Genomic DNA, 66,100 nt, shown 5'->3' with positions numbered 1-66,100 from the left:
TCCCTGGCTTTGCATCACAAACTATGCTCAATTTTTTTTCTGATTCTGACAAGAAAATCAACTGTATCTCATCAGCTCATATAGTAACATTTCCATGTAAAAGCCTTCCTTTTTCTGCCTGTCTCCCATTTGATTACATTTACCATTCGAAGATTATTTTGAGATACTATGTGTTTGTAAATGTAAATGTCTCAGATTGCTACAGGAAAGCTTTAAGCAAAGGTGAGGTCTGGCCCAGTGGAAGAACTTGTACAAGAGCAATGCTGCCTTTTTAGATTTAGTTATCTTTGGTCTTTTTGTCCAAGAGACTCTAAGTACGCATGTGAATTATGATGGAAGAATTAGCTTCAGGGAGCTACACTCTAATTTGGTTAATGCTTTTGATGTCAAAAGCCAGTCTCTGCATTAGAAGTAGAATAATTTGAAAGCAGACAGAGGGTACAAGATACTTGAGCCACTAGCTCCTGGGGCTGCAAGGAGATTAGAATTGCAGTAAAGAATGCACTACAGCAGACACCTTCATTTCTTACTGCTGGGATTGAAAGGAAAGAGGCCCCAGACAATGAACCAATGTGAAAAATGGACTGTATTGGTCCCTTACAGAGTTCATGGTTATGTGCAGAGCTTCTTCCCCTGTCGTTTACCTAGCCCAGCTACTTTTTCCTCTCAGCTCTTTAAACTTTGTGACATTTTGGTTATGGGGCTGATTCCTCCGTGGAAGAGAAGAAAGCTTGATGTCAGATTTGCTGTGACATCTCACAGGATGTTTTGTAAATATATTCAAAATGAAGTGAGGAGAGTACTGATCCCTGCACAATCCAGCTGTAGAAAGTTCTTAACCTAAACCAACTTCCACTGCTTTAACGCATTTTCTGGGGCACAGAACAGCAGTTCATCTATTAAATTTCCATCTGAACAAGAAGAAAAAACCCAAACTCTCTAGGAAAATAAGTTTTGTTGCTCTTGACATTTTCTAGTTAAAGGATGATGATTGCGAGGAAGTTTCAGGTTGGGTTATTTGTTTTGCCATCTCTAGCTTCTCGCTACTACAAGCATTGCCTTCTTTGTCTATCTTGAGACTTGTGGGAATAAAACTAATGCACCGTTCAGCCTTACCTGGTCTTCTAATGAAAAAAAATTAAAACCTTCTGCCTACTTACAGGACAAACAGAAGATAAACAGAACACACAGTAAGTTTTATGTAGTGAAATCTCTTTGCACATTGAATCTCTAGCTAAACTACATGAAAAATTTGCTTTTCAAAATAAATATGATGTGTAAGTTACTGAATAGTCAAATGGTCAGAATACGAGGAATATAGTATTTCTGAGATTTAATTTCCTGTTCTAGGGTGTGTTGGTTTAATAAAGCCTGGTTTTTTGGTGGGGGGGAAGCCACAGAGGCGGCTTCTGTGAGAAGCTGCTCGAAACTTCCACTGTGTCCAACAGAGCCAATCTCTGATGGCTCTGAAGATGGACATGCTGCTGGCCCAATTAGAGAAGTTGGTAACGCCTCTGTGATGACACATTTAAGAAGGAAATCAAAACCAGGGGTGGTGAGGTGCTGCGACTGGGAGTATCTCAGCAGCAGCCGCGGCCGCCTCAATCTCGGCACGGCCTGCCCCACAGTGAACTTTGCCTGTTTGGCCACTTTTAGCCAGCCATACTGCAGGCAGAAGGGCATGGACGGCAGCAGCGGCTTCTCCTTTTTGGTGCCCCGCGTGAAGAGAGGCATTGAATGGTGCCAGTGCTGTGGTGGCCGCAACCACCAGCACAGTTGTGGCGGGGGCCATGTGGCCAGTGACGAAAACATGGCGAGCAATTCCTCCACATAGAACCTAGATGAGATCAACTTCTTCGTGTTGCGAAATCCTGCAGAAATCTTTGAACTGGTGGAATTTGTTGGCAATGGTACTTAGTAACAGCAGGTTTTTTCTTCTTAGTCGGAGAAAGAGGAGGAAGTGAGGACATGTGGAGAAAAACAATATGGTGACACCAAGGTCAGTGGAAAGGAAGAGGGGGAGGAGGTGCTCCAAGCATCAGAGTCAAGATTTCTCTGGAAACTGGGGTGAGGACTATAATAAAACAAACTATTTCCCTATAATCCATGAAGTTCACGGGGGATGCAGAGATCCGATCATAGCTCGCGGGAAAAGTGCTCACGCCGGAGTGGGTAAATGCTAAAAAAGCTGTAATCCAGTGAAAGATCTGAACAGAGAGAGAGGGCCCTTGCTTCTAGAGATAGAGGGCCCTTGCTTCCAAACTAGATCAGCTTATCCTTAAAAAACTCCACCCCATGGACTAAATGAACCACGCCATGCAGTTTCGGGAAGACGGTTTTGCCCGTGGGAGGGACTCACGTTCCAGCAGGTCGGGCGGGACTGGTGCTCCTGAAATTAGAACCATGCTGGAGAGGTTCACGGAGAACTATATTCCGTGGGAAGTACCCCACAGTATAGCAGAAGAAAGCCTCCTGTTCCTAAGCGAACTGAAGAAAGATTTCAAGCAAAGAACTGACCAAAACCCTCACGCCCTGTCTCCGTGTGCTGTCAGTGGGAAGGAGGGAGGGGCTGGGGAGGAAAAAGGTGTTTTAAAGCCTTATTTTATTCCTCATTACCCTCCTCTGACTCTGTTAATAATAAATTTACTTTATACCTTTAAGTTTGAGCCTGTTTTGCCCTTAGAGTATTTTCTTCTAATCCTTAACTCAGGCAGCCTTCGTTACGATTTTTGTGAGTACCTGATATTTAAACCAATATCAAACCACAACATAAGGGAAAGTCTGAATTGTTCCAACAGTAGCTACTGAGGATTAAAGACCTTAGAAATAATCTGTGAGATGCTTGCATGCTTGCACATGGGAGCTCATCAGTGCTCTGATGCACTGATAACCTTGTTATATTAAAGTGGAATTTTAGTAAGGCTTTTTAATATGATCCTCTTGTTACATCCAAACATGTAAATGTTACTGCATTTTCCAAGCCTAAAGCTTAAATTATCAGTTGAAAACAGGTTAGCCTAATCAAGTTAACACCACAATATGGGGCAACATAATTCATCTTGTGTTTGGGCTTTGCATTTCTTTTCGCTTTTCTATGAATAAAATACTGATGTTACGTCTTAAGTCATTACAGACAGAATGAGGGGCTATTTTCCCACCATAACTGTGGCTGGAGGTTAAGCATGTATGTACTTGGGCTCTTTCCCATTACCAAACTTCAAACTCGGCCTTGTACTCAGCCTTTGTGCAAGCAACAAACACAGTTGTCCAGTCTAGGTTTGAGAATGGCCCTAGTCTGATGGATAAGCACATCCACCACGTCTTAATGGGGCAGCAATACTTTCCTGAGTTGAAGAAGGTGGTCCTTAATGCCTGAAGACTGCCTGTTGGTTTCTTATGTTATAAAACTGCTCCTTAGCCAGGGTCAGCACTAGCATGAAACTCTAAGTGTCAGTGCCCATGAGTTACCCATTCTGAATTACAGATGTTTTTGCAGGTAAATGCTTGGTCTGGTGAACTGATACATGTTCTGCAATTAGCTCAGCTGCAATGCAGCCTGAGCACTTGAATGTTACCTCCTTAAAGTAGATCTGAACAACTCACAGGTTCAGTGAAGACCAGTGGCTGTAGACACAGTAGCATAGTCTCTGCCATGCCAGCAGGTTGATAAACTTAAATAAAAATATTTCCCAAAAATGGTTGATTGATCTTATTAAATCCGTCATCACTATAGGTAACCAGTAATTCATGCAACATGATGGGTCAATTCACCACTCAGCCTAGCACTCACACAACTACTTCTGTTAGTTGGATTGACATAGACCACTTATTTTTCAATTACATCTGTGGATTTTATCATTTGAAAAGCCTGTACTCCAATTCATTTCACATAGGAAGGTTAACAGTGATGCTTGGGGTGCTCATTCCCATAAGGTACCTCAGCCAGTGATCTAAATGAAAAAAAACTCAAACCAAATAAATATTGAAAGAAGGATTACTTCAGCCTTGAATCTTGGATTCTGACAAAAGAGCTGCAAGAAAAATGTAAAGCACATTATAATCAAGGAGCTGATGGGTGGAGAGGGAAGTATTTCAGATGGTTGTGACACCTATAAACACCCATTGTATGAAGCAACTCCTTGTCATCGCTTGGTATTTCTGATTTTTGAAACGTCTGCAGATGCTTGCGAAGGCTGGTGTGTTGCCATGGATACCATGGTGTGCCGCAGCCTTTAGCAAATGGGCTGATCGGTTTGTGTACCTCCAGAGTGAAAAGAAAGAAAAATCTCATCATTTGTGTGGCTGCTAGCAAAGGGAGCCTGACAGTGAAATGAAATGACTCCACATAATGGTTTTCAGAACCTCCTCCTCTTGGAAATGATGGGGTAGGAAAGAGATGGAAGGTAATGAAGAAAAGGAATGAGGAGAGCTGTCAAGTGTGTAGCAAAACCCTTTCTACATAGCTCAAGGCAAGGTCCTTGCATGATAACATCAGCGATATGGTCAAGAAAAATCAATACAAAGTTTTAATAATTCAGTTTCCTAATGGCCTGGCACCTTGGCTTTCTGCAAGACAGGGAAAAGCACAACAAGGATAAAAGGCAAAAAGGAGTGATCAACAGACAACATAACAGAGCAGAATAATTTGCTTTGAGTGATACCCTGGGACCAAGCAATGGATATGCATTATGAAACTAATATTTAGCTGGTGGTCAAGTAATACCTTTACCTGGGCACAACTCCACTGCTAAGTGAGAGGCAAAACAGGTTTAGAAGTGACAGGCAAGTGAGTATACAGGAAAGCGATAAAAAACCTGGGCAGTGTTCCAAACTCTGACTCTTTTCTTGACGTTAGAACAACTCCATAAATTGCACATATATGGCACAAGTCCCCATGAGCTGAATTTCCATACATTAATGCAGTATCTTATTAGGCAACAACACAACGTTGTCCCACTTGATTACAAGTTTTGGGGTTTTGCCCTGATGTTCTAAAGGGATCACATCACCATGTATTTCACCAAGAGTTTTTCTTGGTTTTGAGTTTAGGGGTCAAAAAGCACTAACACTTTCACAGGAGGGATTTGTTCCTCGCTACTTACATATATGCTTAAGCTGCTAATAAAAAATTATAACAATGTGAAATCACCCTTGGTGCACGTTTTCCCAGTAGCACTGTGTCACCATATATGAACCAGAAATCCAGCGCACAGTATTTTATAGTGAGCTCCTCTCCTCTTAACTGATCAGGTTTTGTTCATGTCATTTCTGTGTCTTAAAACATGGGGAAAAGTGTTGACCCCTTCATGGTCAGCTATGGTGTCTCCTCAAGCTCACATCTGCAATGCAAACACCAAGAGCAATCTTCGGAGACAAGATGAAAAGAAAACCAAAACTGCAATCCTTGCCCTTCCCACAGGTCCCCTTGGTCTGGCATCACACTGGAGGTGTAGGAGGGAACTTGTTTGCTTTCGAGCTACAGACCAACACAACCAGTTGCTCCAAGGAAGCTCTTAAGCACAAAGCCATTCCAGCCTCTCCTTGGGACCTTGCTCTGGTGATGGTCCAGCACTGTTCAGCTGATGGCTCTTATCTCTGTTTCCTGTTGCTAACTCACACTGAAGGCAGCTGAACCTCAAGAAAATCTTTTCCCAGGCTACCTCTCCATACAAGCCCCAGCCACAGTCACCACAAAGCTGAAGCATGAGTCCTACTAGATGCTGCTGGAGGTTTGGAGAAACCTTCTATTGCATTCAGATGAACTGTTACTAAATTCAGCTGTTGAGCTGAGCACTCACCTCCAGACTGTTAATTAATGTTGCTACATGTCTTTCACATGTAGCTGCTGTGGAAACCAAAGATGTGTCCTGGGCAATTGGTGTCACTCATTTTCATGAGGCTGCAAAAATGCAATCCCAGTTTGTGAAGTTATAAAGTAAGTCCCTTACACAAACTGTCAGGGAAGAGCTGAAAGGTATTGCTGCTGTGGACACAGATCAGTAATAATACGTAGCAGCTATGGCTAGTTCTGCAGTTCACATTGATACTGCATTGCATAACCTGACTCCAGCAACTAGGATTTAACTCTGACAATCACAGTTTTCCCTTACAGAAACCCCCAAGGAGCTCCCCTCCTGTGCTATTTCCCTCTTTCAAGGACCTTCATTTAGCAATTTCTCCCCAAGCACACACCTTCCTTAAAATCAGTGTCTCTGGTCACAGCTTGCAAACAAGCCAGATCCAGCAAAAGCCAGGCTGGTAGCAACCAGAGCTGTGTAAGCTAAAAGCTAACAGTCATGGTCACTAAAACCTCAGAATTCAGGATGTGTAATATTCCTGCACATACACTGATGAACATCCTTTGGGTCTTGTCATATTTGAAATGCTTCAGTGCCCACTCTGCTATCATTTGGGCTCTTATTATTAGTCTTGTAGCTAAGCAACAGATGGGCAGTCCAAATGATGTGGCAAAGGCAAGCTATCCTGCAGAAATGTGGCAGTTCAGACTTTGAAGCTTGGGAGAACCTCTACGGCCTTCAGTGGGCTTCAGATCAATGTCAAAAGGACTCAAAATCTGCCAGCAAGGTTAGGACAACAGGTCTACACTCACTGTGACTGAGAAACAAACCTAGAAAAATTATCTGCATGGCAGGAAATTCGTGGCCGTCCATTTGCTGCAGAAAGAAAAGTGGAGAAGCATCAGCAAGATTAAAGAAATATATCTGGGTAAGTTTTTCTAACACTCAAATTGGGGCAAAATCCTGATAAAACCACAGCTGGTCCTAGGGCTGCCACACCTGGCTTGGAGGCTAAAGAGGAGTCATGACAAGGAATTAATGAAAACCCTCTATTAACATAAATATTTAGGAGAAAGGTGCCCCTTCTAGGGACCCTGGGCTGAGGATCAGACTGTAATTCTGTCATTTGGTTCTGGGGAAATTGGCTGGATGGTGGCAACCTTCACCCTAGTCTGAGCCACTTGATAAAGCCCTGACTTTTAAGCACAAACAACATCAGTCCCAATGGCGCTTTTTGGTCTGAGTCAGGCTTTGATCCCAGCCTGGTAAAGCTGTGTAAAGACCTGCAGGCACTTTTGTGGCCAAAAAAAGCGTGGAAATTCACTTTTTTTTCATTGCATAGAGCTCCGAGGTAGGAATAAAATGCCGTTTGGCAGCTTTCCTGAAGAAAAGTACAGGCGCCATCAAATATAACTGCAGCAGTGAGGTATTCAAGCTGCTGCTGCCCAACAGGCAAGCATGCCTTTCTTCTAAAGCATCTTCACTCTGCTCTTAATAAACACTTTCAGACATCTATGAATCAATGCCACACTAGTGCTGTAGGAGATGACTGGCTGGAGAGGCACAGCAGAACAGCTCAGTACTAAGATGCGAGGCTAGAAGCAAGGGGCATTGAGCCACCATCTTGTCCTCCAAAGCTGCTGTGAGGCTAAAGACATCAAAGTGTGTCAGGCAGCCTGTGCCCACATGCTGGGAGCTGTGCCATTTCTTGGTCAATAGTAACATTTCTATCTTCTATTCAGATGGGCACATCAGGGTTGCACAGAAACTTGTTGGCAGATGCAGAAACAGAGAGGATTCTGATCTGACACCATATTTCACCTCGTTCTAGAGTTCATTTTTGTTCCTTTCACCTTCTCAGGCATTAATTTCAGAGTTCATTCTTGCTGTGGAAATCACAACATCTTCCCATTATAGGAAAAAAAGCTAAAGCTTGAGTCTTAAGGCCAAATTTAGGAACTGGCATTATCATAAATGACTGGGCAGCTCTCCCTGCTTTCAGTCAGGATTTTCACGGGATCTACCAGTGACACTAGCCTCAGGCTATTTTCTGCCTAGCAGGAGGCATCTTTATGGGAACAGATGCAGCTGATCTGCAGAACTCAGTAGCAGAGGACTCTGTGAAGGTGAAAAACTTACATAAAAGAAAGCAGAGACAAATTCGTGGGCACTGGCACCTGCTGAAGGCACAGGGTCAGACCATTCACTCCCTGGCATCTCTGAGCCTGGAGTGCCATGATCAGGACCTCTGTAAGTTCTCTCTGTTCTCATATGCTTTCCCTAAGCATTCAGTACTTTCCATTATATTATCTATCTGCTGGTTTAAAACAGCCACAGTAATTCTTTTGTTAGGAAGAAGACAAAAAAAAAGTAATTTAAACAATGCATCAAGTTTAGCCATTTCTTAAAAAGTCTTTTCAACTCAGAGCCTCTGAGCAGAAACAAAAGAGCATTTCTGCAGTGAGTGTGGAAGACTCTTGGCTCATCTCACAAAGTGAGCTGACAGCCATAAGGTGTGGCATGATCTAATTTTAGAATTATCATCTAAGACTCCAAATTTATTTTATTAAAGAGAGCCATAACTAAATTTTGATTTCATTAGATAGTACAATTAAATACTGGCTTGCTTGCAGGTCTTTGTATTTTGCCCCAGATAAAAAAGACTGTATCTACAAATGGCTGTCTTCTGAGATTTTCTTCTACAGGATATTTAACAGTTACTGACATATGAAATAAATCCTTAAAATATAAACGAAAACCTTTTAATCTACAGAAGCAAACTGAAGAAAGTTGCATCTTGATATGGGAACCTCCTAAATGTTTGATACTCTGTGAACTCCACAAATTTTAAACCCTTCCAGGTAAGTGAAAAATAATTCATTTCCACTTTCTGCCATTTTCAGATGAGACAATAAATAACACTCTATGGGTTTTCTTAGGAAATAAAAAGACTGTGTAAATGGAAATGGATTCAATATTGCTTTGTCATCATTTATATCCCACTAATATGGCCTCTCCAACTGAAAAAAACCCCACTGCATTTAGTGTAGTCTCAGTAGTTTGGTTCTGGACTCAGAAGTTACAGCTGAGCAATATGAGGGCAGTTTGAGACAAAATGTTTGGAACCCATCGGAGGTTCAGAATTTGATGGCCACTATAGCGGCTGGTGTTGGGGTCTGTAGCTCAGACCCAGGAAGCCATGACCGGTCCAGAGAGATGGTCCCGCGAGGAACCGTCTTCCAGGGACTGTGCAGCTTTCCCTCAGCTGGACTGCCTTTGCAAAGAGGTGCCTGTTTCAGCAGGCTAACAGCTCTTTCAGTGATTTTCAGCTAGTGATTTCAGCTCTTGCTCTGCAAGGCAATCTCCAGGCCAGACCAGGAAAGAGAGACGAGAGGCCCATATGGCATTCCTGCATAGGTGGCTTTATTGTCCTGCACCTGCGAAAGGTGGCCAGTGACAGGCTCACTCTACCGACTGAGCTAGCCGGGCTTCTTTTGTGGAGGTACAAAGGTGGGTGTGAGAGGGTAAAAGCCAATGGGTTACAAAGGATCTACACAGGGTCTCCCAGAGGATCATGGTTCTGTGTCCTCCCTCACTGTAACAGAAGACTTCTGGCCTTTCTAAGGGGGGCTTGCTGGGAGATTGTGTAATCTCCTCTTATCTCAGCAGGCTTCCTCCCAGGGCAGGGGCTGGGCAGGCTCCACAGGCCACAATTTGAAAATTACTTTTCCTAATGCACCACAAACCACCCCAACATAACTTGGTTCTTACAGCAGCCAAAAAAACCAATCAACTACCTAGACTTTAGTACCATAGGTAAGGTCTGGACTGATTTTGTCAGTTCACTACAAGAATACCTTGTGGAAGCAAAGCACAGCAGTATTAAAGATCCATGAGAGGTGATATTTTTTTTCAGAGAATGGCTCAATATTTGCATCCATATTAATGTGTGAGCCAACATACAGATTCAACTGCAAACATTGTGCTTTAAAAATAAACAAAAGCCCAATACAGTGTGCTATTAATAAATAATGGTAATAACAATAAAGTGATAAAACACAAGCTATTTAATTTACTTTAGTAAGAGCCAGTTCACATAGGATGCTTTCATAGGGAAACATTTACCATTATTTCTACTTGTTGACAAAAACCTGAAGAGAAAAGCCCAGTGACCTTGTAGTTTGCAAATATTAAAGATAAAACCATCAGCTTTGCCTGTGTCCTGGAGGGAGAAAGAGAGGAAAAAAGGGGAAGAAAGGAAAAGGTAATTTAGTGGAAATCAGTTTACTAGGCTTTTAGGTTATGCTTGAGCTTCTTTTGTGTCTTCCTGTAGATTATGGTATTACTTGTAGCCACATTCTTCAAAGAGAAATTTTGGATAAGTCCAGGAGAAGAAAGGCAAGGGTCAAAGCAGAGTCACAGGTGTTGTTACCTGATTTTTTCTACAAAAACAAGAAAGTGATGTGTGTGCGCATGTTTATATGACAGATTCATTCTAGAATGTGCAGTTTCCTGAGTGTTGCCATCAGGACCAAATTAAATGTTCTATTTAATGCAACTGTTTTCTTGATCAGATATATTGGTCCTTTCTGACCTCTCAATTAATGTATCTCAACAATTGTCTTAGAGAAGACCAAGCACGTAGTTGAAAGCTGCAGATTCAAGATAAGAAAAATGCCCAAAACAAGCTAATTCACCAGCAGCATAGATGTACGTGCAGAAAAACATCTGGAAGTCCTATCTTCCCTGGTTGTTCAGGCTAACCCCCCTCCCCCCAGTTTGATCAGAGCTCCAAGTCTGCCAGTGAGATTTAAGTTCTTGTGCTATGGAAGTGTTTTTAAACAATTTGTCCATTAAACCTTCCCCCCTCCCCCCCCCCCCCCCTTCCCCCATTACCCAAAGGATGCTGGCTCACTCACATGGGCAGGGGAATGTTCAGCCTTCAGTGTGGCATGTCCTGGGCATTGGAGGAATGAGTGAGTAGCTGCCAGTGGCATTTTGAGATATCTTGCCTTCATTTCTCAGATTGCTACAGAAATTCATGATTAGATAAGGTGATTCCAGGCTCAGACAGACTTCAATTTCTCAGTAAATGTCTGCCTTCCATTTCCCTCATTAAATATATATATATGCATACAAATATATTTAAAAAATTAATCTTACTGCAAGAGCCTAGTAAAATAGATTAAATGGCTCCCACTCACTTCCTCGGGCATTGGTTCAAAATATTAATCTGATTATCATTATGGCTCGAATTCAGCATGGTTGTTAAGTATACATCTAACTGAAAGCACCTGAACAGTCCTGTTATGATGATTCATGGATTTAAAAATAGAAATATGTTTAAATGCTCTCTTGAAGTCAGGTCTAAATGAAATCAATACATGCCATGGCTCTTCTTCATGAAATATTAAGGCAAGATACATAATTTATTGTGCTCTATGTATGCATATGTATTTAGCACTGATTATTCTGTAATAGACATATACATAATTTAAACTATAGAGCATCCACTTGGTGTGTGGTGGGGGGAGAAGTCTTCATTAAATCCCAAACGGTACATTGTTTGGTGATGTGGGGATTTAGTTTATTCTTATTCTGTGGATGTCTGCATAATAAATCTGTGCGCACATATTCAGAAGCCCTTTTCCAGAGGGAAAAGAAAAATCACAGCCTGTTGTACAGCTCTGGGAGGAGATCCTGCAAGCTGCTGCTGAAGGACAGGACTGCAGTGAGCACCCAAGCCAGGGTGCCCAAACCACTGTAAGGGCCACCAGTCATCCCTCAGGACTATCCCTCAGCGCAAAGCTAAGAAATTCATTTCATTTAATGGTGCATTGTCCTGGGTAACTCAAAATGTTAATTGTATTCCATATCTATCTGTGCTCAAACTTGTTACAGTCTATTTAGGATCCTGCGGCCAGAAAACGGAATGAGAGGGCAGGGGCTGGGGGTGCCCTGGGCTCTTTAGAAGTCAAGGCACTCAGGCAGAGTCAATCTCTACCCTTTGCCTCTTGGCTTTTTCTTGCCTCTACTTACAAGAGTAGCAACTCAAGCAACTGCATTTCGCAATCAAAAACTGTTTCAGGGTGAATTTTGCAGCACCTGTCTTTAGCTGCAGCATTGCACTGAGAGTGGCTGCACTCCGTGCAGTCACCCCAGCCCACCAGCAGCACCTGACTGAGGGGAAGGCACGTGGACTCTGGGACGCTGCTTGCTGTCTGCTGCCAAGAGGAAGGCGAAGTCCCTCCACGGGTTCCAGCCCTTGTCCAAGTTCCAGCTGCCGAAGTGTGCCAAGCTGCATGCGCTGGTGGAGCTGGTGCCACCAGGGCGATAAGGGGGGGAGGGCTGCTGCCATTTTCTCTTTGTCTGCCCTCAAGCAGTTGTCTGTGGTGGGCGGCATCTTGGGGAATGTTTCACGCTGCCATTTTGAGTTTCTCTTTGTTCCCCGGGGGGAGTCCCTGAGATTTCAGCAACATTGTAACTAGTGATTATTTACTGTTATTTTTTGCCTGTTGCTATTTCATTTTTTTAATAAGCTGTTATTTTTTTCACTTTTATCTACTCATATTAATTTCTCGTTATTGGTGGAAAGGGAGGTAAAACTTAAAGAGTAGGAGGAGGTAACTCATTTTAGAGTGTTCCCCTTAAATTGTCTTAAACCAAGACATGCATTCAGCTGGACAGGAAAAAAAGGAGCCTGCGGTAGTAAAGCCCACCTTATTTATTCACTACCAGGGATACTAGTCAAGGTTACTATTGGTTTCTAAGCCAGTTTCAGTTCTAGATCTTGTTTGCTGATGCCATCATGCTATCTGCGGGCCTAACAGTAATATGTAAAGTACTCACAGAGAGAAGCATTCAAGAGCACATTTAAATATATTTATACACAGAAATGGGTTTCTACTCTGCCATGCACATTAGGAAGTAACATGCTTAAACTCAGTATGTATTTAGAAGCATTTCTTGGCTGAGAGATATGTGACACATTTAGCACCTCTGTCACATGGGTGGGTTTTCAAAAGCTTTGCTGCCTTTTTTCACAACGTGACACTTCCTTGCCTGTACCTGGGACAGGTGGTGCCTCTGATGGAGAATGCTGACCACAGCAACTGGGATAACTCTGTGCACTGCAAAGGCAAAGCAGGGAGCTCTGCCTAGGGCTTCCCATTTCCCAGACCCAAGGAGATACACAGAAGAGGAAGAAGGGATAAACAATGGGAGGAAAGAAACGGCTCAGCTTTCTGCAGCAGAGCTATGTGGTGATAAACTGATCCCGAAGGGGGAGGTTCCTGTAGTAGGTTGACCATGGCTAGATGCCAGGCACCCACCAAAGCCACTCACTCACTCCCCTCCAGAGCTGGACAGGGGAGAGAAAATTTAACAAAGGGTTCATGGGTTGAGATAAGGGACTGGGAGAGATCACTCAGCAAATACTGTCATGGGCAAAACAGGCACTAATTAGAGATATGAATTGAATTTATTACTAACAAAGTCAGAGCAGGATAATGAGAATTAAAAGAAACCCTTAAAAACACCTCTCCCCCACTCCTCCCTCCTTTCCAGCTCTACATCCTACCCCAATGGTGCAGGGAGATAGGAATGGGGGTTATGGTCAGTTTATTACCCGTGGTTTCTCCCACTGCTCAAGGAGAGGAGTCATTTCCCTGCTCCACCGTGGGGTTCCACCCATGGGAGACAGTTCTCTGTGAAGTTCTCCAACACTAGTCCATCCCAGGGGCAACAGTCCTCTTCAAACTGTTGCAGCGTGGGTCGTTCTCTCATGGGGTGCAGTCCTTCAAGGACAGGCTACTTGAGCGGGCTCCTCTCTCCAAGTGTCTCCCATAGGTCACAGCATCCTGTCAGGCATCCCCCTGCTCTGGTGTGGGGCTCCTCCACAGGCTGTGGGGGGATCTCTGCATCCCTGTGGATCTCCATGGGCTGCTGGGGTACAGCTGCTTCACCGTGGTCTTCACCACAGGCTGCAAAGGAATCTCAGCTCTGGTGCCTGGAGCACCTCCTCCCCTCCTTCTGCACTGGCCTTGGTGTCTGCAGAATTTTTCTTCTCACGTGTTCTCACTCCACTCTTCTCTGGCCGCAATTACAACTGCACCATAACTTTTTTTCTTTCTTCTTAAATATGTTATCCCAGAAGTGTTACCACTATTTATAATTGGTCCAGCCTTCACCAGCTATTAAAAAAAAATAAAAAGAAAAAATGCCCTAAGGTATATTACTGTGTTCTGCAGCTGTAGGGAGGAGGAGAGAAGATCTAGCAGGCAGGAATTGTGCAGCAAGATTGAGTTATTTAATTATTTTACAAACTCTTTTATAGATTTTTTTTCTTCATAGTCTAATTGAACAAAGGATCAGCCATCCCTTGGGGTGATTGGCTAAAATCCTAAAACATCCATTGTCAAAATATTTTTCTACTGTACTATAAACAAGACTTTTCAAGGCTGCAGGTGTTTGGTTGTTTACATAACTCTGCTACCTCTTCTGTGAGAGCGAAAAGTCTCTCACGGGCTTAGAAAATAGCAAGAAAATCCTTGCTAGCAGCATTTTTGTATCCACAATCCCCCCTTTTTGTTTGATAAGATAACAACTCTATTAATCCTAAATAGAAATTTACATCAGTTATTAATTCTAAATATGTCCTTAAGGCTTTAACTATCTGACTCCATAACAAGAAATTTAAAGTTCAGTCTCTGCTTGTGGAAGGACCATCTGCCTGATAGCTGACATCTTGGTCATCATCAGAAGAGTCATTAAGCTGATGATCTACATTCTGGTCGCAATTTGGATGGTTGGCGTTCTGGTCATCATTTGGAGGTTGCCTGTTCTGCCTCTGGTGCCATAGGTCAGGGCGAACACATTTTGAAGGTAGCCACTGTACCCCAGTATCTGTGGAAACGCAAGCATACCCACCACCCCAAACGATAAGCTCATGAGGGCCTTGCCACTGGTTAGTGAGTAAATTCTGTACCCAGACTTTTGCCCGGGGCAGTTGTCTCTTGCCTGCAGACTGCAATGAGAGAAAATGATTCAGAATAACAGGATTATTTGAATTTTGTGGTATTGTAAGGTGATTAATTGTATACAAAGCTTTTTCTAGTCGGCTCTGTGGGGTTTCTCCATGCATTCCCCTTTTTTGTTTGTCCAAAACACGCTTCAAAGTACCATGAGCGCGTTCAACAATGGCTTGGGCAGTAGGAGAATGTGGGATACCGAAGGTGTGGTATACACCACATAGGTGCAACAACTGCTGCGTCTTCTCGGAGGCGTAGGCAGGACCATTATCGGTTTTCACAGAAGCTGGCACGCCCAGGACTGAGAAAGCCAATTTCCAGTGGGCAATGACATCACGGCCCTTCTCTCCAGTGTGAGCAGTAGCCCACATAGCTGAGGAGAAAGTGTCAATAGACACATGCACATATTTTAGCCAACCAAATTCAGGGATGTGTGTTACATCTGTTTGCCAAATCTGCAAGGCTTTTAGCCCTCTGAGGTTTACCCCTGCTGCAAAGGCGCAGTGAGTCCATGACAGTCAGCACAAGTGCTGACAATGTCACGCTCTTCCGTTGGCGTTAAATGAAACTGCTTCTGCAGGGTATGTGCACTTTGATGGAAGAAACCATGTGATGCTTTGGCTTGTGCAATTTTGTCAGGCTGAGGCCCTACCCACGCAGGGTTGGCCAGCATGTCAGCCCTGGCATTGCCTTCTGTTAGAAAACCTGGTAAATTGGTGTGGCTTCGAATGTGCAGAATGTAATACAGATGCACTCGAGCCTGAATTGCAGACCACAAGGTTTGCAACAGTGAAAATAGAGCCGCATTGTTCACCTCCTTCAGAAGTGAACAATCTAAGCGTTGGGTGATATCTGCTACATAAGCAGAGTCAGTAACCAAATTCAAAGGTTCCTGTGAGAATCGTTGAAAAGCCATGGTAACAGCCCTTAATTCAACCAACTGAGCAGAGCCTGACTCGTGTTCCTTCAGCACCTGCCATTCCAATCCCTCCTTCCAGGTAACGATGGCTTTCCCAGTTTTCCCAGAACCATCCGTAAAGACAGTGGGTCCTTGCACTGGCACTCGACTATTTCTCGGCCGCAAGGAAAGTACGGTCGATTTTGCCAACTGCAGTAATTTATGGCTGGGCAGATGGTAAGTGATCTGCCCTGAAAAGTTTTGCAGCACGCTTTGCAAAGGAGCTCTATGGATGAGGCTCCACTCAAAGTATTCCTTTGAGATTGGAATGACAATTACTGCAGGATCCGCAGCCATCAGTTGCAAACACCGTTGACGGCATTTGATTATCAGAGAAGCGACCAATTCAAACACTGTGGTCACAATCCGTTTTGGCTGGTGAGGCAAAAAGACCCATTCTAGGATATGCAAATGCCATTGTGCATTCCACTGGCCAATGATACCTGTAGGATGGAGGTCTGGAATAGTAATGAAAACAGTGATAGCAATGGAGGGATCGACTCAATAAACCTGACGAGCGGAAACAGCCTGTTGGACCTCTTGCAGTGCTCGTCGCGCTTCTGGAGCCAACTCCCGAGGTGAATGCAGATCGGGATCCCCTTTTAATGTATTAAAAAGTGGGGAAAGTTGCTTCGGGTTTCGACCTAGATAAGGTCGTAACCAATTGATGACACCCAGCAGTTTCTGAGCATCATTCAAGGTTTTAATCGAATCCAGGAATCACACCTCTTGGCGATTTCGTTGGTGATCAGATAGTTTGGTCCAAAATTTTCACTCCTAAATATTTCTAAGGAGGATGCTGTTGAACTTTCTCTGGAGCTATCTCTAATCCATAGGCATGCAGAGCAGCGAGCAGCTGAGGCTGTATTCTCAGCAGCTCGTCCTGGGTGGATGCTGCCACCAGGATATCATCCATGTAATGGTAGCAGCATGCATCAGGAAACTGCTTGCGAACTCCAGCTAAAGCTTGGGCGACATACCACTGACAGATAATTGGGCTGTTCCTCATCCCTTGAGGGAGGACCTTCCATTGGTATCTCTTAGCAAGTTCAGCATTGTTAACGGCAGGCACAGTAAAGGCAAATTTTGGTTTGTCATCAGGATGCAAAGGAATTGTGAAAAAACAATCCTTCAAATCAATGATCAGGATATCCCACCGCGTTGGAATCATGGTGAGAGAGGGCATGCCACGCTGCAATGCCCCCATACCTTCCATTACTGCATTAACTTTCCGGAGGTCCTGCAATAATCTCCATTTCCCTGACTACTTCTTAATTACAAAACCAGGAGTATTCCAGGGGCTAGTAGAAGGTTCAAGGTGCCCCTGTTGTAACTGTTCCTGAATCAGCTGATGAAGGGCATCTAACTTCTCTTTTGGGCCACTGCAGCTCAAAGATTGGTGTTAGTCAGCTACTGCAAAGGCAGTGTAGGATACTGTACACCCTTATGCACAGTGACTCCTGCTAAAAATTTGTCCCAATCCATACCCCCAAGCTGCCAACATGTCCCATCCCCAAAGGTTAATGGAAGTGGTAGTAACATAAGGCCTAATTGTAGCTGTGTGCCCCTCTGAGTCCCACACCATCACAGGCCATTCGCTTAAATAGCTCTGTGTGGTTCCTCCTAATCCTGCGATGGCCGATTCCACCGGGGCTAAAGGCCATGAAGGAGGCCACGCAGAGAAGGAGATGATAGTTACATCAGCACCCGTATCAATCAAACCTCGAAGCTGAGTCCAGGGCGGACGGGCGTTCGGCAGGATCAGGGTACATGTCATCTGTGGCCTTCGATCACACATGTCTGCAGTCCAGAAGGCCGGCAGAAGTCCCATAGATCCACTGCCATTATCTCCGTGAGTTTGTTGTTCTATCCTGGGGACACAAGACTTAAAAGGCACTAATTTAGCAAGGCAGGTTTTCTCAGGAATAGTTACGGGGGGTTTTTGCATGGAGACCATAGCGCAAATCTGACCTTTAAGTTAGCATCAATAACTCCTGAGTGCACTAAGATTCCTTGATGGGTAAACGTCAGGTTTTCCCACCAGCATTGCACTGGATCCCTGGGCTAAGGGTCCATATGCATCCAAGGGAACCTTATAAATACCGCTAGAGTCTAAGACGACTGTGGCTGCGGTGTGGACGTCAAAACCGTCTGATCCCTGGGTGCTGTCTCTAGGGTGGCTGGGTAGGCCTGTGCCTGTACCTGTGCCACCCTCTGGGGGAGCGACTGCATTGGAGAGCAATTCCCCCTCCTTGCACCCCGGAGGAAGTTTCCTGACAAAGGCCAACCATCGGCATGAGTCAGGGATCTACAATAGTCCAAGCAATGCCCTGGCCTGCCACACCTCTTGCAGTGAGGGATCGGTGTGTTTTCTTTTTGGCTCGGCTTAGGCCGCTTCCGTTTCTTCACCTGTTTTGGTTGCTTTGGTTCACTATCAGAAGATGTGTGAACAGGCTGCAAGAACGCAGCCAAAGCAGACCTTCTCTGGTTCCCAGATCCCACCTTAGCGCAGGCTTCGACCATGTGTGTTACCTCAGGATCCCCTGATAAGGCATCTATGATTTTTCTGCACTCCTCATTTGCGTTATCTCTCACTAACTGCCTTAACAACATCTGCCTTAACCCATCATCCTCAACCTGCTTCTTGAGAGAAGCAGTGCCTTTCTCTACAAAATAGAGGAATGACTCTTGTCCTGGGTTGCAGTGTATTCTATTACCATCCTCATGAACTGTTGAAATCAGGTGGGGCAGTGTTTTCCTTGCCTCCTCCCCCCTGACTATCTTTCTGTTAATGGTCCATCAATGCCCTGCCGCATGACTCATAGATAACTCCCTTCGGACTATCTTCTGTTAGTGAGCCCATCAACACCTGGCCCCATGACTCATCATCTCATTGTAAGATGCTCCACCCAGAGGGAGGAACCAAGCATTCCATCCTGGATATAATCTGAGATTCTGAATGCTAGAGACAACCTTTCCACTGGATTCCCAGAAAACAAGAGCTACATAGCCACCAGTGGACCTTCTGAGGAAGAGCAGCCCCTTTCTATAGGATCACTGCTTCAACAGAACCACATCCACCACTTCAGGAGGACTGCAGCCACCATTCTACCAGACTGCTACCACCACCCTGACCTGGTGTTAGGTTGTATCTTAACTCTGTCAGTTTGAACCAGTGTTTTCTTTTATTTTTTTTTTTTTCTTTTCTTTAATTTCCCTATTAAATTGTTATTCTGACTTGGTGCCTACCACTGGTTTGTTTTCAAACTAGTATAACTCTGATTTCCCTTGAACTATTTCAGTATATTGCTTTCTAGGCGCAGACAACTCTATGGTTTTCAACAGGGCAGCCATGCCGACCTGTTGAGCTTGCTGCAGGATGCTAGAGGACAAAGTACCTTGTAGGCTGGGATCAGAGGAGGGACCAGTCCCCATAAGAGCATCCGTTCCTGCTGTCCGTCTAGGATTGGCAGCTGGGAGCTGCATATTCCCTAATGCAGCCTTGTCAGCCAGCTTTCTCCAGGTTTTCTCAAAAACTGTACATTGTATAGGTTGAAATAGAATTTGACCTAAGTGTCTGATATCAAATGGAGCAAGCAAATCTGTATTTATCACCATTATTATCTGCATAATATCAGCAGAACCTAGCCCATGTTGTGCCACCTTGGATTGCAGATCCTGGGCAACCTTCCAAGCAATCACCTCATGCTTCTCATGCTCCCCTGAATTTGGGAGAGCCTTATACACTGGGAAAGCTTGGATCTCCCCTTTTGGGGAGTCAGTACCATCCTGAACTTCTGGCACAACCTGTGGATGAAGCATAACAGCTTCCCGATTACCCCCAGAACCCTCAAACCTGTTTGGCATCCCAAGTGTTTCCAATAATTTCCAATCTCCCTCCTCCAACACTCGCATCTTAACTGACTCTAAGAAGCGATTGTAGTGGGTTGGACGCACTGTTACCATGCAGTCCGGAAAGGTCCAGGGGCGAGACTGGCGCAGCCTTTTCATTGCCGTCCGGCTATGGCAGCTTTGCGCCCCGGCACCAGAACCTCATCTGCCTCACTTCCTGATGAGGAATCATCAGGCAAAGGCAACTCTGAGATGCTGTGAGCAAACAGAGGTGGGCAGAGAGGGGCAGATTCACTAGAGCCAGAACAGACAGCACAGACTACAGGTGGCTGCGCTGCAGTTTGAACAGCAGCCTCTTTACGGGATGCTGTCTTGGCCGGTCCTTACCAAACTGGTACTGGAGCTGCTGCAGCTGTCTCCAGGGCTGCAGCCGCGCCCAGCGCTGCGCTTGTCTCTTCCACCGTGCCGGCACCTGGCACCGCTGCTGGCCCTTGCTCTGCGGCCACGTTTGGTGCCGCCACTGGCTGGGGTGCAGCTGCCGCCGCTTCCAGGTTTTCCCATGGCAGCACTACTTCCAGGTTCGCCGCTGGCTGCACCCCTTCCTGGTTTGGAGCCGTGTCTCCCATGGGCGGCACGGGCCCGGCGCACCCCACACAGCAGGGTGCCTCTGGCATCTGCAGCAGCTGCTTTTGCAAGCTGAGCAGTTCCTCCAGCTTCCATGATATGCTCAGCAGCTCTGTCAGCAAAGTAAGATGCTGTATTAAAAGTTTGATGTCTCAGTTCTGCAGTGGTGCAGAACAGTCCAGCACCATAGACGTCAATGGACCACACCCAGGCAGTCTCGGTGCAGGCACGCTTGGAAGCTACGCCAGCCAAGAAGGTAGATCCGGGCATTACTGGCGCAGCCGATGCATGCACAGTCGGGCTAGGAGCCGCCACGGTCCAATTTGCTAAACCGCTATATTGTGGCCCTGGATAAGCTGTGGTCGCTGCCGAGCCGAGCAGCAAGGCAGGCTGTGCGGCTTCCCCCTGCCCCAACACCCCCGCCTCTGCCGGCGTGGGGTCCTTGGGGGCCGCAGACTCCTGTGACTGTACAGGCTGAGATGGCACAGGCTCTGCCCGTGAAGCCGGGGGGGGTTTTCTGGATCCAGCACCACACGCCCCTGAAGCCCGGTCAGCGGGGTCCCCTTCGGATATCCCTCCATCACTCATCACCGAAATAGGCAAGCCAGCTCTGCTACCACAGTCAAGGTCTGTCAGCAGCATAAATAATGAATGCCAAATTCGGAATAATTCTAACGCTGCCGGGTCCCCAGACGGGAGCTCGTGCCGGACAGCGCAGCCAGGTTCCTGCCATAAGCCAAAGTCCAGGGCAGTATCTCTGTCCGTGGGAATCCCTTGCAAGGCAGCCCAAGTTAATAATTCCCAAAGTGAGTTTTCAGGAATGGAGGCATGCATTATACTGAAAACACCTTTCCAGACCGTTACCACAGCGTTGATTTGTGAGCTGCTGTTCGCCATTTTCTCAGTCCTGTCGGACCTCCCGGTCCTGGGGGGGAACAGCATACCTCTAGATAAATGCGGCTTGGCTCGCAGCAGCAGGACACTTTGCAGCGTGCAGATCACGTCGGGGTCGCCAAATATTAAAAAAAAAATAAAAAGAAAGAATGCCCTAAGGTATATTACTATGTCCCACAGCCATAGGGAGGAGGAGGAGAGAAGATCCAGCAGACAGGAACTGTGCAGCAAGATTGATTTATTTAATTATTTTACAAACTCTTTTATAGACTTTTTTCTTCATAGTCTAATTGGACAAAGGATCAGCCATCCCTTGGGGGTGATTGACTAAAATCCTAAAACATCCATTGTCAAAATATTTTTCTACTGTACTATAAACAAGACTTTTCAAGGCTGCAGGTATTTGGTTGTTTACATAACTCTGCTACCTCTTCTGTGAGAGCGAAAAGTCTCTCGTGGGCTTAGAAAATAGCAAGAAAATCCTTGCTAGCAGCATTTTTGTATTCACAACCAGTGGCATGTCCATCTTTGGAGCCGCCAGGGATTGCCTCTGCCAGACATGGCAGAAGCTTCCAGCAGCTTCTCACAGAAGCCACCCATGTAGTGCTTCCGCTGCCAAAACCAGGCCATACAAACCCAATGTGATTCCCCTCCTCTGGAGCTGTGCCAGGCAGCTCACACATAGACTTACATGTCCCCAAACAATCTAGAGGAAATTAGCCCTAAAGATTACACAAGGAGCCATCTCCATTCAGTGAAGCCAGATCTGCCAGTGGGGATGCTGCAATACAACAAGGAAACCCTGCTACTTTCTCTCTAAGGTTCTCTCTAAGTTCTAAGCTTCATATACTGCAAGGAATTGAAGTAACACAACCACCACTGGATACAGCAGAGAATACTCTGAAACGTCATTGCTTCCCAGTCTCTGCATACATATAAACCACAGTTCTTGGTAAGCAAATATCAATACCCCTTTCTTCTCCTGGCCTTCCACAATAACTCAAATAATCCAAATAAACTTCTTGAGGCCAGGCTTACTTTACCAACTTCGTCACAGGCAAAGCTTACAGCATGGAAGTCTCCAGCAGGAGAGCGTGTGAAGGATGCAGTTTGTCCAGTCATGCTGTGCTGAGTCCAGTGTCCATGTCACTGCAGAAGAGCAGAAAATGCTTTCAGTAATGATAGGATCTCAACAAGCTGTAAGCACACACACGTGGGATTTAAGATGTGCTTCCACCCTTGAGCAGCTCCTGAGATCCACTCTTTAGCTTTCTTGTTTCTGTTTCAGCCCAGTTCGCTTAGTGGCATGGTGTAATACTGGCCCAGTGCCATGCACCCACGAAAGCCACTTGCTCACCCTCCTCTGCCACAGCTGGGCAGAGGAGAGAAAAAAATTAATGAAGGGTTCATGAACTGAGATCAGGATTGGGAAAAAATACCAAGGGCAAAACACATTCAACTTAAAGATACAAAGTGAATTTATTACTAACAGAGTCAGGGGAGGATAATGAGAAGTAAAATAAGCCTTTAAAATACCTTTTTTCCCCCAGCCCCTCTGTCTTTCCCACTGACAGCGCAGGGAGACAGGGCGTGGGGGTTTTGGTCAGTTCATCACCCTAGATTTTCTTTGGCTGCTCCAGGAGAGGAGTCCTTCCCCTGTGAGACCATGGGGTCCCTCCCATGGGAGACAGTTCCCCGTGAACTTCTCTAGTGTGGTTCCAATCTCATGAGCAGCAGTCCTGCCAAACCTGCTGCAACATGAATTCCTCCCATGGGCAAACAGTCCTCCCAAAACTGCTGTGGTGTGGGTCACTCTTCCATGGGGTGCAGTCCTCCAAGGACAGGCTGCTCCAGCCTGGCAGCAAGGGCCTCCCTCTCTCCATCGGGTCTCCCACTGGAGCACAGCCTCCTCCGGGCATCCACTTGCTCCAGCATGGGCACCTCCCCCACAGGCTGCGGGTGGATCTCTGCATCCCCCATGGACCCCCACAGGCTGCAGGGGCACAGCTGCTTCACCATGGTCTTCACCACGGCCTGCAGAGGAATCTAGGCTCCAGCGCCTGGAGTGCCTCCTCCTCCTCCTTCTCCACTGACCTTGGTGTCTCCATGTTGTTTCCCTCACATGTTCTCACCTCCTCCCCTTCTCTGGCTAGAAGAAAAACTGTGTGTACTTTGATTTGATTTTCTTCTTAAATATGTTATCACAGAGGCATTACCAACCTCTCTAATTGGCCCAGCCTTGGCCAGTGGCATGTCCATCTTCAAAGTCATCAGGGATTGGCTCTGCTGGACATGGTGGAAGCTTCCAGCAGCTTCTCACAGAAGTCACCTCTGTGGCTGCCCACTACCAAAAACCTGGCCGTGCAAAACCAACACACTTAGGTTCATCTATTTTCTTTAGGTCTTCAAGTGTGAGAGAAACAAAACAAATATTGCCAGTTGTGCTCTAGTTTTGACTTCAAGCCAATACAACTGCAACTTCACATGACTTGTGGCAGATAATGATTACATAGGCAAAATTACCTGAAGTGTTTCAGAAAAAAACACAACTAAACTTTTATGTTGCAGTGGATTTGATGAAAACATTTCATCAGTAGAATCAGGGGGTATAATATTTGGAACTGCTAGTGGTATTCACCAAATTACTAACAGTGAAGAGTCAATACTTCACCCATGACTTCTCCATGTCAATCATTTACTAAGCATGCAATTATGAACACCTAGCAGAGAACAAGCCTCCCATGTAGTTGCTTGGAAAACCTCATTGGAAAGTCATTGGGAATTGATCTGAGCCACCTGAAAGTCAGCAGGCACATACCTGTAGGCAAGTGCTGTGCTGTGAACCAGGCTGTGCTCCTACATGAGGCCACCTCCCCAACTATGAGAGACGTGCTCACAGCCCAACAGTCAACTGGATAAAAACTTGGAAAAATAAGAACAAACCTGAGGCTGGCAAACATAGATCAAAAAGGTACAAGGAGCAGAAAAGCCTTTGTTGCACTCATGCCAAAGGGTTTTTTGTTCTGTGGATACTGGGGACAATGGCTCTATACTGAAGTCTTGAAGACTGCTTGGTATGTGTTGCCCATCTTCATCCATCTCAGCCTGAGACTGATAGGACAAAGTGTAGAGTTCCCACACCCTGAGCAAGCCAAAATAAGTCTCAGATTTCTTTGCTGAGCCCCCATAGCCCAATTTGAGTCTGGTTTCCATGTACATGCACAGATAAGCTTCACCAAACTCACTGTTCACACAGCTGGATGCAGTATTACAAAACACTCTGTAAAATAAGAGCTATGAAATCTTTTTCTTTTCTTTTTTCTTTCCCCCTAAAAATGTTATTTTTAGGTGCTGCCAAGAGTTATGTTAATTCAATAAAAATAAAATGCCCTTGTCCTGTGCAGCTGCAGAGGCTTGGTGACAGATGGCGCTACATGAATATGAATTTGGTTTTTAAATAGCTACATTAAATATTTAACATTACATTTCCTTACACACAAAGTGCACCTGAGCAGTGTCAGTATTTTAATTACTTCTTACACATCATAAATAATATATTAGAAATAAAGCTCAGGAAAACAATTTCTTGAGATGTCGCAAGACAGCAAAGGGCGTATTCTCTGTGATTCAGCTCTCTGGGCAAATCTCCCTTAGAGTTGCAAGTTGCTCCCACCCTTAGCCAAGAGCTGACGGGTGGGAGCAAGAGGAGGTGGTTGCAGGTAACACACTGGTCAGTTAATTTCCAGTTTCCTGGGTCCCAGAACACCACCTGCAGAGAACTTTTTCTAGTAGTAAAGCTGCTTTGGTAAATATAGTAAATATTTACACAGCACTGGCAAGTGCAATCAATAACTGCAGTGGTAAATTTCCATTTGACCCAAGCACTGCTCTGGTCCTAGCTGGGGATGGTCAGCTGACAAGGCAGCCTCTGGAGGAGATTACATCCTCAAAGAACAGGTAGAAGGGGGAGAACCACATAAATAGAATGAAGCATGTGGAGTGAAAAAGGCATTCAAAGCACATCAGTGAGAAGACTGGGGAGTGAAGTTTGCAGAGATCCACAATAATGTGAAATTTATAGAGCAACAGTAAAAAAAAAGTTCTGTGTTTTTTTGAACAAGTATCATCTTCTTCACTCCTGATTAGAAGTGTTCACGGCCAGGCTGGATGGGGCTTTGGACAATCTAATCCAGTGGAAGTTGTCCCTGCCCATGGCAGGGGTTGTGGAATGAGATGGTCCTTTGACCTTTGAGGTCCCTTCTACACCAAAGCATTGTTTTTCCATGACTAACCTGTACCGAAAACTAAAGTTCCTACTGACTCATTGTAATGTTCTCTGCATCTCTCTCACACCTACTCATATACCAGATACTTAGAGAGCAAAAATGATCACACGAATTTACCAAAATTTTTTCATGTTAGGGCTAGGAACATCAGTGATTGCCTGAAACCAGCCTCTGACTTGCTGGATTAGCTTCACATTTAGAACTCCTCTAGAAAGTGCATTGTGATAATGTCTGGTAGAGAATGCTTGCTCAGGAGAAAGGGGAAACAAGGGACAACCAGGACGGGGAGAAGAACATTAAAAACTAAGACGCAAGATTTTGTAAAATGTAAACTGTGACCAGGAGAGATTTTCTTCATTCTCCGCATGTGTGGATTAAACAAATACAAACATCTTCTCTCCATTGGTTATTTAGAGAAACTGTAGCACACAGAGACAGCTTGAAGAATGGGAAGCTCAGTCTATGAGGCTAAAAAGGCCCCAGAGGAGACAAAGCAGCAATGCTAGGTCTTCATGGAACAACCACCTCTCTTGCTTCCAGTTTTGAAGAAAACCCTCCAATCATCCCCAACTTCCACACTTTGATTCACATGGCAGAGCATCCTCAAAGCACAAAAGCTGGACTGCTCTGGGATCATACTAAACTGGTAGTCTGCTCCTGTCATCCAGGGGAGCTCAGACTGCAGGCACGGACCAGAGCTAGTCCAGAGTAAAGCCTCGAAAACAGGCACAGCCCATGGTTGGGTCCTCAGCACCCGCTGTTTCTCCTTGCAGAGTCTCCCCTTGAGCACCCCCAGCCACATCAGTGCAAGTGCAGCCCTTGCCTGTGGCAGAGGCACCGTTGACTCCTCCGCACTGTGACACAGCTACTGCCTTGGAAGGTCAGGGCCATGCTCTGGCCAAAGAAACTGTCGCTGTTTTCCTATCCTTCTTCTCACTGGATTCATACACACTTCATTCTGGTCAGTGCCAAGAGCTTCCCTCTGAGCTTTGCCTTAGGGATCAGCATCATGCAGTGACAGCTGATAGAGTTCCCCCTGCCTGCTGGACCCTGCAAACTTCCACCCCTCCTCTTCTTCCTCTCCATGCATGTCCAACCTCCATCCCCACCTCTTCACAGCATTCAACTGTGAAGTAAGAGAGCTCCTAGAGAGTTTTTCTTGTAGAACTGAATTGGGGATCACTTCTATGACATTAATTGCATTATTAAATATGCAAGGTCTGAACCACATTTAATAACACACTTGTTCCAGTTAATCTCCCACTATCAGCTCAACCCTCAAAATATTTGCACTCTAGCTGGGAGGTTTATATGGGCTAAACAGTAATTAGAAAGTTTAATAAGCACTCAGGGAAGCTTCCTGAGCTGTTCTGCATTTCCTCATTCAGGTCAAATAAAATCTGTTGTCCTGTCTTCTAAAAGGAGTTTGATATTTCCTAAAACTCAGTAAACTGTTGGGAAAATTAAAGTGGGTTACAATGCTAATTGTATTGGGGAGGAAAAAACACTCTCCAAAGCTTACTTCTTTTTAGCTCTGAGGAGGCTTTGAGAAGTGTTGCAGAGTTTAGAGAAGTCTTTTTACAAAAGGCGTATTTAAAAACATAGAGGGAAAAAGTACTCTAGAAGATGGAGCTTGCAGCTATGCATCCCCAATGGAATGATGCTCATGTTGGGGTGATTCAGAGTTCTGAACTGTATCTTCCTCAGATTCAGTACCTGACATCCTTCGCAGGACGACAATTAGAGCAAGGGTCACATTAAGAAGATACATACATCCACCTTTTGGAGTCCTGTTGAACTTTACAGGAAACCAACCATGCAAACTTCACCAAACCCCAATGAATAAATATTTCAATGTTTCTATTTAATGAAGCAATCTCGCGCTAGAACAAACAAGAAAATTAGCACTTATACACACAGACTTTAGCATTTGTTTGCTATAGATAAACTGCAGTGGATCTGGAAGTTTCCCTGAACCATCTTTCTGGGCGACAGGAAAGCATAACCTTGCAGAGGAAAGCAGGGACATCTCCTGGGTTGTGAGAATAACATCAGGGAAAAGGATCCACAGCGCACTACAAAGAGAGAGAAGACATCTCAGAAGAGGACAAAATAGCTGCAAAACTCTACTGCTCTGACTTCCATAGTAGGCAGCAACTGAAGGCCTGTTTTACCACATTTAGGAGACACATAACCAAGGACATTTGGAGCATTAGCACACCAGTGAAGACAGAGTACTTGAGAGAGAATCAGGTTTGTGGAGGTTCAGGAAATATTCACATTGAAAGTTACTACAAAGTTGTTAATTACATGTTGTAACATATTCATACCTATGTCTCTTCATTTAGGTCCATCACTTTAAACTGTAGATATAGCTACAGGCAAGCAAGTGAAGGAAATTTGGAACATTAACATCAGATTTTTAGAAGAAAATATTTCAAGCAAAATTCTAAAGAGCTTGTGCTCAGTATATTTCTTTTTTTCGTGTATCTGTATCATGCTTTGAGGGTGAAACTATTCCAGCGGCTCAATGCAGAATTCATCTGGAAAATGCTGGAGTGAAGTCTTAGACTGGAAGCACTGGTTTTCCTCATCCTCCTTAGCTCCTGTTATTTGCCTGCATAATTTCATTTTAAGTTATCTTAAAAGTATTAATGTGTCCATTATATGTTCTAGCTCCATTTAAATAGCTGAAATTTCAAACAATAGTCACATTAAAAAAAATACCACTTTCTTGCCTGGATAAATAAGGAAACCTGTAGATCTTCAGCAACTGCTCAGTGTCAAATTCCTCCTGCCACATGTCATTCCTCAACACTAAGGGAAAAATTCAATAAAGCTCCATTAACTGCTGCTGCCCTTGAGCCATCACAACATTGTCTCAGACTGTATTTTTGGATAAAGCAGGAGGGAAGCATGCTGCTTTCACGGCTCTTCAGTGCTTTGAATGTAATCAGTTACATCGAATCATAGTGATGGACTCCATCACTCCACTGCTTTAGAAGATCAATCTAGTTTTGTGTTTGCTTTACTTTTGGGGGAGAGGGAAGCTTCAAGGCTTGCATAAAATGTCAGAAACTCAATAAAAACTTTTTTCTATGTGACTCTTAGCCTGGAAGAAAGTATTTCTTTAAATTTCATTTGCCATACAAAGATATTCACAAATATATTTTAATTCATTCACTGTTTGCTTCAGATGCAGTTAAACTGCAGCATTAAGATGAGATACAGCCTTTGGCAGGCCTCAGAAGATAATAACATATACATCAGATATAAGGAAAACTATTTTCATCACAAGGATGGTCAAACACTGGAGAAGACTACAGTATCTCCATCCTTGAAGATATGTAAAACTCCAGTGGAAAAATTCCTGAGCAGCCTGAAGAAGATTTATATGAATTACTCTATATTTCTATTCTATTATTCTATATTTCTGTTCATCTCAGACATTTGTAGAAGTTCCAAAAACCATAACAGTAAGTAGTTGTAGTCTGTCCAGCCAGTGATCCACAGGCTGCAGACCACCAGCACCAGCAGCTTCAGAGAAGTTATTGGAGCCACACTCCTAGAACTGTTCCATTTCTGATGGAAGTGTTACATGACAAACAAAGGGGCTCTTCTTCCAGAAAGCAATTCACAAAATTGCTGTTGTTCCAGTTAGCCAAATCTGTTGTTTCGTATTAGGTATTTGTACTGCAATTCTGCATCTGGTAAGACTGTAGCAGCTAATGGAGCTATTAAGGCTCTGAGAATGAGAAAAGGCCAAAATCACAGAATCACAGAATGGTTTAGGTTGGAAAGGACCTGAAAGATCATTCCATTCCAGCTCCTCTTCTGTGGGTGGAAACACCATCTACTAGACCAGGTTGCTGAAAGCCACATCCAACCTGGCCTTGAACACCTCCATAAGATAGGTTGAACTTCAAAATACAGGTTGTAAACTAGGTTTTGAAGCATCCTCAGAAGACAATACCTACACAATCTGACTCTTTTCTGTATTTTGTGCTTTTAAGAATGATGGAGATGGAGGTGCCTTATGTTTAGAGGGAGAGGAATGATGAAAAGAGGGATGAATGGGTATGAGAAACAGATACTTACCTAGGAGGCATTGCTTAGTCCCTCTCATATTTCCTACAAGAGATTTTTGCAGTTTTGCTACAAAATTAAATGACCCATACACACATGGAATTTCAGTAAGCATAACAAAAACAGAAGGAGAAAAAAAAATGTCCAGATTCTATTAGAAAGCAACCGGTTTACTCTACCCTCACTCTACAGCACTGCCTACAGCAAATGAGATCTAGAGCCTTTGCTGGAGTGTGATAGATATCTAATCAGTGCCTGGTAAAATTATGGAGGAGATTATTTTGGGAAGTATTGAAAAACACCTGAAAGACAATGCAGTCATTGATCACAGCCAGCACAGCTTCATGAGAGGAAAGCCCTGCTTATCAAACCTGATTTCCTTATGTGACAAGGTAACCCACCTGGTTGATCAAGGGAAGCCAGTTGATGTAATCTTTTTGGACTTTAAGTAAAGCTTTTCATCTCTGCCAGGATCCTTCTGGATAAAATGTCCAGCATTCAGCTGGATAAACATATCATGGGATGGATGAGCGGCTGGATTATGGGTCAGGAACAAAGGGTGATAGTGAATGGGGTGATATCAGACTGGTGACCTGTAACTAGTGGGGTTCTGCAGGGCTCCATCCTCAGCCCTGTGCTCTTCAACATCTTCATAAATGCCTTGGACACAGGACTGGAAGCGATATTAAGCAAGTTCGCAGACAATACAAAACTGGGAGGAACTGTTGGCTCCCTCAAAGGCAGGGAGGCCCTGCAGAGAGACCTCAACAATTTAGAGGACTGGGCCATCCCCAATCAGATGAAGTTCAAGAAGGGAAAGTGCTGGAATCTGTACCTGGGATGGGGCAACCCTGGATGTATGGACAGACTGGGGAATTTGATGCTGGAAAGCAGTGCCACAGGACAGGACCTGGGATCCTGGTTGAAGGAAAGCTGAAGATGAGTCAGCAGTGCCCTGGCAGCCAGAAGGACCAACTGTGTCCTAGGGGCATCAGGCCCAGCACTGCTGGCCAGGTGATGGAGAAGATTGTCCTGCTCTGCTCTGCACTGGGGCAGGCACACCTTGAATATTGTGTGCAGCTTTGGTCAGCACAATATATGAAAGATATTAAGCTATTGGAGAATGTTCAAGGGAGGGCAAAAAGAAGCACCTTGTATGCACTTATGAAGCTGTATGAGGAGTGTATGAGGAGCACTTGGTTTGTTCAGCCTGGAGGAAACTGAGGGGAGACCTCATCAGGTTCTGCAACTTCCTCGTGAGGGGAAGAGGAGGAGCAGACACTGATCTCTCCTCTGTGCTGACCAGTGACTGAACCCAAAGGAATGGCCTAAAGCTGTGTCAGGGGAGGTTTAGGATGGATATTAGAAAAAGGTTCTTCTCCCTGTGGGTGGCTGGGCACTGGAACAGGCTCCCCAGAGAAGTGGTCACAGCACCAATCCTGACAGAGCTTGAGGACCATTTGGACAGTACTCTCAGGCATACAGTGTGACTCTTGGGGGTGGTCCTGTGCAGAACCAGACACTGGACTCAATGATCCTTGTGGGTCCCTTCCAACTTGGCATATTCTGTGATTCTGTGAAATACACAGAACATTAATCTACAAATTTTAGTTTCTTGCAGGCTCCTCTCCCTTAGAAGCACTTACTAAGTGCTAGTACTTAGTCCTTTACATATTCCACCTCCTGCAGGTAAACAAGCCAAAGTCACCCTAGATCTTCTCATGCCCATACATGGATAGTTCCTGCATTTCTGTTTGGACACCATCACCTTAACACTTCTACTAAATTAGGTAACAGGATAATTAAGCATGAAAGAGGTTAGAACTGCCATTTTGAATACCTTCCTGAGCCTACCTGGTAGAGCAGGTTGTAAAAAATAAGGTGCTTTGCATGGCAAGGTGTTTGCAAATTTCTGAAATCATCCTGTTTTGGTACTCAAGAGTGGTTTCTACATTCTTTACAAGCTGCCACTGGGGCGTAACTGCATTATTTTTGAAAGAATGAAAGGAATGAAGAATGAAAAGCCTTTGGGGTTTGGAATTTCCCAATTCATTGAACTGTTCAGAAGTCCTTGGCTTCCAGTCAACTCCTGCTCTCGTGGTCAAACCAAAAAAGTGAAATTTAAAAAGTTAATCCATTTCTTACACAAACTTAATGACAACAAGAACAACAATAAATTTAAAAATTAACTTCAAGTTAAAAGTGACTTTTGCTCTGAAACACCGATCCGCTCTACTGGACTCATAATTCTTTTCAGAAAGAATATTTTGTGGTTTGCTCTGTCCCCATCAATAATGTATCCACAATGTTACAATTCTAGAGCTTGGTAGGAAACACTTCTGTTAGCCAATAAATTTCTTCAAGACAAAAATAATTCCCCCTTTCAGTGTTGGGCCAGATCCCTTTTGCAACCTTTTTTCTCATGATGAACATCAGGGCAGGGAAAACCTGCCTGGAATGGGCTCCTAGCAGGGCCAACAGGGTGAAGAGCACCCATACACATGGGTTTTTCTTCTCCCTTCCCTACCTCTTTCAAGCCCTGCATGTCACGAGGCAGAGGTCTGTAGGCCTGATGAAATATTACCATCTGGATGACTCAAGCAAGATGGCTATACTCCCATTGAGTTAGTCAAATAATACAGCTCTGACATCTTCTCTGCAGAATGAATCACACGTGTAGGAACAGGCAGCCATTCAGATGTGTAAAAGGAAACACAAAGATAGGCATTCTCCTTGAAAAACACGGAAAAAGAAATTTGCCTCCCGACTAAGCCCTTAATTTGTAGCATAACACAGTCTTCCCCTCGTATCTAAAGGGCAGGTCTTTTAATGACGTCATTTGGGAATGTACAGTTAGCATATTTTCATACTCTATGCCAAAAAGTAGATGTGTTTTCTTAACAAGTGCTTAACATCAACCTATAACCACATGCTATAGCCACAAAGACCAACTTGTCTTCAAAACAACTTTGAGTCAGGGAGAGTCTCCGCACTAGTTACATCAAGGCCCAGGTAATTTTTCAAAATATAACTAAAAGAAGCAAGATAAACAGTGTCTCATAAGACCTTGGAAAATGTGATTTACTTCTGCTTTATATGCTAATTTCCCCGCTGAAGATAATACAACACGGAATTAATAGTTTAAATGCATTCTTAACCTATATATTACTCAATTTGTTTAAAAGTTGCATTTCTTTTATGTATCCTGTTGACAAATATTGAGTAGGAGAAATCCATGGATGTTTCTGGGAGTTAAGAAAGAAGAAACCTGTGTCCTTTCTATGCATCTAAGAGTCATAATATTCCCAATATGACCAACTTTTTTTAAAACAAAACAAATCAATCAAACAAAAACACACAGAAAAATCCCACAGAACACAAATGGGACACAGCATTAAAAGAACATGTACTGTGAAGAACATCCTGGAAAACTCAACGCCACTGTTCCAAGAATATCATGAACATCAACAAGTGACAACTGTAATCAAGAAGATAAAGAATATATACTAACAGTATATTATAAAACATCATTTTACTTGGCTCATATGAAACTTATTCACGTTGTAGCTCACAATCTGTAGCACAGAGATTTGGTATCCTGAGAAAAGTTAACAAGGTGACTTTGGATAAAATTGGAGACCTTATGTTGCCCCCTCTCTTTCACTAAATAATGGATGTTATTGACACTTTACATTAAACAGATAAAATTTGTTTGTCAGCTCTAGGCATCAAGGCCTATGAAACAGATGCATATGACCCATGGCATTCTTAACTACCTCATACTATCATTTCCTACTCTGCTCTGAATTTTAAAGAGTTTACAACTGCCTAAAGACTTTTTTGGGGGGCTTTACAGACGTAAGTGTGAACTTAAAGGTTTTTAATTTTACCAAAGATAGTCATTATCATCTGTTTCCGCTTGGCTCCTTACCCACTTTACTTTTTCCAACAACTTATTTTATCACAGTCCTGCCACTGTATTTATCACATCACTAGGATATACTACTCCAAAATTAAATAGAGAACAGTTATTAACTAAGCTATGATTATAATAAGAGCTCCTGGCATTTATTTATTCCTTTAGAATAAATAAATTCCTTTTGACCCTGGTCTGAAACTCACCTAAGTACTGTGAGCCTTAAAACACCTTAAACTGCATCCTCTGGAGCGCAGTGTTAGTACAAGTTGTGGTAGTGCAATGCCAAACATGTTAGAGAATTTAATGCCCATCAGGTCCCAAAATAAATCCTCACACTAATTTAGCAGTTTCAATGCTACCTATCCCTCTTGATCTACTTTTACTCAAGTTTTCTCTGGAGGGAGAAAATAATTTGTTATTGCTTAAGAGAAGCTATGGCCAAAGACCAAATTTTTCCAAAATTATTTCAAATAGTCTTGAATTTTTTGAACTTTAAGCTTATAATCATCTGACATACTGGGAAACACACCAGGAAGACATAGTCCGCCTTGGACCACTCTGCACTAATTTTTTGTATCAGTTTCACTGCACAGACAACCTCAACTTTTTCCCTCATGCTGCACCTTACAAAGCATCCAGTTTTCATCAATTCACGCTAAATTAACATCTCTTTTTTGCATTCTGCAGCTTAAAACTCATTGTTTCTCTTAAAATAAGACTTGTACAACCAGCAATCTACTAACAGCAAACTCCTACATGAAAACCTCCAGCACAACTCTCTACCATCGACACATTCCTATCCAAGAACTTTATATTGTTCCTAAGATTCCCACCCAAAAAACATCTGGAAACAAAGATCCACTGTCCCAATAACAGCTAAAGCTCCCCAATGATCTCTGTAAAGTTAAAACCAGGACTGCACTGTGATTTTGTTGGGATGTGTTAATGCAGAGCTGGGTTTGAAAGACCCTAAGGGTACACTTTACAATTTCATGTGGCATTTGCTGAAAAACCAGTATTTGCACTTAGAGAAGGGCACATAGAGAACCTTGTTTAAAAGAACCAGAAGAATGTTGCACTTCAGTGCTCTGAAGCTGAGGGGAATCAGGGAGATATGTAATACCCTATGGAATACCTTCTGCTCCATGTAGAATATCTGCCTGCATTACTAACCTGAAGACCCCTGCCCTAAGCAGAGATTTGGCATGGAAAATGTACAAGAACTGTTTTCCAAGTGCAAATGCAGCATATTCAGTAATTCAGTCACAAAAGTAAGCAGCAGCATGAAATTAGACCAAAACCTTCAACTGACGCTGTTAAGGTGGCCCGGCCCTGGTGCTCACACACAGACCCTTTGACACTGAATACAGCTCTCACCAGAAGTGAGAATCACAGAACTAAATAATTTTTAAAACGAAAAATCAAGACATCACACAGCTGTTAGCCAAACCTGCTGCTTTTTTATGAGACTAGAAGTGGCACTTATTTCTGGGTAACTTTCAGGAATTACATTTGCAAGGTCGATAAAATGTAATATTTCTAGCAGATGATTCTCATTCCTACAGTCCTTTTACCCCTGATTAAAGCACATGGCCCAAACACACCATCAAAAGGCAAACAAACAGAAACTAAATCAGTGTATTCCATCCCAAGGTAAGACAATAGCTTTTGTGTTATTGCAGCAGGTAAAGCCCAGTTATGCCATATAATTTCATTTTACCAAACTCCTCTAATTACTCCTTTTCTTTCCCTGATTACTAGGAGGGCCAGTAACAGGCCACAGCTGCTGGCATTCGATGTTACACTGCTCCCAGCAGCTAGAGTCCTGCCTTCACTTTTGGGTACAGCTTTAATTAGCCATGATACTTTGGAGGCAATTACAGCTAGAAGTTGATTTTTTTTTTTTTAAGAATTATTGACAGGCACATTCTTTGTCTCTCAGTGTGAAAATGGATGTGAAATTGCAGTGGACATGCTAAAAAAAGTAGACAGGTAACCTAAAGAAGGCCTATGTTTCAGGAAGATTCCAATTTTTAATATCTAGGTTTGAGAGAATTTTTATGGCCTGGGAGCTGATGTAAAGAGCTTGCAGGTTCCTGGTCAGAGACCTCAACTCTTGCTGCTCATCACTGTATAATGCTACACAGGGAAATACCCTCAGTGAGGTCACCAGAGCTCACCCGATTCTTAAGGAATGGTGCAGGCAGTGGGCCACAAGACTGGAGGTCTAGAATGTAAATCCAGAGTATGAGTTTTCCATACCCCTCTGTTTTATTGGCTTGCAAGACAGGGAAATGCAGAGCACCAGCCATCTAAACCCACAGACAAAACATTGCTTTTAAAATACCCTGCTTGTAACTGTTAGGACAGCCTGAAAATATGGAAAAGTAGTATTTCAATGGCTCTGTTATCATTGCACAGGCATGGAAAACACTTCTCACACTGAATAATCCTCACCATTCACAACAATTTGCTGTTTAATTATGAATTTGAAGTATGGTCAAGATATTAAAGTCTAACCCCTTCCTTCATGGCAGAGCTGACTGTGACTGCCTTCTGTGACTACATCAGTGTTAAGGAGAACCTCCCACCTTGTCAAAGCTCTGGCTTGTGTGGATGGAGGAGAAAACATCACTGCCTACATTGAAGGTACAAAGCCCTGTGCATGGCATGGATAAATGAAACTCTTCAGACTGAATGACTGAATTACCTGTATTTTATGGCAGGTGTTAGGAGTCACAGGTTAACAGCACAATGTTGGCACAAGCTAGCATACCTCATAAAGTCCAATCTATAATGAAAATATAACATTAATATTTTAGGAAACTGATGTCTTTGTATTTTTAATACATTCAAGCTGAAGAAGCAAACTTTTTCCCTTAAAAAGCAAATTGTTAATAAATAGCACTGTATACAGAGCTCTCCTGGGAAGCCACTGTCTGAAATACCCATTTCAGGACATCTGGGAGAACACCAGTTAAGTTTGTGAACCAGAAAGTAATATTCACCCAAAAAAGGTATCCAATTTACTGGTATTCCAATAGAATGCTCTTTCATTACCCAATTATGCTTCAGAGGAAGGGGTGAGTTTGTAATACCTTGACCATACTTTAAATTCTGCCTTGCCTTGTGTTGCTTTGCTTATGCCTTGCTTGCATTACCTTGCACTCCATTATCTTGCCTTGACCCTGCCCTGCCCTTCTTCAGCCTCACCTTGCCCTTTTCTGTGGCCTCTGTCCTCTTTTCAGCCTCCACTATTTCCTGGCCTCTACTTTCCTCCTGCCTCCCACCACTTTTAGGGTTTTATATTTATGGCCACATCTTGTTTTCCAGCCTCCCATCCTTTTTAAAACATACACATCTTTTTTTGCCTCTCCTATCCCCTTTCCTTTCTCTCCCATCCAGACTTCCAACCCTTTCACTCTCCCGCTCTAATTTAGCCTCCAATCACTTTTAGGGCTCCACTTTTTTCTAGCTACTTCTTGCTTTCCAGCCTCCCACTTCTTTTTGGACTCTCACACCATTTCAGCCTCCGCTCCTTTTTAGCCTTCACTTTTTCCTGGCTTCCACTTATGCTCCAGCCACCCACAGCTTTTCCATCTCCCACAAAATTTGACCTCCACTCTTTTCTGGCCTAAACTTTTCCTCAGGCCTCTCACCCTGTTTGGCTTTCTACCACATATCAGCTTCCACTTTTTTCTCTCCTAAAGTTTCACTCCAACTTAGCATCCCTTTCCAGACTTCTACCCTTTTTCACCCTCCCACTCCAATTTAACCTCCCACCACTTCACAGACTCCACTTTTTTCTGGCCTCTACCCTCATTCAGCCTTCCACCCCATCTCAGCCTTTATATTTTTCTGGCCTCTGCCTGATCTCCAGTTTCTCCCTTCTTGGCCTCCCACCTCTTTTTGCCCCTCTTTTCCTCCCCACACTCTTCCCTGGCTTTTCACCTTCCACATTTTGGTCTATACTTTGGGGTTTCTTTTGTCTCTGACATAATTGTGTCCTCCTGTCCTTTCAGCTTCTGCATTTCTTTCTCTCTCCCACCCTTTCTTGGCTCTCTACCCTTTTGCAGCCTATGTTTTTTCATTGTTTCTTCTCACTGACCTTTTTTTTGTCTTTGACTCTTTTTCAGACTCTACTTTTTTTTTTTCTCTCCGGTTTTCTTTGCTACTGCACGTCCTTTCTGGCCTCCTTCTCATTTTTAGCCTCCACTTTTTTTTTCAGCCTTCCTTATTTACTCCATTTGCACACTTTTTTTGGCCTCTACCTTCTACACTGAGCCTTCTGTTCTTTTTCAGTCTCCCACTCTTCTTTGTTCCTCTACCCCTTTAGGGGCTCACCTTTATATTAAGCCTCCACTCTATTTAATGTTTTCTCCTTATTCCTCCACTCTTCATCAGACTCTCAGACTCCATTTCACAAAAAGATTTCATGAGTGTCCCACAGTACTTTAGCCTCCCCCCAAGTTTCAGCCTCTACTTTTTGCCCTCCAGTCTTCCACACTTCTTTGGCCTCCTATCCCATTTCAGCCTGCACTCTTTTCAGGCCTCTATCTCCCCTCCAGACTCCCACCACTTTTCAGCCTCTCACAAGAAAAAATGTGCTAAAATCATGGACTGAAACGCAGCTGGCAAACACTAACTTTTTTTTTTTTTTCTGCTTTTCCTCAGGTAGTGTATTGAGAACATCCTGTGTCGTGTTTTGTGCTCAAGAAACTGTCTACACTGGGCAATGGGTTACCCGGTACTTAGTATCTAGGTGTCAGCCAAAGGGTTCCTCAAACCAAGGGATTTAAGGCTGCCCAATACTTCTAATAAGACTCAACTTTCCATTGCTAATCTGTAATTCTGCACCAAAATATTTAGGAAATTCATAGTTGCACAGCCTGAAGTATTAAATATCAGCTGTCTGGGGACTGGAGTTGTTTTGTGCAGCTCTGATTTTAGACACAGTCAATTCTAGGGGCAAAGCTAGGGAGGAATTCTTCATCCACCCACACAGGCAAGGAAAAGCCAGACCTTCGTCTCAGCAGCTCCAGCACTCTAATTTCTTGGCACTCTGGGATGGTGTGAGAAATTTTACATTTAATCATGAGGGCTGCCACCGGCTAAACAATGTACCAAGAACACTTGGGCATTTCAGTTTAAATTCTCCACAGATAGGCCAAATTTCCCTGTAACTGATATCCACAGACCCCTTTGAAAGGGGATGTGAGGCAATGGGAGGAAGCAAATGTCCCAAATGTCCCTGATAGTCATCAGCCGGGGGCAGGAGGCTTGGCTCTAGCTGCGGGAATGGGGAACAATGACCGGAAGAAAGGGAGATAAACAGCCAGGAAACACAGAGGGCACAGTGGAGCAGAAAGCCACAAGAAAGCAGAGAGGGAGAGCTGCAAGGCAAAAAACAAACCAGCATCCAGTGTTGAATAGAAGGGATGCCTGTATCAGAAAGGAAGTCCTCAGAAATGTTAGATGGCATGTCAGAGTGAGAGTGCAAGTGGTAAAGGTTCCATGAAGCCACGGGCAGCAGGAACATCGTGCTGGCAAAGAGGAGCAGAGATACTATGAGCCTCTTCGTGAAGTCCCTGGGGCAATGGAGACTGGTGCATGAGATGGAAGAGCCTGGTTATCCTGTCACTCAGACAAACAATCTCCCAGAGGGAAATGCTGGAAAAAGCTAGGATTATGCATGTAAAACCTGGTGACCAACGTCCACTTCCAGATACTCAGTCTGGGACCAAAAAAAGGTAGGTTTCCCTACCTCAGCAATGCAAAGACAGGGCCAGAAGGAGCCACACCACCTAGGACAGAAACAGGTCCATATGGAGGACAAAGATGATCAATTTTCCAATGGATCATACAAGATAAAGTGATCAAAGTCTTCTGTCCGATTTCAAACCCTAGATAACTGCACAGGAAGGTCAGATTTGCAGTGTTCAGCACTCAAAATTCAGCAAGTCCTAATATTAGATCTGCTGATAACACATGCGTTCAGTCCCCCTATTCACCTGTGACAGTCTGATGTTGCCTTTAGTTATACAGTAACATATCTGTGCTTTTTACAACACACTGCCTAGCAAAGGGGCACAAGAACAGAGTCACAAGTAATTTCTTTCTGCTGCTCTTGTCCTGAAACTCCTTTTCTATCCCTCCCCTATCTCCTTTCATCATCACCCATTAAACCTTCCAAGCCCTGAAGTAGGAGAGGGGCAGTTGGCTGGCCCAGAGCACCCTACCGGCAAAGGGTGTTTACTTCAGAGCCAGTAATCTCCCCTGTGACAAGGCTTGTCTGGGCTCCATGTGGGCATTTAAACTGCTCTGCGAAGGATGTGGTGACCCGGTTTGCTATCCCCAACCCGGACTGCAGCAGTGGGCTCAGTCAGCGCTGATGTGGAATCTTTCCCATGGGTTTCACAGCATAACCTAGACTCATTTGTAAAAAATTACTGAGGGACTAATTCAGCCTCAGGATTTCCTATGTCCTCATCTGCCCTACTTTGTAACCAAAGAGAAGCTGCTCACCAAAACAGCTGCTGCTCCTAAGGTGGCTTCAGCTAATTCTGCATCTACACACATTTCTCCTGAAAAATTGAGGTGTAGCAAATGTCCAGGAAGCCTTGTGTGAGGCAGCTCCAGGGTTGAAACACAGGCAGATGCTTTCCAGAGGCTGAGAAGTGTGGGAAGAACCAGGTGCTCAGGGTAGGGGACTGCAATCTCCAGGGTGGCAGGTCAGAGGGGCAGCCAAATACATCTCACCCAACAATGCTACTGGGAAAAAAGGTATGCTTTTTCCTTCTCTTCCCACAAAACACAGAGAACAAGAACATTTTGACAAAGAGGGTCAAGCCCAAGCACTTTTGCAGCTGACCTCCATGCTAGTGGTGCTGTCAGTGACACTGAACTTGCAAACAGTTTTCTGGCCATGCTGTGTTTTGGTGTCACCTTCCTAATGATGTGGCACAGTGACCTTTCAGGAATGAATCTTATGCATAAGGCTCTGCTGTTTACTCTAAGGAAAGGGCAAGTGCACAGCTCACGTGCAGCAAGACAGCAAGCATCACCTGAACCTTTATCTACCCATGCTCCAACAGCACTGTCTAAAGTGAGTAATAATCAAATATCCTGTACCGTGTTATAGAAGCAGTGCAAATACCCCTCCATGCCTGACAGAATGACTTACTAAGATTTCTCCTGCAGGACAGGGAGTTGTTGGATTGTCCAACAGACAGGACATTTTTAAAAAAAGTTACACAGTATGCTGCTGTGCCAGGGAATGGGGAAGCAAATCTAGGGTGTCACTCAGAGTAGATGTATTTCATCCCATTTTCGATACTTTGCTGAACTGAAACTTCTCTCAGACTCTACACACTAGAATATTATAAAAATGAAAACCCTGATTCCAGTTTAGTCCTGCAACCCTGATCAACTGAACTGTGCTCTTCTGACTGGCTCTTCTCTCTGTGCTCTTCAACTGTGCTCTTCTCAAAATGTGCAAGTTGTTCTCACACTACAGACCCTGATAGTTATTGGCTTCAATGGAAGGAAATATACTCCAAAATAATAATTCCCAGGCTGAAATCAAGCTCTGTTATTTTCATGCCATTGCTAATATGTTCAGAGCAGATTTATTAAAGCCATGCGTCAACCCCTGCCAGAAATTAGAGACAATGCTTGTGAATAAGCAACTTTGGTGTTTATTCCTCCTGCCTCCTCATCTGCTGAGCTGCATCAGGGAAGCAACTTGTCAGGCTAATTATTCGCAGAGATTTTAAGCTGTGTATTTTCTCTCTGGACTAATCTAACCCTGATGTGGGAAAGGCATGGTTTTAATCCTTCCATACATCCCATGACACTTGGTCACATGTGCATGGGTAGGTATGTGCATCATGTGCATCACCCAGGAAAATAACCACATTGTACACCATTAACAAGCTAGCTATCACATGCTGTTCTGTTTGCCCTCTTTTTATGGGATTTTAGTGCGGCATCCAAACAAACCAGTTCTGGAATGAAACTCTTAATGACTACAGAGCATTTTTTTCATAGTTACAAAATTTTTTACAAAAGTAATAGACTGACCATGACCCTCAAGTAGTTTCACTGCAGGTCAAAAGGCAAGATTAAAAGCTATGTACTTTCTCTATGCTGTTCAATAAGATCTTGGAAAACAGAGTGAAATCAGCCTTCCTTCCAGCATATGGAAAGTCATTTAAAAGGGACACACCATCAGAGCCCACACTAGAAACCTCAGTGCAGCCAGTGCTCTAAAGCAATTCAAGGTACTTTTTCCTGAAACAAGTGACAGACCTAGGCTCCAGGGAGGGCAGAGCCCTGCACAAACTGCAGAATCACTTACCAACACTGCACTGACCAGCACAGGATATGACAAAAACAGCTGCTTCTTGTCCCTAGTGACACCTGAGGTCAGGTGCTGTTCTCTCTGCAGTGACAGAGGCAGGTTTGCTCCCAGACTGTACCCCTTTCCTTTTCTTCATCCTCACACAGCATTATTTTTTCTTTGGCTCTAGCTATGGGGACTGAAAGACGAAGTAGAAGGATCTTACTTTAAGGGAGGAATGAAATAGACGCTGGATGGAAAGCAGGACTTTTACAAACAAATTAATTGAATATAACACTACCTGTTAGCATACACTGACCCAGTTTGAGTGCAGGACTTGGGAACACAAGGCAAAGCTCTACCCAACTTAGGGAAGATTAAAAAAGCACCACATTTTCACACCATAGTCTCTAATTCTAGATTGCATGGGATGTTCAGGTGAAAGGAATGAAAGGGATGTCTCTTTACAAACAAACTGTGGGCCTGCTAGTAGATAAAGCCAGATACCGCTAGGTGAAAGTAGCAATGGGAGGAACCATAAATTCCAGAGGAATTCCACTAATTGACACAGACTCACCCAAGGCTGTGCTAAATTCCTGGACTTAGAGAAAAAGAACAGAGATACAAAGAAAAACAGGGTCTGTATTAGGTTATTTGGGAAGTCTGTACCTCTCAAGTACCTCAGCCAATGGGGAGAGATGGAAATGTGGCCAGGAAATTGGGATAAAAAGGAGGCTGCATCCTCCAGCAACTTGAGAGACTCCATGGGAAATGCCCCATGACCTCTCCCTTTGTTTGAATAAAGTTACCGGTCTCCTCTGTCTCCTTTTTGGACATAAACCTCTGACATTGTGGATTAATTTTCCTGACACAAGGAATCTCAAAAAGAGATCTAATTAGGCAAGATTTAAAATAACAAACCTTGCTTTCTTCCAAAGGCTTTGAGAGTAAGGACAAGAGGGCAATAGTAAACATATTACTCAAAAGTTTGGTTTTCTTGGCTTTTTGTGCAGCAGGTTTTCCTTCTAACATTAACTGATAGTCACTGAGTTCTTAAACAAACAAACAAACAAAAAAAAAAATCCAAAGCCCAGCAGTTAAATAGGATTGACAATATGCTTCATAGGATTTGCTGATTCAGTGATGATGCTCACCTTGCTGTACCTATTGTGACCATCACAGGCAGAGCTGTCTGTGCTGGTAGCATGTCTGGAAAACACAGGCACCAGGCAATGGTGTGGATGAGAATGGAAGCACCAAGCTACAACGTCCAAAATGCATCACAGCGATGTTCTCAAATGGGAACAGCTTTGTTGTTAAGTATTTCTTATTCTTCTAATTCAGCATCCTCTTTGAAAGTCCATTTGCAGCTCCACACCAGCTCCTGCAGTACCTTGCATACAGCAGGTGGGTGGGATGGTGGTGGGACCTGAGGTATGCTTGGTGTGGGCTGAGGGGCTGCATTCACAGCTCTGTCACATTGTGCTGTGCCTGAGGGTCATGGAGAAGAGCTCTTCCCACTCTCTGCATGGGCAGGAGGGCTGGGAGCAAGATAGAGGAAAGCTTGAGGGTTAGGACAGAGGAGAGCCCACATGCAGGATGCAGGAGAGACTGGGAATTAGGATGGAGGAGAGCCTGGACCAGCTCGGCCACACTGGCGTAAAATGGCCACCTTGAGGGCACAGGGAGCAGAGCCAGTGCTGGACCCACAGCTCAGCCTGGCATGCAGCCGTCAGGTGCAGCTGCATCAGAAACTGTAAAGTTCAGTTTCAAGTCTGTCTGCTTTGGATGTTTTTCCTCACTTGCACTGTGCTTTTCCCTTGCTGTACCCATATGATGGTTTCTGGGGGCTCTTCTATCAGACAAACATTGTGGTTGACACTCCATTTCCTTTACAGCTGAGCAACACGACTTTGGACAAACCAAAACTTTTAGAACATACTTGACTTTGTGTTTACATAAATTAATAAAACTGGAGGAACAAAAAGCATTAGAAATTGAGGCAAAGTCACATCCCAAGTGGATGTCTTTGAAAACACTGTGCTGAAGGCTGTGTGCTCCTACAGAAGAATGTGCTATATAGTGCATTTTTGAAGGTAGGATCACATCAAAAATATGCACAAAAAGAGCAGAAAAGGATTTCCTGGGGAAGAAGCAAGAAAATAGTCCAGCTCGTCACAAAGCTCTCACAGATGTGGTAAAGCAGTAACTGCAGCTTTTGAGCAACAGAGCATTTCAGCATGCTCCAGGCCACAAAACAGATGTGGGAACGATGCTGCTCAAAGTTATTGAAATAATTGATATTGTGCCATCTGTCCCTGGATGTCATTTGTACCAGCACAAGTGAGTCTGGGTGATGCTGCAGAGGTTCAGTCACTGAAATCACTGTGATGGGGTAAAAGCAGTGTCAGAGTATGTAAAAGGCTCCTCAGTTAATTAAGGGATTGTGAAAAATGCCTCCTGCCTCTTTCAAGCAGCCCATCATGCCACCCTCATTTTTCACGTGTTAATGAAAAGTGATTAATTCCTCTAGAAAAAAAGCAATCTGGTGGCTTACAATTAGGGAAATATTTTCCCTGTAACATCATGACGTGTGTGACTGTTACAAACACTGCTCATTTTTCTCTTATTGAGGTTTTAAAGTGCAGCACTGTGCTCTGCTCTGGCAATTTTTAATGCGACTAATGTCAGTATTGGTTTGCAAGTGGATTAATAAAGGTGGCTGTCAATCACAGAGAAATGGTATGGGAGAGCCCATCTTCAGAAGTGGTGGCTAAGAAGGATAAACTTCCAACTGTCTGGGGATTTTCTACATCTTTAACAGGGTTTTATGATTTCACAATTCTTTTCATAGCAGAACACGACATGATGAACGGTGACTGCAGACCCTGCGATTCCAGCGCTCATCTACGTGATTTCAGTGGGTGCTTTGGGGTAAATAATGAGGTTTTTAACATTATTTAACAAGCTATTCACAACTTAACAAATTGTTCAGTTATTTACCAACTCAGTAGAAATACTTGTTAAAGTCACCCTCCCTGGAGGTCTTCAAGAAAAGACTGGACATGGCACTTAGTGCTCTGGTCTAGCTGACATGGTGGAAATCAATCACAGCTTGGACTTGATGATCCTGGAGGTCTTTTCCAAACAGAATGATTCTGTGATCTGTGTGATTCTGAGAAAATACTGAGGATTTAATACCTGGAGGATTAATATCCTTCTCCCAGCTTTCAGAACCAATCTTTCTGCTATATTATCCCTTTATTTTCAATTACAAATAAAAATTTGAGTGTTGCAGGAAGTTGTTCTTTTTCAACTTTCTTGGTATCCAGCCCAATGGAAAATCTGTCCCAAGACTGCTGGTTATTAACTGAAATCTTAAAACAGCATTATTATAATATTCCCAAATATTTCTGTCCTACTTATCATGATCATATTTTCAAACCACAAGCTAACAACACTGTTTTCTTACTGAAAGACAGCCCTAGTGTACTAAAGACTACTGACCACTAGAACACAACAGTCATTTGTTCTTTATAAGCAGAGCCGGTTCCCCTCTGCAGACTATGCCGAAGAAGATTGTTCTTTGATGTACCTCATTTTAATTTCTTTTAAGCATGGGAGAGTAGAAAAACAAAGATAATTTTGAATATGTTGGTACTATCTGCAAAGATTTCTATTAAAGCACAAATATTAAGTTGGTTTTTTTTTAAATTTTCAAGAGTAGTATTAGAAATATCATGTTGGTTCAGAAGTCAGGTAAGGAATTGTTGGCGGCTACAATTCTTTATTGGACATATGTTACTGAGCATTGAACACTTGTTTATGTAGGCACAGATTTAAGAATAACATCACAAAATCAAAAGGCAGACCTGCGCTGAGAAGCAGGCCTGGTGAGTCTGTCTACTCCTACAACTCAGCTGAGAAAAGGGGAAAAAAAAACTGCCATTATAAGAGAAGAAGCATGTTATAAGTTCTGGTTACAGAACTAGACAATCTTTCCTTCAAGGTCCAGAGCACTGGAAAACCCAGGTCCCCTGTGTACATGCACGTCGTGTTTGTTGCAGGAAATATTTTAAGTTAGACTTTGCCTTATACAACTGGTTTATCTGTAAGAAAATTTAATAAAGCTGTACTGATTCAAACAGTTCTCTTAACAGTTTTTTTTATGTATTTCAGAATTATATTTCAGAATAAAAACCAATACACTTAAACCCAGATAACAACCTACCCAAAACAGAGCAAGTTTCAGCAAATAGTGACCAAGAAAGAATGAACAGGGGAAGCCAATGTGAGTCATGACTTTAAGCAATGGTCTTTTCCAGATTTCATTCCTGCTTGCATCAGAATTTTCTCCCTAAGAAGATTCAGGAAATAAAAAGGTAAATTGTCTTTCCTCATCTTGTAAGGGCAGTTTTCTACAGTTCTTAGTAACAGAAAAAAAATATACATTTCCAGAGCTTGCCCATATCCAAAAAGGAAAAGGTGGAAAACAACAAGAGGGAGAATAAAAACTAATAAAAGCTAAAACATTATTTTGTAGTAAACATTAGAATATAACGTGCAATAGTGCAATTTCTCCTTTGCTGCTCCAACAATGAAGTCTTGGTAGACAGTCCCCTGCATGTCACCGTGCAGCATCCCACATCTAACTGCGTGCCTGCCGGGCACTGCTGGGTTTGCCAGGCTTCAGAGGCGAGTCGCTGTGTCCGGACTCTCCCTTCCCCTTTCCAAGGTGGCGGAGTTTCTGATCCCAGCGCTGCAGATTGAAAGGCAAAGAAATTACAAGACAGATTACAGAGCCATGTGTTCACAAACACCAGCAAAAGCAGAAAAGCCATTACTATTTCCACCACGTTACCCTGCATTGGGCTCAAGGGTGGAATGAGAGCTAATTGGGAAAAGTCACTTTAAATAGGGAAACTGTTTCCTGGCTTTCTTGTAGCCTCTGTTGAATGAAGGGTCTGATACAAAGCACAATGGCTTCAGCACAAGGGGGACTCACCTTCAAAATAAGAAAATTTAAATGAAGCTACTCATGCAGTCTTCGGGGGAAGCAGGATGAAAGAACAGTCAAGTGATTTTTGTTAATTTTTTAAAATTATTATTATTTATTTATTTTTATTTTTGCAGGCAATAGCAACCACAATTAAAAAAAAAAGAAAAGACATAATAAATATAATTGGTACAACTGTTGACGCTCTTGGAAAGGAAGACAATGATGACAAGTGGGTGGGGATGTGGCAGGGTCCTCAACACCCCCAGGCTGGGTGCGAGGGCAAAGGCAGCAAGTCACAGATGACAAGGAAACAAGTGAGAAAGTAAGTATGTTCCCCAAAAAAATTCCAACAAATGATGTTACCACCCAAGAACTGAAACTGAGCAGAAGTCAGCCCATGGCAGCAATGTGATATTTCCTCTGTGGCACTGGATTTCCTAGGGTTCTGCCAAATCAAACAACAACTTGAAATAAGATCCCTGTATCTTTTCACTCCTGTAATCTCCACTGATGTAAGAAATGTGCACAGAAAATCTTGCATTTATAAACACAACAGTATTTTCCTGCCAGTGACCCTTACACTGATGAAGAAAGTGCTGAGTGGAAGAGCAGACTGGTTTGCACATGCACAACACCATTATGGCAAATCAATAGCTGAGAAATTGTGTCAAAATAAGAATATTCTGTGTAAAGTGACACTCCTAACAATGTCAAAACCACTGATACTTTGCAGCGCATTGAAACATAAAAAGGCAATCCTTACAGAAATTGGAAGGCATTAGAAAACATTTAAATAAGAAAAAACCAGAATATATTTTCATATAGAGAGTTGGGGTTGCTCAGCCTGGAGAAGGGTTCAGGGAGATCTTAGAGCACCTTCCAGTACCTAAAGGGGCTACAAGATAAATGGAGAAGAACTTTTTACAAGGGCATGTAATGACTTTAAAGTGACAGAGACCAGGCTTAGATTAGATATACTGAAGAAACTCTTGACTGTGAGAGTGTTGAGGCCCTGGCACAGGTTGCCCAGAGAAGCTGTGGCTGCCCCATCCATGGAAGTGTTCAAGGGCAGGCTGGACGGGGCTTGGAGCAACCTGGTCTAGTGGAAGGTGTCCCTGCCCATGGCAGGGGGTGGGACGAGGTGGGCAAACCATTCCATGATTCTATAATACATGGCTTGCATTTGAGCTCACTGCTTCCAATTTGCTGTGACATGACTTCCCTATCAGGTTCCTCCCTCAGCCAAGTCAGGAAGATGACTTTAAAATAGTTGCTAATCTACAAAATTTGGTGAGAGCAGAACTCTATTTAAAGAATATTAAATCTTAAAAGTATAATCCTGACTTAGTCAGAAAAACATTTGTAAAGCCCCCAAGTCTGTTTGTTTTTTTTTTAATTCATATCACAACCCCAACTAAGCAGGCATGTGTTGTGGAATGCACAGCTTGCCTACAGAGTTAAAGGACTCCTACTCTCTGCTTTTTTGAGACAGGTTTTGACTGCCGCTACACTGGGATACTTTGGAATAATTCAATGTATCCCTTTAGTTTACTCAGCATGCAGTTCTAAGTAATACAGCAAATAACACACCAAGTTAGTTTTCGATACATGATATTAATTAACTGGAGGCAGCATATGCATTTTCTTCCCTTATTTAGATGTTTTATGGCACCCACAACATATGACTTCTGGTGAGGTATTTTCTTACCTTTATTTTTTTACCAAGACGTTCCTTCCACTTCTCGGCTATGGAGCCTTCCACCAAGAGTAACCTACAAAACAGAGACAACCAGTTACTCCATCAAGAGGCTATACAACTCAACACACACAAGACTAAGGTCTCTGTGCCTGTAGAGAGCCTTGCCCTCCCTGAATACCATGAAGGAGATGCACAGACACCCACGCCAAGTTTTCCTTCCTTTTGGCTCTGACGTTCAGCTTTATGACAGGGGAGCAATAACAACAAACGTGCTGCAAGGATAGCACAGAAAGAGTTACCTGGAGCGCTCCTCGTCCTCATAGCCCATAATGATGTACTCTTCATTGGCACTGAGTGGTGGGCACAGGCAGGCAGAATTCGTGTGAAGGCTTACAGTATCCTTTGGAATGTTCACTAGGGAAGATTTCAGGATCTCCTTTACTTCCACTACTGCAGTGACATCATGACATTTAGTCTTCACCTCCTTCACTTTAGCCCGAATGACTGGGGAAAAGTCACAAAGAGCATTGTTAGAAGCAGCAGATAATCCAGGTCACCCCCAAGGTGTTCTTGGTGACGTCTGGGATTAGTCTTTTGCATGGTCCTTTATCAGAAGCTTAGCTGAACGCCTGCAATGTCTCTGCCCCCATCTCTTCCCTTCATTACTTTACCCTCCACCAAGGAGGTCCAGGTATCTCTGTGTGTCTCTTAATGATACGGTCAGGAGCAGGGGTTATATGTACCAGTTGGATTTACGTCCTGTTTAAATCAGGCTTTGACTTCCTTCCTTTCTTCTTCACTCTTTCCACGTTAAATATATTAAATCTATTTCTTGTATGCTCTCCTTCTCCCTTGAGCTGTGACCGTTCCCTCTTTGACTACCTGCATTACAGATGACCAAACTTTATTTATCACTCTGAACCTTTCACAAAAATCAAATGTGCATTAAAACTTCTCATATCACTACTTCTGCTGGATGACAGGCCCTTATGTTTTTTACTCTCTCCAGTGACCCAGCACTAATCTGCTCTGCTCTTTATGAACTTCAAATGCTCCTGATCTTGACCCAATGACCTCTCTAATTGTTTCCTCTCTCACCCCTTCTTTTTTGCCTTAAGGAGGAAGGGTTGCCTTTCAAAGGGAAAGTTTTTCATTCTCTCATGGTGACCAGTGAACTGATACCACATGCAAATGCAAAGCCAACCCAGAGGTCATGCTCTAGAGAATGCCACATCAATCACAGCCTGCAAACAAGAGTCCCTTTCCACTACAAACAGGAGATACCCCAAATTCCAAATGTCTCCTATATGAAAAAGGTAATATAGAAGAAAGAAAACCATGGACTTACACATCCCCTCACTTCACATACGTTGCCCTTAACAACCATTAACCAGCATGCAGGCACATTAAATGCAGTTGCCAACAGACACTAACTTGTGCATCTAGTATGCACAATTTACCCTAAGTGATCCCCTTTCTCAAAACCTTTTAAGATCTCAAAATAAAACATTGCTTTAGTTTGGAGATATTTCAAATGCATTTTGAAACCTCTTTAATTTCAAAAGCTTGAGAAAACGGGCAGGAGCATGCTCAATGATTCTGCCATGTGCAGTTTCTGCCTAGAGAACAGTCACTCTAATTTTTTTATAAACAAGTCCACCAAAACAACATAAAACTGACTAGTGACCTAAAAAGTGTTTGAATACAGTTATAATTTTTTAGCTTTTAACAGCAACTAATTTAAAAAAAGATTGTCTGAGTCTGGTTTTATAAATGTGTAATCCTAATAAATATTATACAATCGCTACCATTTAAATAAATCCTTTAAGTTCACCGAACCTAAGGCTTTTCACCTGATTAATGGGAAAAAGGAAGGGCCCAATTGTTCAGTTCCCATGACATATATTCAGTGGCTTTATCAGCCTAATTTGCTTGAAACAAACAGTATGAAGAAAAATATTAGCCTGGACCTGTGATATGCCTGAAGACCAGGACACATGCACTTTTACAGGTGTTACTGACAGCATAACACAGCTGGCAAGATGTCCATTGCTGGCTTTGACACACCAGAAGGAAAAGAACCTGTTAGATCTCATGGTGAGCTAGTGGGCATGAAAGCTACTAAAAACATCCCTTTCTGCAAAAGCTGAGTATATTGGAAATCACAGAGGCAGTTCAGGCACAGCAGCCCACAATGTCATTTTTGTTGCATCACTGTTCACACTAGACAAGTACATGAACACCAAATGCCTGCACTAAAACGGAAATAACTCAACAAAGACTCTTGTACTAACATATTAAGCTAATCCCCTCCATCCTTCTAATTTGAAAATGTTTCTGACTACACCTTCCTCCTGTAATAAGTAACACTGGGCTACCATCAGTAACTGTGAACTTTTTTAGGTTTTTTTAATGAAAACTTTCCCCTTCCTGCAGCCTTAAAAGAAGTTGGGAGCTGGCCATGCAGCTGTTCTTACCATAGTTATAGTTGTTGCGTAGATAGGTCTTCTGGGTAGCTTTTACAGGCTTGCACTTGCAGCGGTCTACAGAAACAGAAAGCTTTGTTTAGAAAGAAAAGAATACGTACTCATTAATGATCTTCCCAAACCCCTGCGGTCACACCTAACAAAAATTTCACTGAATTGACTTGTTTATTACAGTAAAATACTAAAAACCACAGGGCATTCCTGGCCTATTCTGCTGGGAGAAGTGGAACTGTCCATGAGACCTTAAATGTTCCTAGGAGAAAAACTGGCATACTGAAATTTAAAAAAAGCCAAACCCAAACCACAACACAACAACAAAGACACACAGACTTTGAGTCTCAAGTGACAAAATCATCATTTTAAGCCAATTCAAGGTTCAATCTTGGTCACTCCTGTGCTCGCAGGTGCTGTAATTCCATCCTTGCAATGCTGTTCTCTCTTCTGTACTAGACTTAAGGAATGCCCTCCTTTCTGTTCCTTTTATCATACAGACAATAATAGAGACACAGAAAATACTATGGCAGTGCATGACTGAACATTTTTTTGAATACTAGGTATCTCAGGTTAGTTTAGCAAACTTGGATATTCTGGCTAGCAGGCAATTCATAGAATAGTTGGCATTGGAAGGGACCTTTAAAGGTCATGTAGTCCAAACTCCCTGCAAATAAGCAGAGACATCTTCAACTAGATCAGGTTGCTGAGAGGCCCATCCAATTCACCATTAGGAATTGTGTAAATTCTACACAATTTTATTATGACCCAGAAGCCCAAGTTTAATGAAAATAGAGAAATTCTTAGTCCTTGTGGCCATAAGGATAGCCTTCAAAAAACAACACAAATGAGCACTGTCAGAGCAGCATTTCCAAAGGTGCAGATGCTAGACAGCTGGGAATTCTAACAGAGGTAAAAACATTTTCATTAGTGCCCAGGGAGTGCTAACGCTGAAGCTCCCGACCCACATGTTCATTAACACCACTGGTATTTCAGGGCTGGTTGTTCTAATGCAAATATTTACTTATTTTACACTAGTGTCTAAGCGTCGTTTGGTGGAGTAATTTCAAACAGCAGATCCCAGTATTACATATGCATGGCCATCTATTTTAATGCCAACTTATTTCTATACACCATCATTGTAAATATCAATGCATATAAGCTAGTGATTTAGTTAAATCCAACATGAAGAGTGAAAAAGATCTCTTATTTGCTATGTAAGATTCCTGCATATTAAAAAAAATTTTAAAAGATGGAATCATATGGTTACCAACTTCTCAAATCATGATTTATTTTCCACAGGAAGAATTTTTGTAGCTGAAAATACAAAAAAAATACCCAGAAAGAGGAAAACATTTCAAAAGAAAAGCATATTGTTTCCTTGAACTTCAAACACATCCTCAGGAATCTATATATAGAGAGAGAGAGTACTACAGACTTTAACTTTCCTATGAGTTTGTGTTAAAATAAAAAAAGCAGAGAAGGGAAGTGATTTTTGGCTTCTCTTCTGCCTCTGTGAGCTCATGGATACTGTAGAGCAAATTATAGCTGCTTTTATAAGCTGTCTTGAAGCAGAGCATAAAAGATGTGCTCCTATGAGCCATGCTCACACTGGCACCTCAGCATCAAGTCCAGCAAGTCGTACACTGTAACATTCTCCTGCTCTACAGTACTTTGCACTGTTGCAGGTAAAATAAAATAGACTAAATTGCAAGACAAAAACACAGTCTCACATTTCCTTCAGTTTTAAGACAGTATTGGCTTACTTTATTAATTTCAGAATATATTTTATTAGTCTAGTTCTATTTCTAAACCACAGACCTGCCCATGTTCTTATTGAAGAACATGGGCAGGTCACCCTCATGCTTTTTAAATTTACATTTAAAAGAGCTTTACAAAATGCTGCATTATTCCTAATTACTATTTAGAGATACAGAAACTAACATGAAAGTCATTTGCCAAGGTCAGTTATAAAGTTAGAGCCAGAACCAATTCCTCTCTCCCAGTTCCTGCTACAGTGATTTTCAAAGGAAGGCAAATGCTGACCTTTCCCCAGGGAGCAGGAACACCCACAAAAGGTGGCTATAAAAATGTACTGCATTGCCTGATGCTGAGGGAAAATCCCATCCTACCTGACAGCCTCCTCAGAAGCTGACAGAATTACCAGAAGAGCTCTGGGACCACAACAATGGTATGTCCCAAGCACAGAGACAGGCAGCAGAGGCTCCCACTGGCTTTGACTGAGATCACAGCTAGCCATTAAACACTCAAGTCAATAGAGGACTAACAACTGCTCAAAATCTCTATCTTTGAAAACTTCACTCTGTAAATGCCGTAAGACATGGACTACATGGGAAAATGGTTTTCCCCATGGATTGCTACCAAGGAACGTCTGTGTCATCTTAAATATATGTGCATGCACAATCAAAAACTTTGTTGTAATACTGTCCCGTACAAGCATTCACACCTGGCAAACACTTCCCTGACAAACCAAGGATAAAAAAAACACTCTAGAAAAATTTTCTAAGACACTGGAGGAGCATGTGATGAAGCAGAAAACAATGTAGTTCACTGCCAATAGAGGTAAAAAAGGTCTCCCAAAAAAAACCCATGCAGACTCAGAGAGAAGGTTTTGCCAGCAGATATTGCCAGGGAAAAATGGTGTCTCAAATAGGGATAACACAAGAGTACTGTTGCCTGCGACCATGCACAGCAGCACAAGCAATAAGCTGCAGAAACCACAGAGCGGAGAATGGGATTTTTAAAAAAATACATCAGTTTGCTACTTGCAAAACAAACAAAATATCTCTATTTACAATGGCAAAACTACAAATTAACTTTACTGAACATATAAATAAAGCCATTTTGAAGCATGGCCTTTTGAAACAGGGTCCAACTGCGTTTGTCAGTTCAAACAGATGTAGCACATTGAACTGGAAGTCATGTATGTGCAGTAAAAGGCAGTGATATCAGCAGATATTGCACCAGCAATTTTTCTGCGCATCCTTACCCTATTTTCCAGTGGAGATTTTTTTAAGTCTGGTTTTGCTTTCAGTCATCGAAAAGCATCACAACAGTAACAATATGACTGAAACTTTCCTCTTCCACTGCCGGGTCACTCACTGGAATTACATGCTTTCTACATGCCTATGGACAGGCAGCAGTAAAGATACGCTTCATAGTTTTGATATAAGGTGACATTGAGAGCATGCAGCTTTGCTTTCATAGTCAAAGTGAAGCTTGTATGCTCTTTGTACAGTCAGTGTCGAGCATGAAATCCCTACTTTCTCAATGCCACACAATTGAAAATGGCTTAAAACTATAAAGATACTAATGTAACAAATATCTTTAGCAAGTCTTCCAGACATGGTCCCATGCTCAAGACGATTTAAAGCAAAGCTTGCTTTTGTGAGTTTTTCTAACTATACCTGGGTTTCTAGAGGGTATGCACTGTGATTTAAAGAACATTTCACACCTATACAGCTGCTTTCACATTGGGACCTGCTGATTAAATTTTAAAACTGTATTATAAACTGGGCATTACTAATACCTTTTTGCAATTTGGTCACAAAGCTTAATGCTGAAATTATATATATAGGTATCTAAGGTTAGGTTCAACAACCATGCTTAGGTGTTTACATTATTGAAGTGAACATCAATGCACACTGTAGCTCATCAACACCTCTGCAGAAGGAAAGACGTGGTGGCCAGTTTTAGGCTTCCAAGTGTCAATTTCTTGACAAAGACGTAAGAGGTAAACTTCGGATGGAATCATAATAAAATTCAAGGAAATCTACAGTCACTGACTTGCTTGAGCAAAAAATTCGCATTCCTATAATTATTAGTTACCAACCTGGGCTTTGCTTCTTTGCATCGGCAAGTAGTGGTAATGTTCAAGGGGTTTTATTCAGTTTTATTCAGTTCCAGCAAAACCAAAACAGAAATAAAAAACAATAGGGGACCTGCTGGAATAAAACTAGCCTCAGAAGGTCCCACCCTCAATCTCCTCAGGCTAACGCGAGTATTGCCATTATCTACGAAGAGTACTGAATTTAATTTGCAAACTTTAAGGTCAGAATGAACCATTATCTTCACTGGTTTTGCCCAGGGAAAAATCAATTCAATGATTACTCTCTCTGTCCAAGAAAAAACTTTCAATAAAATCAGCACAGCCCTCTTTCTTTGATGGACATTTTGAGGCTGACCAGCCCCAAATCCCACCTGCCCATGGAATGCAAAAGCACAATCTACAGTATTCTCAGTCAAGACAAAGTATTTCAGTATTTATCACTCAGTATCCCTCTTACTTAATCAAATATTTAAAGGATTTGAAAGTCTTCAGCTTATTATACAGTTTTATAAGAATGTACTTACCAATGCTGGCACCTCTACAGTTGCCGTTATTAGAATCCATAGGGAAATCTGGCATGGATTTGTAAAATACGTAAAGAAATGTTAGTATTTTTAATACTGGATTATTTCACTACACATACATTACAATGTTTTCTCTTTGTCTAATATTTAGTATATGGAAACTTAATAACTTCATTAATAAACAGTTTGTAATGTTCTAGAGGTCAATCCAGTAAAGTTGACACAATTTCTTACTCAAATTTCACCTGAATCCAGCATATCATGTTAAATGCTGAAGCATACTAAATATCCCATTTCCATTGCTACAGACTGGCAGGTTTCAGACAAGGATTGACATTTATGTAATGAATTTTGATCACCTACAAAAAACACATGTAATGTTTGCATTTAATTAGATAATGAAGGAGAAATTACTTTTGGGGTTTTTTTTTGGTTACTGAGGAAATCAAATCAACCAACCATAATTATACTGTTGTAGGAAATGCCAAAATAAATGTTTCAGACCTTCCCCTCAGTTTAAAAACACACTGAATTGGGAGAGAGGCAGGACACTTTATTAGAATGGCACATCAAACAGAAAAACAAATGAGCTTTCAAAGAAAAAGCCCTTTTGTAATTTTGCATGCTTAGTCATTTATGCTGCTTTTCCAATTCTGGAATCTAATATCCTACAATCATCTTTTGTAGATCCTTACATAATCATGGAGGCAACACCGCTGCCTTTACAATGTAGGACAGATGTAACAAAAGCTCCTCTTTTGCAGCATGAGCTGTAAGACAGCCCGGAACACTCATCGTACTCAGTATTCGTGACAGCTTTAGATGTGTGGATTACATTTTAAGGGATGGGATCATTATTTAATCACAAATTCTGTAAATACATTCTCTAAAATACCTGTTTACGAGAAAAATAATATTACTCAGATAACCTTCTAATTTTGCTTGTTTAAAAAAAATGTAAAATCTCCACCTTAATGAATGCTTATATTACTCATAGCAACATGAAGCTTCATTTGCATAAATGAGGATGGAGCTAAATCAGTCAGGGCAAGACTAAAACTGAAAAACAACTAATTCCCTCACATAATAATTAACTTTAAAAAAAATGTGAGACTTCAGGACTAATTATTCTAACCAACATAAAGAGCAAAGGGTATAGAAAATAGCATTGAAAGATTGAACAGATGCTCTTTTATATTCAGTATCCTGTAGTTAATAAAATATCTGTTGGGGTTTTAGTTTAGTCCTAGGTTTTTTTTCTGTTAAAGGAACTTTTTCCCATACGCACGTTGCTAGGGGACAAATGGCTGTACTTAAGGAAGACAAAAGAGCTGCCCATTGGGGGTGGGGTGGGCCTGGCTACTCCTTTGTTTCACCTGGGTGTGGGTTCAGTTCGCTCTCGGTGTCTGGAGAGAGAAGCTGCAGAGAAAAGAGCTGCTGGTTCTTTTTTTCGGCCATTTTTCTTTCTGCTGGAAACAACACTGGGATCCCAAAGCCGCCTTCCCTGCCCTGCTGGAGGCCGGGCTGTGGCCGCCCTGCCCCGCTGCTGCTTCGAGCTTTCGCTGCGCTGTAGCCGTGCTCGCCCTGCCTGCCTGACCTCCGGGAGGTTCCCCATTTGGATACATCTCGTCTGTCCTCCAGGATTTGTGCTCGTCCCTGCCGCTCCAGCCTGCCGCTCCAGTCTGCTGTTCCCGAGAGTCCGGCCGGACACCGGGGCCAGCCGTCTGGGGTTTGTGAAGCCTTTGTCCCATCCCTTCCCGGGATCCCAGGGCACTGGTGCCGCGTGCTCCCCGAGCTCGCTCCGGAGCGCCCCCTGCAGCCGCGGGGGAACCATCGCACCTGCCCTGCTCACCGGGAGCCGCCAGCGCCCCTGCCGGCTGCGAGCGGAACTGCACCCGAGGGGAAACAGCCTGACAGCCGAGAAGGCTGGCACTGGGTTTGTGTTTGCTGTTACTGCCATAGTTATTGTTGTTTTGTTTGACTGGTTTTAAAGAACTGTTATTCCTATTTCCCACACCTTTGCCTAAAGGCCCTTGATTTCAAAATTATAATAACTCGGAGGGAAAGGGGTTACATCTGCCATTTCAAGGGAGGCTTCTGCCTTCCTTAGCAGACACCTGTCTTTCAAAACCAAGGCAATATCACATCTATTTTCTTGCAAAGAAAGTTCCAAACTACTACAGGATCTCAGTTTATAGAAGAAACCAAACATATTTATGGAGCCAATCTGGTGTTTGCTTATCAGGTACTTCCATAGAACCTCCGAATCTTCACCATGCTGCCTTGTAACAAGTCAAACTATACAAGCTGATTCTTACTTACATGTTTGATTTTGGTTATTCACCTGAGTTATTCTCAATGCATTAAGAATGCATTTTATATTGTATCAAACGCGTTCCAGTATTCCAGGACATGATAAAAGAGGAACTAAAATGACTTCATTCTTGCAAATGGTAAGAAAAAGATAACCACACTTCTCATTCTTCCTCTCCTGGGCCAGTTATCTATTGTCTTGTTCATTTAGCCAAGCTGTAGCTTTAAATCTACAATTCCTTCTGATGTCTGATGTGATAAAAGCATAGAGAGCACTCGGGTCTACGGTCTGATAATCCTCTCATCCACTCCAACTACAGACAAAAGGTCTGCAAAACCCTCCAGCCACCAAGCACAGAGAGGCGGCTATATAGGCCTCTCTGTGTACCTAGGACTGGCCTCAGATGGTCACCATTCTGGGCGTCCGAAACCCCTGAAGAGAAAGCTCTCCAGCTTCACTGCCCCTCTCACACAGCTGCCTTGGCCACATTCTCAGGTTTCCTTGAAGGCTATCTGCATATGCCCAAGCCAACTCCTCTAGTTTTTCATGTGGGCCAGCAAGCTAAAATTCCTACCAAAACAGGTATTGCAGGGATAGTTTGTTCATACCTTCAAAGCACATTCCCCATTCCACCAAAATTGTTAATGGGAGCAGAAAAAAATCTTCATCACAGAGAAGACAAGAGAAGTATCAGATTAAATGCTTACCATCTTCCATCCATGGAAGGAAAAAGAAGCCCTGAAGTGCACTGTCCCTACCTAAACCAAAGACAGATCCCAAGCAGGCATGACTTCATGGTGCTCAAGCAAACCAAGTCCAATTCACATTGAAATTACAACTCAGAATAAACCAGAGCACAGTAAAGGGTTCACAGACTTTCCTGGACAATGTGGAGTATGACGCTCATGGGTATTGGCTGAGGAACTGTCCTTTGAGCTCACACCAACACAAGGGGGACCGGTGAGCACTTGATATGGCCAGCATAAACCTGGTCCTGCAAACAAGCATGGAACTAACCTGCTTTATGCCAGATGTTTCCATACTCTCTTAGGTACACAACTTGTTTTTAACCAAATTACAACACACCACAGCCTCAACCCACCTCCTAATTCTGCACTGCCGGGTCACCTGTCCTACCCCAAACCAGTACTACCCAATGAAGTAGCTGGGTGTGCAGCCGGAGTAATTTGGACACTGTGTGCAAAGCACCCATTAATGGAAGTGACTTGGTTTCTGTGCCTGCACAAAGGCAGCAGTGCAGCCTTGTGGTCAGAGCATGGTGCCCATCAGTGAGCAAAGGAAGGGTGAACAGGTACTGATACATCACTTCATAGATCATTTCCTAACTTGCAAGGACTTGGGCCAGGCAAGTATTGACCTTGCCTTGATGCTTATCTTTTCCAATGCATTCATGCCTATTTAGGGGTGACTGGTTTCTACAGTAGGACAGGAGCATGGGCTCATGGAGGGGACTGGAGACCTCTGCCACTGTATGACATCTCTCAGGAAAGCCTTCTCATTTCTCTGACCATTTCCCCAGTTAAGCTCATACAGTCTGGTCTCTTACCTACCACAGAGGAGATTGGAAGAGGGTCCAGGCCAGGCCTGCAACCAGCTACTTGTCAGATCTTAAGTGGGTGTGAGCACCCATGAATTCCCAGCCCCTGTCCCTAGCAGCCTGACTCCACCAGGAGACACGCACTGCTGAGACCATCAGCTGTAACGCAGACAGAGAGGGGGAAAAAAAAGCTATTAAAACCCCAAACAACTGACTTCCTATTGTTCCACTTCTCTTCACAGGCAAACCCTCTGCCAGGTTCTATCTATGCAAAGGAATCTTTCTGAAAGAAATACCTGTCAGTGATGATTAGCAGGATTGCCAAAGAGGGGAATATTATATCCAGAAGCCCAATCCAAGAGTTTCCTATTAAATTTTGTTTAGGAGAGCAGGGGACAAAATCCAAACAGTTTTTTCCAGTAAGCCATCTCAATTAATTGCTTTTCAGAAGTATTCTATATAAAAAAACCACAAAACACTAGCAAGGAGAGCTAAACAAAAGCCATGTACACAGTAAGTGTACAAAATAACAATGCCCATACCACAGATTTGGATGAGAGGTTTGGAAAAGAGAAACAACTTGGTAATACCTAGTTTTGAGCAAACATATTTCCTATATCACTGTTTAAATAAATAAAAATTTTAAAAGGCAGAGGAAGGCCAAAAATAACACGATCCTGATTGTCATTATGATTAAAGAATGTGGCCCAGCTATTACCAAAGCCACTCCAGGCACCCTGTTCCAAAGAACTAAACCACAGCCAGAGGCTGCTGCTTGGGTACCTTCAGATTGAGACATCTGTGAGTCCCATTAATTAAGAAACCCTTCCACAATGCATGAATTCATTGTCATTTACTTCAGCTCTTAGTACAGCGAGGATCTTTGCTAAGTTGGTAGCAAAAACATGCACAGAAAAGCCAAGTGGCAGGAAAATTGATTCTAGTTAACATTTAATACAAAGAACTCAAATTCCAAGTTGTAGAGCAGCCAGCAACATGGCTGCTCCATGTAAAAAATGATTCCTCATAACAGATCCCACCAGGTTTTGATGACATTTAATGGTCCAAGTATTGACTAAATGCTTAGACTGTAAAATCCAGGGGACTCAGCCAAACTGTAGCGAGCGCCAAACACCATTGGTGGTATCTTCATTACTAAGATTTAAATTCTCTTATTTACTGCTCCTGTCCTCTTTCAAGCTTGAAGCTTGTAATAGATTTATTATCTAACTGAGAAATGAGGCTGCTCCCAAGTTTTAAGCAAAGACCTAAAGAAATCTCAACTTTATAAATGATAACTGGGGTATGACTGCTCATCCTCAGCACAGTCTGTAACACTCCCCCAGCACTGTCATGAACATCGACTGCTCTAAGTAGAGCTAGGCAAAAACTGAGTCACAACAAATTTGATCTGGAGCTTGGAAACCACTGTTTTGGAAATTAAGTTAATAATATATAAGAAACAAGCATGGGAAATGGCTTGTTCACTTGTCTTTTAAGCCTGTAATGCCAAATTAACATACTGGGTTACTATGAACTCTTGCAGACAGACACAGAGGACTTGGGCAACATGGAGAAACCATAGGTTCATATTTATTTAAGAAAATAGGTGTCCATCATGTGAATAGTCTATAATTTTCTTTAATGTTTAAGAAATGGTGTTTTTAAAAAAAAAAATTCAAAGTTCTCCTCAGATATTTTATCATAGTTTGGGTCTTACCTACACATGGTTGATACCTTGTGATGTTGCTTCCCTTTTCTCCAACATCTTATTAACAGGCCAATATGACTTCAAGATACTTTCTTATCTAAAGAAGATAAGACAACCTGCCTGATAGATCTGTCTTCCCATACGCACAGTACCCATCACACTGCTCTGGTTTTGTTGTTAGTTCCCTCTTCAAAACAGGAATAAACATTTCACTCGAGACATAAACACACTGCTAGGCAGTAGCAGCCAAGGACACATGTTGAAGATGCTTTTTCAGTCAGCATCCCAACATCAACACTGGTCACTTATTACCTGTAAAACTAAAGATAGGTCCTGCCTCTGAAATTCTAGATTAGAGACACTTATGTCTCTCAGCAGTTCCTGCTGCTTCACAGACCTAAGAAGGTTTGGCAGTGCCGTGCCATGAGGGAAGCAGATAATCTTATAGAATGGAGGAAGAATAAGCATATGCACATGAAGACAAATATATGGAGCAAATGAACAGGACCTCCCAGAGATGTAAGACAGCTTGTACTAATGTCTGCAAGCAGAACCACTTTCATCTCCAAAAGCACAGGACAGGGATGTGGGATAAATGCCATAGGACACTTCAGACATTAGCATGCACTTCTTTGATATCTGAGGTGTTAATGTATTGTCAGGATGCTCTTTCATCCTCCATCCTGGATGATGATTTGTTGGATCTTTCAAAAAACCAAAATATTCAGCATCACACTCACCTCCAGAACACCTACACCATGCCTGTAGCATCCCTCTGCTTTCTGGCTTTAAAAGAACCCAGATGTTTCCCAAAGAGAATGAAAAATTGAGAAACATACACTTCCCACATGACACTTGTTTCAAGCTGGTCTCTGTAACTTGAGGAACTTAAGACCTCCAAATCAGCACTCCCACTCAGGTTTTGGAGATCAGCACGAGCCCGGGGTGTGAGCACAGCTGTTCCTCTAACTGAGCCCAAAACACAGCACTGTTGTCAGCTTTCTCCATCACAGACACAGCAGCAGCTGCTTCACCCCTTCACCATGTCACTAGCCCCTTGGTCCTGTGACAGGAAGTGTCTAGATCTTTCTCACCACCTGGGCTCAAATGGAAAGATGTCCTAGAAGATGTCTGTGGTGGACTATGCCTCAACAGCTGAAAGTGAACTTCTTACTGGGATTTATCACAGATTTTACCAACCACAGTTCCTCTATAGCAACAGTCACAGGCTACTGGGATGCAGGGAATACAACTGATGGAAATTGGGCTTGTGAACACAGTCCCTGCTCTGACAAGGACAAACACTGACTACATCATCTGCAAGGCTGCTCCCTTATGGAAGGGACTAGATAAATGTACTAATGTTCACCAGCAATAATGCAGAAACCTCAAGAGGAGAGGAAACAGTAGAACCCTGTTACAGGTAGCAAAAGAATGAAAGCAAAAACAAGATTTCACTACCGAAGAATAGAAAAAGCCCCTTCTACAGCAGAAAGCCATAAAACAATGGATTTATATTTCTGACTGCTCTATTAGATGTAGTTTACAGACAGCAGAAGGGGCTAGAATGCTTAGGAGATAAATGAAAGCAAATACAAGCAGGTATTCTGCATGCTTCTCATCAGGCAGTTGGTTATTCGTGTCTCCTACTTGGCTGCAATCTTTTATTTGGAGAATTGGATTTGAAAGTGTTCACCTTACCTCTTCCTAGAACAGGAATCCTTCCCTCTGCTTTCTAAAAGAACAGTTTTATTCCCTCAAGAAGGATTCTTTCAGTCTGGTGCATAATGCATCAGTTCAAAATATTCAGCCCAGAAATGAGAATGTCATCAGGTTCTCATTCACTGAAAGAGAGTTTTCATGGATCTGGCCCTGGAATCCCTCAAAGAGGTTATTGTACTGCTGAGGTCCTCAGAAATAGGTAACTTGGGGGCTATTTCAGCCAAGCTTCCTCCTTCCAGATTTGAATGTGATTGCTTTCAAATCGCTGCAGACCTGCCAAACCTTGCTCATGTTGGAGCCATTTTTAAGGTAGTTTTGAAAGCACCTCAATGCTGCAGGGAAAGGTGCTTGGTGCTCAAAACCACATCTCCCCAAAACTACCCCAGCAGGACTGCAGCCCTCAGAGAGCAGCAGCTGATGGCAAAAATAGATGATTGCATTCATGGGCTGGGGAAAAAAGTATGAAAAGGCAAGAGGGAAGCAGTTAGAAGTTAGAAGTTAGAAATAGCAGTAATGACTGGAGATATCAGGGTATGGAGGTTTCAAGAGGTGCAGAGGGTAAGGGAATGGAGTCAGAGAAGGAGTAGAGTTTGTCTGGCCTGTAAATAAATGGAGATGGAGAGAGCAGCTTACCTGGGAAGGCTGCGCTGGGGGGCACGGTCAGGAAACCGAAGCATGATATTTTGTTAGGAGAAGAAAACAGGAATTACGGTGTTTGGCATTACTGGCAGTGGGATACATAAAGCATTTGATAGTGGGACAGAAGCACAGTCAAATACTGTGCTGAGCACAGCATGAAAAATCCCCCTTTCATTCCCAGGCTACTGCTGGGGGAGGACAGAGAGGTGAGATCTGCTGCCTGTCAGTGAGCTCCCATAACCCAGCACTGCAGCAGTGGGCACTGAAGGAGCCAGGTAGCAGCACAGCAAGCTTGTGGGGTGCATGGGTGCTGCTCTGCTCTGACCCCTCTGGTCAGCTCTCCCACCCCAGTACTGCTCTCCCACTCCTCTGATGGAGAGGTCTGGCAGAGCCACCATCACTTTAACTTTGCATCAAAGAAAATGGTTGCCTGGTTCCATCAGCAGCAAATGCTTTCCTGAAAACATACAGGAACCATAGTCACTTTGTAAAAGGTCAGAGCTCACTCGTGATAACCACTCACTGGCTTGGTTTAATTTCCCGTTCAATAGCTCCTTGAATTCAGTATTTCTGTGGTGCTCAGCTCACCACATTGGAGCAGTGTCCTGCCAACTCCTCCAGCCCAAAGGCAGCTGTGACAAGAGCAGGATCCCTAAACCACAGCAGGTTTGTAGCATGGTGGTGGCCTGAGCAGTCAGCAGTCCTCGCCTGACTGTGCAGAGATGCTCCTGCCTCCGACAGTACTGCTGGGTGGCAGCTGGACACCCAGCACTAGCCATCCTGTGGGATCACAGTGAGCTCAGCTGGTGAAACAGGATGCAGTGAGAAAGTTGAGGGGTTCCAACAGCCCCTCTGAGGCCACAGTGGTCAGACATCATCAGGGCTGCGCTGGAGTTGACTCAGGTGAAGGAGGCAGCATTTGGCTCAGTTCAGAGACGTTGGGAACAAAACACAGTGGTAGGCTGCACTTTGCTACGCTCCTCACCTGGCCATAAATCTAGAGCCCAGGGACCTGCTGAGGAACCTGTGCTGTAACCTGTACCTTCAGTGCTAACCACTGAGATGAGCATGTTTTCTCCCCTTCAGGTGTGCATGTACCACCACTGGCATAGGAGGTGTCTGGGGAGACCCCAGCCCCCAGCTCCTGCCTGGGGCTCCTCTGGGCACAGATCTTTCCCCAAAGTCTGTGGAGTGGTGGCCTTGTGTGGGAGGGGAGCAACCTGCTTTGGGAGAGAGCAGCTGGAGATGAGCAGAGAGGAGCAGGAGGGAGCCGGCAGCCTGAGGGCTGCCCCTCACTTTGGTGGCTCTTCCTTCTCTGCCAGCAGCCGCTGCCGATGGATCACCGAAGAGTGGTATGGAAACGTTTCCCGTTCATGTGGAACGAGGGCTGTCGCTCCCACACTCGTAAGCGCTCCCCAGAGCGGTGGCGGGGCTGTCACTTGTCACACACACTCTGTGCCCAACAGCAAAACTTTTCCAGCAGCGATGCGGCTGCTAAAGGCAGAGAAAAAAGAGCAAAAGAGCGAAGGGCAAAGCAAAGAGAATCCGAGAACAGTCGGAGGGGAGGCAGGGCTCCCGGGCTGGCTGGGCTGCCCTCCCCGCCCGCTGCCCATTGTCCCCGTGCCGGTGCCGGTCCCCGCGCACTCACCCGCGCCCTCGGCGGTGACGATGGCCTCGGGGGAGATGCAGACCCCGCGGTCGTAGACCGGCAGCTCGTCGCAGGCCAGGCTGTCGGGCCAGGCGTGGCTGTACCGGACCAGGACGGGCTCGCAGCCGGCGCGGGCGCGCTCGCAGACGGACTTGCAGGGCTTGATGGGCTCGTGCTGGAAGTCGATGGTGCAGATGGGCGCGTACATGGCGCAGAGGAAGAAGAGAAGGTCGGGGCTGCAGTTGGTGCCCAGCAGCCCTTCGAACTGCTCCATGGCCAGCACGGCGTTAGCCTGCGTGCTGTGGTGCAGGTGGTTCGGCATCTTGGTCATGTTCCAGGGCAGCGGCTTGCACAGCGGGATGCGCACCGGCTCGCAGGCCGCCCCCCGCCCCGCCGGCGCCCGCCCCAGCACCAGCAGCCCGGCCAGGGCCAGCACCGGCAACCCCCGCCACATGCCGCCCGCCCCGACGGTAACCGAGGGGCCGAGCGGGCACAGCGCGGCGCGGGGGCGGCTCCGCCCGCCCTGGCTCAGCCCCTCCGCGCTGCCCCCGTCGGGCGCTCACGGGGTCCCGCCTCTCCGCCCCGCAGCCCGGCCCCGAACAAAGGAGAGCCCCGGGCAGGGGAGGGGGAGCTCTGCTTTCTGGGAAGAACGAGAGAGAAATTTGCCTCGTCCTCGCCGGAAAGCAAGCGAGCGCTTAAATTCTCCCCGAAGTAAAAACCTTACTGTGAACATGAACACGATTTCAGACCAATCTCTCGGAAATACATTCATATATTTTTTAGGAAAGACCTGGGTTTTTTGCACACACTATGCTGGATGTAAATGCTTAAGCAGGAGGTGCACACCAAAAGCACGTCACCTAGACAGTGATGGGTGACCAGTTTTAGAGGAGAGTAATAATGTTGAGAGGCTTAAAAATGAGGGAGATTCGGCTGAGCAGCTGGAGATGTTTTCTTTTCAGAAGGTTAAAAAAAAAAAAAATTGAAGAGGCCAGATGTTTAAGATACCTTGAAGAGCAGTGGCACAATAAAGGGAGTTCTGACTTGATCTGAAAAAAAGCACCTTGATGTAATCACAGAATCACAGAACAGTTTGAGCTGGAAAGGACCTTAAAGATCATCTAGTTACAACCCCCTGCTATGGACAGGCACATCTTCCACTAGACCAGGTT

The 66,100-nt window shown here is 43.6% G+C and overlaps 1 protein-coding gene and 1 long non-coding RNA gene across 3 annotated transcripts; both read right to left on the bottom strand.

The window, feature by feature from the left end:
• Positions 1-18,568: 18,568 nt before the first annotated feature.
• Positions 18,569-38,280, bottom strand: LOC125328794. The gene is made up of 4 exons (XR_007204866.1): positions 38,271-38,280; positions 37,032-37,037; positions 25,033-25,039; positions 18,569-18,740 (listed from the first exon to the last, which is right to left on the bottom strand). It is a non-coding gene; the product is annotated as an uncharacterized LOC125328794 (long non-coding RNA).
• A 7,274-nt stretch (positions 38,281-45,554) lies between these two features.
• FRZB (frizzled related protein) lies at positions 45,555-65,397 on the bottom strand. 2 transcript variants are annotated; one of them, XM_048310011.1, is made up of 7 exons: positions 64,929-65,397; positions 63,275-63,283; positions 55,337-55,384; positions 50,963-51,028; positions 48,785-48,989; positions 48,495-48,558; positions 45,555-46,546 (listed from the first exon to the last, which is right to left on the bottom strand). In XM_048310011.1, the coding sequence occupies exons 1-7, from the start codon at positions 65,380-65,382 to the stop codon at positions 46,436-46,438; spliced, it is 957 nt and encodes a 318-aa protein (XP_048165968.1). In that variant the 5' UTR covers positions 65,383-65,397; the 3' UTR covers positions 45,555-46,435. The 2 variants fall into 2 exon arrangements, with proteins under 2 accessions (XP_048165968.1, XP_048165969.1); XM_048310012.1 differs by lacking the exon at positions 63,275-63,283.
• Between the last annotated feature and the right edge of the window lie 703 nt (positions 65,398-66,100).

This window comes from Corvus hawaiiensis, chromosome 7 (genome assembly GCF_020740725.1).
Source record: "Corvus hawaiiensis isolate bCorHaw1 chromosome 7, bCorHaw1.pri.cur, whole genome shotgun sequence".
Classification (NCBI taxonomy): domain Eukaryota; kingdom Metazoa; phylum Chordata; class Aves; order Passeriformes; family Corvidae; genus Corvus; species Corvus hawaiiensis.
The sequence above is the reverse complement of the archived record's forward strand: the minus strand, read 5'-3'. Positions and strand labels throughout refer to the sequence as shown.

Bases quoted from the DNA above. Each gene is read 5' to 3' on its own strand.
- FRZB (XM_048310011.1), bottom strand. From the start codon at position 65,382: ATGTGGCGGGGGTTGCCGGTGCTGGCCCTGGCCGGGCTGCTGGTGCTG. The intron at 51,029-55,336 runs GTAAGTACATTC...CTGTTTCTGTAG, and splicing joins CTGTAGAGGTGCCAGCATTG to ACCGCTGCAAGTGCAAGCCT. The intron at 46,547-48,494 runs GTAAGAAAATAC...TTCAATCTGCAG, and splicing joins GTCTTGGTAAAAAAATAAAG to CGCTGGGATCAGAAACTCCG.